A 72,089-nucleotide genomic window follows, 5' to 3' on the forward strand; every position below is an offset into this window, starting at 1 on the left:
AGCATAAAAATTAGTGGTATTTAACATATATTACCCTTTTTCTTTTATAGTTAAAGTTTCTATATTTATTTATTTTTATATCCTATTATTCGATAGAGAGAGAGAGAGAGAGGAGGAACCGTGTGGTGGCTGGTGGGGTAGAACCAAAATTACAAGAGGCTGAGAAGGTTCCTTGGATCCAAGGAACTCTTTAATAGATACATGAAAATAAAAAAATACTATCTCTTGGGAGAGTAACCTTTCTTTGAGTTCTTTCTCATGACCCTTTTTGTTTTCCCTCTATCCAAGTCTTTTTCCTTTTGTGTTTTGAGGATGAATGTTTGGTTTTAAATTTGATTTAATTGTGGGTTTTTTTTCTTTAAAATTTATTTTATATATATTTGGTTTATGTGGACTGTGGATTTTAAGTTGTTTCTCTGGTTCTTTCTGACTTAACTTCAGTTGATGAAGGTAGATAAAAAAGACTCCAGAGAATAAGAAGTTTAAAAAAGCGTAATCTAAGTCTAAAGTTACTATTTTTGGGTGAAATTTCCACAAATGGGAAGTTTGGATCCACTTGTAGTTGACCTGATGACTAACCCATTTCCCTTTCATCAACGCTTTTACTCACCAACAAGTTGCAACACCTGAACTTGCATCCCCTTTTTTGGACACCTTTTAGTTGATTAAGGCATGGGAAATGGTCTCCTAAAATCCACCATTAACAATCAATCGTTGTTCTTTATATCAGAAGAAGGTCATAGTTTCGTTGAACAATGACAGGTTGTGTGATTTTTGAATTTTGAGGGGTTGGACGGTAATTTTGTATTGCCAAGAGAGGGATTTCGACGGAGGAGATGTCTCTGACGGTCACAGAGACATTTAGATTAGGTAACTCTGTGTGTGAAAACTCCGACATCACAAACCTTAAGCTTATGGAAAATCCTGCTGGTGTTTGAATCGGTTCCGAACCAAGGGTACTAACAATTTAGAGACTGCTGAAGATGTGGATTGTAGCTGTGCTGATATGCAGATTGAAGGAAGTAGCGTAGAGGTGCCACTGACAGAAGAGGTCAAGGGAGAAAGAGATACCTCCTTGGATATTATATCTGATAGTAAAGATAATTGGATTGCTAATAATTGGATATTGTATCTGGAAGGCGATCATGTTTTCGATCTTGATAGCTCGTGTTCGCTATCGGTTGCAAGTGAGCCTAGTAGCCCTGTGGAGAGGATTTCATGGGTTTTGATGCTACTTCTGAGGTAGAACACCAAGTACTGTGGGTAATGAGAAGAGCATTTGCAGTGTAGATATAATTGCAGAAGCCACTAACTTTGTGGAGTCAAACGTTGAAACGGTGTTTGCAAGTGATCCCCTTGCTGTGGTAGTAAACCTTGAGGAAGATATTGGAGACGGGTCTGAACAGAAGCCATCTGCAGTTCTTCTTCAATTGGCTCTTGAAAAGCGACCAAGTATGTAAACTCCGGTTGGACGCAGTGTGTTTGAGGTTGAATATGTGCCTCTTTGGGGATTTACTTCTATATGCGGAAGACGACCAGAGATGGAAGACTTTGCTCATTCTTTGGGGTCTATGATGGTCATGGAGGTTCACAGGTTAGTTTGGCTTCATTTTTACCTTCATGTCTTTCCCTGGATGTAAATTTATTTCTTTGCCGTTGTCATTGTACACAGGTTGCAAAGTACTGTAGCGGGCGTCTTCATCCTGCCTTGGTCGAGGAAATAGAGTCCGTTAAGGAATGCCAGAGTAATGCAAGCATAACAGATAGTTGCCAAGAGCTGTGGAAAAAAGCATTCACAAATTGTTTTGTTAAGGTTGATGCCGAGATTGGAGGACAAGCTGATCAAGAATCTGTTGCCCCTGAAACAGTTGGTTCCACTGCTGTTGTCACCCTTATTTGTTCTTCACATATAATTGTCGCAAACTGTGGAGATTCAAGAGCTGTTCTATGTCGTGGGAAAGAGCCCATGCCTTTATCTGTGGAAAATAAAGTAAGAGACTCTAAATTGTGCTTTTATATCTAGTATTTCTTAGTGTTGAGAACTTATACCCTTTTAACTTGTATTCTCTTTATTTTTCTTAGCCAAATCGAGAAGATGAATATGAAAGGATTGAAGCAGCTGGAGGCAAGGTTATCCAGTGGACTGGTCCTAGAGTTTTTGGTGTTCTTGCAATGTCAAGGTCCATTGGTATGTTTTCGGTCATAATGAACCACTTTTTTTTCAATAGAATCGAATTCTAATGTTAACCATTTTATGTTTTTCAAACCATAATTTGGAGAGAAAAAAAGAGATAAGGGTGGAGGGACATATTTTCCTTATCTGTATACAATGATGCTTCAGAATCGGATGAATTCGTCACAGTTCTTCAAACACCAACCATCGAAATGTGTTAATGGGGTGACAGTGTAGCTGATCAAAATCTGGTACTGTATTGCTTGAACTTTTTACTCTAGTTTCTGGCATATTTCCTGTGGATTTGCCTAGTGTCAAAGTCTTCACTTATTTATGGCTGTGATGCATGCAGTATCTGTTTTTTTGTCTTATTGAACTGTGTAGAGCTTTTTCTTTTGTGTTTCTGCGCCTAAACTGCTCAAAAGGTCTATCTGTTTTGTAATAAATAAAATGTTGTCAACTTGGTTTGAAGAAATTGTAACCCCTAGGATAAGTTTGATGAATGTTAGAGCATTAGATTGTACATATCTGTGCAATTTGCTTTTCTCTTGATCAAATCTTGCATGATGAAACAATGTGTTCTGACTGATCTAGAAGTCTCATTTTGAGTATTAAACTTCTATGATATTGATAGAACAATGGTGTCATTTTTCTTCTCTAACAAGGATTTGTCCTAAGAATCATGTTGTCTTCGGATAGGATTCAAGTTATGATTAAAAAAGATTTGAGAATGACCATTCCTGTTGTTTCTTCAGGTGATCGGTATTTGAAGCCATGGATCATTCCAGATCCAGAAGTAATGTTTATTCCAAGAGTGAAAGAAGATGAATGCCTCATTTTGGCCAGTGATGGTCCATGGGATGTAATGTCAAATGAAGAAGCATGTGACCTAGCTCGCTTCAGAAAGAACGGTGTTAGACTTGCTTCAGAAAAGGGCGAGACAATCGATCTGGCCACTCAATCTGCAGCAGAATACCTATCAAACCGAGCTCTTCAAAAAGAAAGCAAGGACAATATCACAGTATTTGTGGTCGACCTGAAAGCTCAAAGGAAGTTCAAGAGTAAGACATGATGATGATCTGTCAACCGTCTTCGATCTTTAGTCTTGCTATATGACATATTTTCATATGCTTCGATATAGTTTTTCCCATTTGTTATTCAAGGGGGAGGAGGCTTTACGACAGTATCAGTCTCTCATGTACGGATGTACAATATATGGAACATGCACCATTCTAGCACCTCTCCATTGTTTTAAGAGTCTTGATGTAAACCATGTGAGGTTCTGGTTATTGTAAATCTTAGCTGTGCTGTAGGACCTAGGAGGTTATATCGATTCCAAGCAATCAACACCAGGGGAAATTGTATTCATTGAACCTCCAAGTTTAAAAAATAACTCAGGGAGGTATTTGTTTTGTATTATTTCAACCCATGGTGCTTATATAAAAGTTGGGAAATGTGGAAGATAATAGAGGTGCAGTTCATCATTTCCATTGGCTGAATCCAGTGATTGCTTGTGACTAGATGATTCTAGTTTTTGTAGCACAATAAGCCGGCCAATACATATGGTTTTAGAAGTGATCAATTTGGCCATGTAAGGTGCTTCCTTTCTCATAGTGCATGGTACATGTGGAAATATAGGTGTTAATGTTTATCTACGTTGCCTTCCTTTTGCACTTGAATGGTTTTCATTCCATTATAATCCAAATAAACACCGATTTAAATGTATTTCACCCATTTCCTCCATTATTGATTGGTATGAGTCCAGTGAAGACGAAGTTGCCCTAACAGATTTCGCTTGGAGAAGGAGCATTGAGGGCTTCATTTCTTCTTGAATAGGAAAAGTGCAACCATCCATTCTTCTCCATTATTGTATCCAAAGAGTTCTGCAACAGCTATAAAGAACGTTCGCCAATAAACAGTCCATTTCACAGCCTGATCCTTGCCATAAGTTTTCTCCATTATTGGTTTAATGGCGGCCAAGTTTTTGTCCATCCTCTTGAGCCACTCTTCACTGCAATATAAAACAGTTCTCTGAGAATGTCTAGATTGTTAACATAGAAAGAAATAGTTAAGCCTCAAAGTTCAGTATTTCTCCAGGAAAAATCAGATTTGTAATGAATTTTTGAGTTGGTATTATAAAACTACTTCTCTCACCTTGTTTGTGCATAATGTTGCCCATTCACAAGCCAATGATCGACAACAGAAACATCATCCTGCACACAAAGGATGAACGAAAGGTCTCAAATAAGCATATTCCTTTGAAAGGTTGGGCAACAGGCATCATGTCCTGTCATTTTTATTTCATACATAAGCCAAGAAGCAGTATGATATCACAACCTATGGCTGTTGAATTTCAATTTTCAGTACTCATAGCATATATGAGATTTAAAGAAGCTACAAGGTCTTGAATGCAAAATGCAGATCTTACCTGGAAATAGAGAAGCAGATTAGCAGAAGGCATTGTACCTCCTGTGAAGAAGTACCTAGTTATCCAGTCATCTTCGTTTATGTCCTACACAAAGTAGTTTGACAAGATATTGTTAGATCAGATACGATCCCTTGCATTTAAAACATATTTTTGAAAACAATATGATGTCTAATTACGCGTAAACCTATGCTAGAAATTACAAATAGTGTTTCTCAGCACAATCAGTCTATATGCATACCTCAAAGTGGTAAGCAAATGCTTTATGGCAGAAATAATGAACAAAAAGAAGACTATCCTGTTTCATCCACTTTGATATCTTCTTCAAAAGAGCCTCATAGTTCTTCATATGCTGTTAAAAGAAGACAGTATCAATTTTCAAACTATCAACATTAAACCTGTATGTAGTAGCAGTGGCTGACAACAAAATCAATGACCTCAAACATTTCAATTGAATATATCCTGTCGTATGATCCTTCCATTTCGAATGTACTTATGTCTGCAACAATGATCTCCACATTCTGTAATTCTCCATCCCTATCAAGGGTAACAAAAATCAAAGTGATTAACATGGAATATTACTTTCATTCAGCAAGTAGAGAGCATTACCGGCATTGCTCCTCTATAAAAGCTTTTTGAGTGGAGGAATTGCAAATCCCTGTAACCTTGCAATTGGGGTATTTTCGGGTAATGTAAAGAGAAAGTGAACCCCATCCACAGCCGACATCAAGAACCGTGTGACCATCTTTTAATTGGGACCTTTCACAGTAAAGTTCCAACATTGCTTCCTCGGCATCGTCCAAAGTTTTTGACCCATCAGAAAAGTAACAACAACTGCATCGTTCCATAAGGTGGGGGGGGGGGGGAACTATGTTACCCAACAAGAACAGTACCACAAATTCAAACACTTTCAATACCTGTATTTGAAGTTCTTCCCCAAAACCAATTTGAAGAAAGAGGTTGGCAACTCATAATGTTGAGTTTTAGGCTCATCTGTTTTGATAGCTATGGGCATCTCCCTTAAGGCTACAAAGCAACAACCATAATTAAGTGAAACCGAATCAAATAGAAAAAAAAAAGATGACATCTATCGAAGAATGATTACATACAATAAGCAAAGTGAAGGAGCTCAGAGAGTTGGAGTTCAGTAGAGGGTCTATAACCAGAGCGAAGACGACTAGCCAAGAGAAACCGAGTCAAGCTCCTTATAACAGCATCAGGCAACAAATTGCGCTCCAAGGAACTCAACATGAGCCGCACCGTAGCAGCATAAGGCACCTGCATTAGACTCTCCATCACCAAAGTCTTTCCTCTGCTTGATTGATCCTTCAACTTTTCTTTCTGCTGAGACTAGAACCGCTTGAAGTTTCTTACAGTAATGGTTGGTTGCTAGATATGGAAGAAAGGATAACGACAGGTGTAATAAATAGCATGGGCGTCTCATAAGTCGTGGATCATTAATCCTGGATTCCTGGTTTATAATTGTTTATATGTACCGATCTGACGGCAGACGATCCCTTTCTACGAATCATAGCATGGGGCTGGTAGCACCGTATCCTAATAATTCCTAACTCTACTGGAAAATTATCGCCTAAACTGAGTTTGGGTTCGACTTAGGTAACAGTTCATCGCTCCTTATAGGAAAGACAAACATTAAAATAATAAATATTATAAAAATATTACTTTTCACTCATATTTATAATTAATTTAATTCCAAAAGTTGTCTTAATATTTAAAAATCATCTTCGTATAATAAAAATATATACCTAATTTTCTATAAAATATAAATCATAAACTCTAGAATATAAAATTTAGATCTTAAAATATAAATATTAAATCTTAAGTGTTAAATTAAAAACAGTAAAGTTTAAATAATAAATTGTAAATACTAACTTTAAATCTAAAAAAGAAAACATAAAATTTCTTATGGTGGACATTGTGTCTGTAATTCCACAAGGAATCACGTACTGTTAGTTAATGTTTTCCCGGGCGTTAGGTTTGTGTAAATACAGCGTGATTCTGTCATAGGCAGGCTCCTTGGAATCTGAAGATGCTGCTGGTTCCATTTTAAATAGAATAGTGGAAACCCAGTTGGGGGTGTGGTGTCCAAAAACCAATAATGGCGAAGAAGTTTTGGTTCTTGATTCATTGTTTCGATTCAGTACAAAGTACAAAATCAAAATGCATTCATCTTCTCAATAGAACAAGACTTGTGACTTATATAGGTAGGAATTCAGCAATTCTAGAGTTGTCTTATTTAAGGAGGAAAGGAGCATCGAGAGGGCTTCATTTCTTCTTGAATAGGAAAAGTGCAGTCATCCATTCTTCTCCGATTATATCCAAAGAGTTCTGCAACAGCGATAAAGAAGGTTCGCCAATAAACAGTCCATTTCACAGTCTGGTCCTTGCCATATGTTGACTCCATTATTGACTTAATGGCAGTCGTGTTTTTGTCCATCCACTTCAGCCACTCATCACTGCAATATACGTAACATGGAAAGAAATAGGTAAGCCTCACAGTTCAGTGTTTCTCCAGGAAGAATCAGAAAGGTTAAAAAGTTAGTGCAGATAATATAAACTGGTACTGAATTTTTAAGTTGGTATTATAAAAGAACTGCTCTCACCTAGTTTTTGCATAATGTTTCCCATTCACAAGCCAATGATTAACAGCAGAAACATCATCCTGCATACAAAGGACGGACAAAAAGGCTCAAGCCTGTTGTTTTCTTTGATACATAAGCGCAGGAAGCAGTGTGTTATTCAGAACTCGTAGCATAAATGAGATGTAAAGAAGGTACAAGGTCTTGATTGCCAAATAGAGATCTTACCTGGAAATAAGATTATCAGAAGGCATTGTACCTCCTGTGAAGAAGTACCTAGTTATCCAGTCATCTTCACTGTTGTCCTAAATAAAATAGTTTGACAAAATAGTTTAATTAGCAGAAGGTCAGATCGGCTTAAGATTGCTTAGATTTAAATTATACTTTTGGGAAGGTTTAGTTATCATTTGGCCTCTCAATTTAGCACCTTCTTCAAAGTTTTTTTTTTTTTTTTACCAAACATAGTTTCTAAGCTTTCGGGGAACTGTTTTGGTAGTTTTGAAACGTGATTAAGTTTATTACAAGTGGCACTAAAGAATTGTGACATATGATATCACATAACGGCAATTTTTCCAATAAATCATCGGTGATCGGTATATTTATCGATCTAACACAGGTTAGATTATATTTCTCGATCTAACACCCGTAGTAATAAAGCGCGCCCCCTGAACCGCGCTATACGCTGATTTGACGTCACGTGGGTATAGCGCGCCCCCTGATCCGCGTTATACCTAGGTATCTGACACGTGGGGTATAGCGCGGTGCAAGAGACGTGCTATACCCCTAAATACCCAACCTTTCACGTCCTCATCCTCCATATAAATACCTCCATCATCAATCACTTTTATCACATCAAATTCTCTCAAATTCTCTAAATTTCTCTCAAATACTCTATCTTTTTAAGGTATATTTTATAATATTTTTACTATTATGTATTTACTTTATTTAATATTTTACTAATATAATTCTTTTGCAGATATATAATAGAAGGCGATCTACTTTGCTCGGATGGAAATCATATATCTCTACACTTTGCTGATACGGTAACATTTTAACGTTTTAATTTAATTTAAATTGTTAGTAATATTTAGTTGATTTATTTAATGCATGATTATTAGATTAAGAATTAAATATCTCGACACTTTGATGATACGGTAACATTTTAACGTTTTAATTTAATTTAAATTATTAGTAATAATTAGTTGATTTATTTAATGCATGATTATTAGATTAAGAATTAAATATCTCGACACTTTGCTGATACGGTAACATTTTAACGTTTTAATTTAATTTAAATTATTAGTAATAATTAGTTGATTTATTTAATGCATGATTATTAGAGTAAGAATTAATTTTTGTAATTATTTATTTTTTGGAGAATGACCGTGTATTATATCCTTTTATTAGGAATCTTAAGTTAGTGATACCCAGCTGTGTCTTGCCGTATTTAGTAGAGGCTGAATTCGGTTACATAGGTAGATATCAGGGTCACTGTAAGATAGAGTCAGACCTGATTTCTGCCTTAGTAGAGCGGTGGAGGCCGGAGACCCACACATTCCATCTTCCGTACGGAGAGTGCACGATCATGCTTGAGGATGTTTCTATGCACCTGGGGCTTCCGGTGGATGGAGATGTGATATCGGGGATAGTTTCCGGTTCTTGGACTATTTTGTGTCGGGATAGTCTAGGACGTGTCCCGGAAAATTTTATTGGATATAGGATACCGTTAAATTGGTTAGATGCCAATTTTTGGGAGTTGAGCGCAGACGCCTCTGAGGATGAGGTTAAGATGTATGCACGAGCATGCATACTGCAGTTGATAGGAGGGTTGCTGATGCCGGACAAATCGTGCAACCTAGTTCACTGCATGTGGTTGCGATTACTTAGCGACTTTCGTCTCGCCGGATCATTCAATTGGGGCTCGGCAGTTTTGGCTTTGCTGTATAGGGAGATGTATGGAGCCACTGGCTACAGACGTAATGCTATCGGCGGATGTCTCCTGCTGCTGCAGTCTTGGGCATGGTATCGATTGCCCTTTTTATGTCCTGTTGTGAAGAACCCATTTGTATTTCCACTACTTCTGAGGTAATTATAAAACTGATTTTGTATATTAATAATTTTATACAGCGTATAACAATTTTTTTTCCTTGAATAGGTGGTCTACTGATAGGAAAAATCATCAGGAGCTACCTGATGATTTAGAAAAAATTAGGGTGCTAATCGATCAGAAGGCTGGCACACAGGTATGAATTTTAATGTTTAAAAATCGATTTTAGATTATAGTTATATAATTAGATTATTATTTTGATAAAAATTATATATTATTTATTTTAGTTTGAATGAGTGTCATATTCTACTGATGATGTGAGGGCGGTGATCCCACCTGAGTTGAGGGGTCCATCAGATGTTTGGATGGCGATGGTCCCTCTGATCTGTTATGCGACCGTCGAGTGGCACTCCACTGATCGCGTGCTCTGGCAGTTTGGTTGTTTCAACCAATTCCGGAAGCACCTCGCAATATGGACGAGTTGCATAGCTTAGATAGACGCGGCAAGACAGATACAGATTGGCTGGTGAGGCATCATGAGTGGGTCGTGTTGTGGGAGGATCGACATCGGCACCTTCCACGTAGAGAGCCCATTTTTAATGACTTCTTGATGCATGCTGAGGATTATTATGAGTGGTTCAACAGTAACGGGAAACCGTTTCTACTTCCCGAGGATGCACGAGGGCATACCTTTCCACGACGTCGATAGAGACGTTCACCGACACAGCACCATCGTCCCCTGACTCGTGGACGGAGAGCAGGTGCTTCCGGTTCATCCTCAGCTGTACCAGCTGGACCTTCCCAGCAGCCACCGCAGCCATATATGATGTCGTAACCATATATGATGCCGTCATCGCCTTTCCATTACCAGATGTCACCGTCGCCGCCTTCACTTGGTTTTATGACCCCGCCACCGTCACAGATGACCCCTCCTGGAGGCTATTATGGGTCTATATTTGCAGAGCTGACTTGGGGTTCATATGTTGGATATTTGGCGGGTTCAACCTCATCACCCATGGCCGCAGCACAAACACATCTTGTACAGTTTTCACACTCAGCGATGTCTGGGTTTTCCTAGTTTTCGCAGGCCGGTGGGATAGTCAGTCATACACCTCCAGGGTCCTTATTCTATGGAGGTGCTTCATCATCATCAGGTCCTCATCAACCTAATGTACCTGCTCAGGACGACGACGACGATGATGATGACAGCGAGGAGTTAGAACCAATGATACGAAGAAATCCTCCTCGAGACCGACAGCCACCGCCCTGCGGAACACATTCGCGACGCAAGCATCGATAGATTTTTTTATTATATTTGTATTTACTTTATTTTGTTTAATTGTAATTTGTTATTATTTCTCATTTAATACTTACTTTATTTTGTTAAATTTGTTGGACTTTTTTTAATATATTTCAGTTAATTTTGTTTATTACCATTTAATATCAGTTATTATAATTTGGTTATCATTTACCATTTAATTCTTATTGTAAGTTTATTGTATTTAAATACCAAATTGTTATTAGTTTGATAAAATTTAATGATTGTGTTCGTTTTTTTAATCTTCATTAGCGATTATCGAATGACATTAACTTGAAGTAAATGCAAATTAAAATACAAGAATTATTATTTGATAAACAAATACATCATTTTCTCATCAATTGTTACTTGATGACAACAGAAGTGGACATGTTTTTCTAGTGTGTCCTGGGTTTCTACAATGGCCACATATTCTGTATTGTCTAGATCTTTCTCGAATATCCATATCGCAATGAATTCGCTTGGATTTTGGACGACCACGCTCCCTCAATAAACTCGGATTTGGTACAATCAGAAGTCAATCTTGAACCTTATCAGGGTCTTTGTCATTACCTATGGGGGGAAACTCAAATTCGTATACCTTAAAAACTTCAGATAGTAGGTATACGAGATCCACAAAAATGGTTATAGTCTTGATGTGTATGCGAGCAAGCTGCTATCACATGAGAGCATGGATACTTCAGAGATTGAAAAAACCCGCAGTCGCACGTTCTGTCCCTTAGATTTACTCTTAACGACACAGCTTCAATCCCTTGAAGAGGTCACGGAAACTCTGTGACATGAAACATTTCATGCCTTCTTGATAAGCTTGTTACAGACATTCCATTTGATGCAGCAATTTTTTTCTGTAGATCTGCAACTAATCTAGGGTGATAGACATGACCGCCTTGCATCCAGGTTTGAGCTTGTCCCCCGAGCTTTGCAAAAAGCTCCCCCAAACGAAAATATATAGTTTTTACCAAAGCCGCTACAGGTAAGTGACATGCACCCTTTAAGGTTGAATTGATTGCCTCAACCAAGTTGGTCGTCATGTGTCCATATCGATAGCCACCATCATATGCGTTCGTCCACATTTCTTTATCGATGAGGCTGATGTAATCGTATCCTTCCTCGTTCTTCGCCCGCAAATCTTGAAGTATTGATTCAAATGTTCGAGGAAGTAGTTTGTAACCTGATCAAAAATGTATAACTTACTAACTTGCTTTCTTTGCAAAATTAAAATGATCAAAAAATGTATAACTTACTAACTTGCTTTCACTTACCCATGCGCACAATTAATTAACGCTCATCATTCTTCTTGTACCTTCCATGATAGTTCGTAGCAATGTATCGGAGACAATACCTATGTTGGACAAAGGGTGGTTGCCACATTGGACCCAAAGACTCCATTGATGCTTTGATCCCAGCTCCGCGATCTGAAATGACACAGATTTTTTCCCTCATGATAACATGTGCACGTAAATTTCGGAGGAAAAAAGCCCAAGAATCTGTATCTTCTCCTTCGACAAGAGCAAAAGCAACTGGAAGAATGTTGCGATTGCCATCTTGGACAACTGCCAATAATAAAACTTGCTTGTATTTTCCATACAAGAAAGTCCCGTCGATCTGGACCACAGGCTTGCAGTATTTGGCAACATTAACGCATTGTGGGTAACTCCAAAAAACCCGGTAGAATTGGCATCGATCGCGAAGAACTCGATCATTATGGTATGCATAGGAGGTTTCGAAGTCCACAATTGTCCCAGGATTCAACGTCTGCACCAGCCTAAACCAACCTGGAAGTTCGTTATAAGATGCATTCTATTCGCCATGAAGTTTGAAAATGGCATTTTGTTTTGCCAACCAAGCTTTTTTATAGGAGACGGTGTACCCATACTGCGATTGTATAACTGAAATCAACACTGCAACAGCTATATGAGAGCTTGCTTTTACCATGGGCATGATGGCTTGGCATATCACTTCAGAGTCCAAGTTGGGATGATCTTGGTTGACCCCTCCAGCACAGCATGTGTGAGGACCGTTGTATACTGTTAGTTCTCATATGTTGTTTTTCCTCTTCATTTTCGATACACGAACCATCCAATTGTATCCGTTTTCGCGTCGGGCACAATAGCATACATATTTTTCGGTCGTTGATCGGTTGACTCTGGACTGAACAGAATTACAGATATTGTAATTTTTTATAGCCATCATCGCTTCTTCTTTGCTTGAAAACTCCATGCCTAAAGATAACTCACCATTATTTATTGATGAGTAATATCCATAGTCACAGAGATGAGGCATATCCGCAAATTCTGACCCGTACATTACACCATAATCAACTTCATACATGTGTGCAGGAAGATCAGTTTGTGCCACATTTCCTGGAACTTCATCATCATCGGAGTTGAATTGCGGTGATTCTGGGTGAATAATAGTCCAGTCTCAGCACCATCCTCACCAGGCTCACGAAGCGGTTCTTCTGGTGGAGATGATGGTTCCTCCATGATCTCCATATTTAGGTCGAAGAACATACTACTTGCACGCCTTCCCCTTGAACTGGAAGGCATATCGACGTTAAAATCGAAAAAGCTCGCAGTCAAATGCCTCCCCCTGGAGCTTGAAGCCATCGTGTCAAATGAAAACTGCACAGATGGTTGCGTCGATGGCATATCCATATGGTCAAAGAAATTTGCAGATGAATGACTTCCCCTTGAACTGGACGCGGTGTTGCCATACAGATTGTTTGTGGACCCACCTCGGTACATATCGTAAGGAGTTGCGGATGAATATCTCCCCATTATGGCATTAAAATCATTACACATTACTATAGTCGGGCTGTCAACTTGTTCAGCCAGCCCATAGTGTGAGCTTAAAGATTGACCCCGAACAGCACGCACTTGAACAAAATATGCATACATCTCAATAGCGGCGTCTGAATAATTACTTTGAGCTTCAACCATCATTTGAACATCATCATTGTTCGAAATTTCGAACGCTGTATAAGTTAATGGCAATAATGATGTTGGAAATCTGTACTGCAACGACGACATTCTTCTGTTACTTCCAACATGAATCTTCCTCGAAATCTTCGTTATCAGCTCCTCAAGAGTTTGTTTCTCTTGAATGATATTTTAACATGCTCATTTGATACGAAAACAACGCCGGTTTCATCTTCTCGAATTTCACTATCATAATAAACAATAGCTGAAAGTCACGCCATTCTTTGAGTTTAAAAGTGCGGCAATATTATATCTGCAAAAAAAAATAACTTAAACAAACCTGATTAAATAAATTATATATGAACGAAAATATAACACAAAAATTTTTTTACACATCAACGTAAATAATTTAAATAATATAATTTTATATTATTACCTGCACCGCAAAACTATTTCGACGTATGCTCCCGCTTTTCAATTTTACAAACATAAAAATTAATTAAAAATAATTAGTATAATATTTTTTCAAATAATGATAATAAACAATAAGTATAATTAAAAAATTTTAACAAAATTACCTTATAGCAAAAAATCGCACGAACTTCTAAATCAAATATAAGAAGATTGCCAGAATTATTACTCGTTGACGAAATTGTTGTATTAATTTATAAGAGATGAGAGATGCGAGGAGATGTGAGGAGAGATGCGAGAACCGGAGGTATTTATAAACATATAAGGCGCGATACCTGCACCGCGTTATATGTAATTATTATATAGCGCGGATCAGGGACCGTATTAAATATAATTTTGGTACAGCGTATAGCGCGGCCCCTGATCTGCACTATATCCCTACGTGGCGTATAGCGCGGAGCAGGGGGCGCGCTATACCCCACGTGTAACCCAGTCAGCATATAGCGCGGTTCAGGGAGCGCGCTTTACTGCTACAGGTGTTAGACCGGGAAATATAATATGACCGGTGTTAGATCGGTATATATACCGATCACCGTGTGATTTTTGGGAAAAATCGCCATCACAAAACATTATCCCAAAAATTATAAAATTGTTAAAAATTCACATATATATATATATAAGTTTTTTTAAATAAATATATAAAAAATGTTAAATATAGATTTCTTAAAAATATAAAATAATACAAAATATATAATATTTTAAAAAATCTAGAAATTTTAACTGTATATTTTATAAAAAAATAAAAAAAAGTAAATATCCTAAAAAAGTATAAGAAAAACATATTTCTTAAAAAACAATGAAAATTAAAAAAAAAATATATGTTCAAAGTATTGAGCTATTCATAATATATAATTACATAAACGGAAAATAGAATTAAAAAATTATAAAAAAATAGGAAAAAAATCAAATTGTAGAAAAAAACTAGATACTTTTATCTAATGAATATATATATATTGAAATTTTAAATAATATACAAATAATTTTGTAAATTTTAAATATATATATATATATATATATTTAAAAAAAACTTTAAAAATATACAGCTTTATAAAAAAAATCAATGTCATGAACGGCCAATGAACTGATTAATGTAGGTGAATTAAAAATGTAGATTTATAATTTTAATATATATTTTTTATAATAATTTTTATTTTTATATAATTTTTATTATTTTTAGATAATGATGATATCATGCTGACTTTGTGTGTGACATTATTATTTTCATGAATTGCTTAGCTCACATGTCACATATTTTAAAATTAGCTTAATTAGTTAAAATAAAGAAAAAATAATTCTTATAATTTTATATGTTTAAAGTTTGTTTAGTTAATATTTTTAAAGTTATTATCTTAAAGTTAATTTTGTCGGTCATTAAAAAGTCACTCAAATCGTAATGTGTATCGTTTATAAATTTAATAAAAAAACTTACAATTATTAATTTAAAAAAATAAAAATAAAATCTTAAAATCTTTAATCTCAAAGTTAATTATTGTCATCATTGTCATCGAATGTCACATACTTATTGTCAGACCACCACTGTCGGCTATCCCCTTGTCGTCGTCCAATCTTTTAAATTCTTAAACTTAAATCTCCAAACTTGAATCTCAGATTTTCCCTAAACTTTAAATCTATAAATTATCAATACTAAAATTTCAAAGCCTATTATAGTCGCTGACCATCGTTGCCACCATAAAATGCTCACACACCCATCACCAAACTACCACCATCGATCATTCTCCTTGTCATCATCTCAATCCCCTAAATTATTAAATCTCCATAGACTTTATATCATTAAATCCCACAAACTCAAATCTTTAATCCCAAAGTCCACTCTCGTCGAACATTCATCCACCCATCATTTGGCTTCCAGTATCAATCATTTTCCTTTTATCACTTAAATTTCCTAAATCTCTAAACTTAAGTAGAGAATTAGGATTTTAAATATTTCTATGAATATTTCATGAAAATAAAAAGAATAGATTTTTTTTATAAATTTTATCTTTTTTAAAATTAAAGAAAATTAAAAAACCAGTCCACGTGTCAAACATGAATTGATTACTGATTTCTAACCCAAAAAAATGATGAAACCTTTAAAATTTTAGGTGTTCAGATAGTGTATAGTTTAATCTTTTGAAAATAATAAGATGTCCAAACAGAAGTATAAACTTGAGAGAATATGTTAAGTTTAAAGGTCAAATCATATAATTACACCTTTTGAAAATGATATATCGATGAACTAAAAATGACATGGACAATGCATTAAATTTAAATATTAAAGCACAGCTATCAATGACAATGATGCCAATCAGTTTATATGCATACCTCAAAGTGGTGAGCAAATGCTTTATGGCAGAAATAATCAACAAAAAGAAGACTATCCTGTTTCATCCATTTCGATATCTTCTTCAGAAGATCCTCGTAGTTCTTCATATGCTGTTAAAAGAAGACACTACTGATTTTTAAACTATCAACATTGAACATATGCGACAACTGCCTGAAAACAAAAACAATCCACCTCAAACATTCCAATGGAATATATCCTATCGTATGACGCCCCCATTTCAAACGTGCTTATGTCTGCAACAATGATCTCCACATTCTGTAATTCTCCATCCCTATCAAGGGTAACAAAAATCAAAGTGATTAACATGGAGTATTACTTTCCTTTACCAAGTTGAGAGCATTACCGGCATTGCTCCTCTATAAAAGCTTTTTGTGTGCCGGAATTACAAATCCCTGTAACCTTGCAGTTGGGGTATTTTTGGGAGATGTAAAGAGAAAGTGAACCCCATCCACAGCCGATATCAAGAACCGAGTGACCATCATTTAATCGGGACCTTTCACAGTAAAGTTCCAACATTGCTTCCTCGGTGTCGTCCAAACTTGTCGACCCATCAGAAAAGTAACAACAACTGCTTCGTTCCATAAAAGGTGGAAAAAGAGAAGTATATGTCACCCCACAAGAACAGTACCACAAAATCAAACGCTTTCAACATGATGAACGTGAAAGAGAGGAAACAGAAAACCTGTATTTGAAATTCTTCCCCAAAACCAACTTGAAGAAAGAGGTTGGCAACTCGTAATGTTGAGTTTTAGGCTCATCTATTTCGAATTTCGATAGCTATGGGCATCTCCCTTAAGGCTACAAAGCAACAACCATAATTAAGTGAAACTGAATCAAATAGAAAAAGAGATAACATCTATCCAAGAACGATTACATACAATGAGAAAAGTGAAGGAGGTCAGAGAGTTGGAGTTCAGTAGAGGGTCTATAACCAGAGCCAAGACGACTAGCCAAGAGAAACCGAGTCAACCTCCTTATAACAGCATCAGGCAACAAATTGCGCTCCAAAGAACTCAACGTGAGCCGCACCGTAGCAGCATAAGGCGCCTGCATTAGACTCTCCATCAACAAACGCCTTGCTCTGCTTGATTGACCCTTCGGCTTTTCTTTCGTGCTTAAAGTTTCTTACAGTTTGGTTGATTCCTAGATATACATGAGAGTATAACAACCCAAGGTGGCTGCTTCATGCTTGACGGTACATGGTTCGATGAAAAGAATGGGCCTCAGATATGTCGTGGAGCATTTTGGTTTGTTTTTGAACCCATTCTATGGATATTTTTTTTCTCGACAATAAAGAGCTTAATTATTAGTGTCAAAAGCAATGCAAGACGTAAGCTGTCAAAATGCCACAGCCCGCAGCAATCCAAAATAAGAAAAATAAAGCATAACAATTCATACATTGGGATAAAAGGTTGTATTTATCATATTATCATTTTTTAATAAAATTTAAATTTTAAGTTGGATGAGTCAGTTTTTGGTTTTTAGGTTTATTAAATTAATTATGATTCGAGTTTAAATTTTTTTATCCCATTTCGTATTAAAATAATTATATAAATATTTTATTACATTTATATAATATTAATTAATTTTTAAAAAAATGTAAAATTTAATCTATAATATACTATAATTATAATATTAAATTAAAACTTATTTTTATTTTAATAAAAATATGTAAAAATAAAAATTATATTTAATCGAATTGAAATTATATTTTAATTTAATAATATTATATGAAACTTTAATGGATAAATCCCCATACATGGCCATCTCTAATCATACATTTCAAAAGGAACAAACGTTAAAATAGGGGCACAACTAGAAATTTATTAAAGGATCTAAAATATATTTTATGTTCTAAAAATATAAGGGTACGTTTGGTTATAAAAAAAATACATGTTATTTTCATTTTCATAGAAAATAGAAAATGTTTAAAAAAAATTAGTTGTAAAATTGGAAAATGGTTTCTAAAAATGAAAAAAAAATATAAAAATATAAAAAGATGTTTTCAGTATCTTCATTAAAATTATTTCAGAAATTCTTAACATAAGGAAACATAATATCTAGATTTTTAAGGTTCAAATTTTTATGACAATAATTTTTTTTACTTAATGGTATCTGAAACACTCAAACTTTTGTAAAAAATAATATGATCCCTAAACTTTTTTTACACTCAATATAGTCCTTAAATTGATTTTTTAAATAATTTAATTTTGCAGCATTTTTATATTTAATGTATTAAATATCTTATAATTATTTATATTTTATATTTTTAATTTAAATAAGTTTTTTATTTTTTAAAATAAATAAGTACTTAAACTTTTTTAAAAATAATTATGCATTAAACTTAGTCAAAAAAAATCAATTAAGCTCATCTACCACATCATCGTCCATCATGTATTGTCACAACAGTATCGTAAATTGTTACATCAATATTATAGATTCTCATGTAAGTTTTTGAACTATCACATAAGTGTCATAATAATCAATATTTGATTCAGTTCTTTAAAGGGTTAGATTAATTTTTTTCAGTGCAAAAAAAAACGTTCAGGGTCTACACGAATTATATTTTCCAAAAATTTGAGGGCCTCAATTACCATTAAACATATTTTTATTTTAATGATACTTTTAACGTAAAAATTAATATATGTAGACAAATATTATAAAAATGAATTTAATATGTTATAATTGAAATGTATCATTTTACATATTTTAAATTAATAATTTATCTTCATTATTCTAATTTTATTGAACTGAAATGTGTCATCTCTTATATTTTAAAATATTATAGCATCGATTGAATTCTAATTTTATTTAACAACTTTATATTAAAATATACTAATTCAATAAAATCAAGTTTCCCCTAAAATTTTCTTCAAATATATAATGAATAAATAATAAAATATAAAATTCTTACTCTAACTGGGATATAAACAAATCAATGCATAAGTTAAAATGCTTACTACGTAAGCCCTCAACTATCAGGAAAATTCTAAGTCAACGAAGCTCTTTGTTATATTTCAATTATAATATATTAAAATTAATTTTTTTATTAAAATAATTTAAAATATAAATAAAATACATTCACGTATTAATTAGTTATAATATTTATGTGTATATATAATATTATCGTATTATTCAATTATTTCATGTTGGAGTTCTTATTAGGTCACTTTCCCCTTTTTTATTGCCATTAATTATATATATTATGTCGTGATAGGTTTGTTATTTGAATAGTGTATCCCAGTGGGTGGGGCATTTGCTTTCTCTCCTTACGTCTTGGGTTCAAACCCCACCAACAGAAGTTATTGATTCAATTCATTTTCTATTCATTCAATTGGTGACATGTGGTACCATTTGATTAGATATTGAGGATTAAATTTATTGAATTAATTAAAAGTTAAGACCAAATTAATAGAATGTGTAAGTAACGAGGACTAAATGTGTAATTATACAAATTTTATTAACTGTCACATCGTCTCCTCCGTTAATATTTAACGGCAATTGGCTTGATTGACAAGATTTAAATAGTTAGGTGACCCGATTGACAAAATTAAATAATCGGTGGTTAAAGTAAAATGGGTAAATAGTTAGGTGGTCAATTGTATAATTTACCCTAAAAATAATGCTTAATAAATATTATAATTTAAGATTTTTAACTAATTTATAATTATATGTTTATTACTTTATAATTTAATGATACTCATTATTAACCGTACTCATCTACGACAAGTGTTACTAGAATTTTTCTTTTTCACAAAGCTTAATTTTCTTTATAAAACTTCTACATTTCTAATTTAACCACTAAACTGATTTATATTCCTCTCCTCTCAAATAAATAAGTCAACTGCAAAATACATCTGAGTTAATCCTATCTTTTTATATTTGGAATAAAACTGGAAGATCCCTCCAGTTGCAGTCACATCCAGAAAATTAGATAAAATTATTAATGGCTAAGTCAAATAATTAGGGGGAGAGGAGATCCTCAGTCTAATTCCACTAGCATGGTTAAAAACCCTACAAGACTACCATTAAAGGTAATAAAAACCTAACAGTAGTGAGGCAGTAATCTCGTAGCCTCCAAAATAGATAGTACAAAATCTCAGGATAAACTATCAAACGCTTTTGAAGGTTCACTTTAAGAGCACACTTACTGAAAGAGACTTTCTTGCATAATCCTTCATCAATTCCTACGCTAAAAAAGTATATTATCAACAGTGCTTCTACCCTTAACAAATGTCACATGAAATCATCCCTGAAAAAAAAAACAGATGCTTTATCCATCATGATGATTCTTGTAATGGTCTTATACGCAACTGAAAAACAAGAAATAAGTCCAAAGTCCTTCACCATACAAGGATTTTGAGATTTTGGAACAAGAACTAAAGGTGTAGCATTGAAAGAAAACAACAAGAATGAAAAAGTAAAAAAGAATCTCGTAGTAGAAATAAAATCAGTCCTAACAATAGACCAAGCCGCCTTGAAATACAAAGAAATATAACCATTAGGACACGAGGCTTTGTCATTCCCTTAACTGAAGATGACATTCTTTATTTCATCATCAAAATTCTCCTTAATTAGCGCATTGTTAGCTTCAAGAGGCAAAGCATATTGAAAAAGATCTTGTTGGAACTTTACCTTACATTAACGGATCATTCGAATCGGGTTCAAGTCGGGTCATTTCGGCTCTTGTCATTTTGGTTTGAGACGATTTGAGTCGGGTCATTTCGGGTTTAGTTTTAATTCGGATCAATGGTAAGTCGAGTCAGGTCTAAATCATATATGTTGAATTTCGAGTCGGATCATTATCGGATCGGTTGGTTTTTAGGTCGAGTCAATATCAAATCAATTGATTTCGGGTCGGGTCAATATCGGATTAAACAATTTTAGTTCAAGTCAATCTTTAGATTTTCGAGTCAATTTGTGTTGAATTAAGTATGAGTATAATCAAGTATATATAAAATTATTGATATATTCTTATAAGAACAAATATATTTTTGTTTGTCAATCTTATCATTTAGGTTCAAGTTCAACTTTCAAACATTTAATGTTTCAAATTACACTATTATTTATTGATGACAATTTGACCCAAACCCATAAAACATAATAAATTTTGTAACTTGAATTTCATATTGATCTAACTTGAAAAGTTTGTGGTGCAACCTATTTACTGAATAATTAAATTATAAATTATAAATATTATTCTCAATTAAAATTTTTAATTAGATGTTTGATGTCTAATTATAAATATAATATTTATTGATTTTTTTTAAAAATATATAATAATAATATTTGATGAATATTAAATAATTTTTAAATAATTTAAAAGTTATTGGATCAGATACAAAAATGGTCTTTTAAATGAGGAAATGTTATATTGAATCATTCAACTATTATTAAATGTGACAGACTAAAGGTTAACTAGTAGTATAATACAAAATGAGAATAAAACATGCATCATTTTACAATTTATCAAATTATTAAAAATAGATGATAATAATAATAAATTATTCATTTACTTAAACTCAATTATCGGGTTACAATCGGGTCTAAGTTCTGTTCGGATCTGATATGGATAAGGATAAACTAAATTCGGGTTGTTTTAGGTTCAGGTTTAATTTGTTTCGGGTTGATTTTGATTCGGGTTGCTTTTGATTTAGGTTGCTTTCGGTTCAACTAAAATTCGGGTTGATTTCAGTTCGATTCGAATAATAATAAATTATTCATTTTACAATTTATCAAATTATTAAAAATAGATGATAATAATAATAAATTATTCATTTACTTAGACTCAATTATCGGGTTACAATCGGGTCTAAGTTCTGTTCGGATCTGATATGGATAAGGATAAACTAAATTCGGGTTGTTTTAGGTTCAGGTTTAATTTGTTTCGGGTTGATTTTGATTCGGGTTGCTTTTGATTTAGGTTACTTTCGGTTTAACTAAAATTCGAGTTGATTTTGATTCGATTCGATTTATTTTAGGTTTCATATCAATATTTGATCATCATATTAGAGTCTATATCAAATCTTAGATCATGTTAATCAGTTCGAATCATCAGGTACGGGTCAACTTCACCAGCTCTAACCTTACATTCTTTAAAATTTGGATGACGTACCTAGAAGTCTAGTGAAAAAGTTTGTAGCCTCAAAACTCAAAAGTCATCTGCTCATAGGTAGTGAATTTTAACCCCTACTCGTTTTGTTGAAATCTAATGATATTCTTCTTCAGTTTGGCAACAACATGTCGATACACATTTTTGTCTTACTAGGATTTAAATTCCTAAAAATAGGATAAAATTTTGTTAGGATTTAAACTCCTAAAAATAGGATAGAATTTTACTAAGATTTAAATTCCTAAAGATAGGATCCACAAGCACTATAAATAGTCATTGTAACTCACCATTGTAACACACGATTTACACACAAAACATAGAGGAAAGCACGGGAAGATACAAAGGCAAAACTATTGTAAAGGATTCGAAAAAGAAATAAAAGGTAGCATTTTCTTTTTTCTTTCTTTTGCATGTGCACGTTATTTTTCTTGAGATTTGGTTCGAATAAACCAAAACGTGGGTTGCGCCGATGACCAAAATGGGTGGGGTTTCGAACCTAGATATACCCCGAGGCTTATTTTTAAAAACCGGTTTGATTTTCGGTTAAAGGAGGGGAAAAGCTTTTTAAAAATCTATATTGGTCTCTTTATTTATTATATGGATATTTTATTCATTTATTTTTATTATTTATGTTGTTATTATTATATGTATATATATATATATATATTAAATTATTTTCATTTATTTTTTTACTATATTTTATTATTATTATATATATATATTTCTTTAATATTTTACTTATAAGTCTAATATTACTATATATATATTGTAATTATCTTTGTCTAGTCGTATATATTTTTTATACTTTTAATAGTTTATTTATATACCTATTATTAAATATATATATTCTTAATTATTTTTATTTGATTATTTTTTTATTTATGTAATATATCTTATAACTTTATATATTTATATTATTTTTTATTATTTTTGTTTTTTTTATTCATTATTATTATATTATTATTTGTTTTGTAAAAAAACCTTGTGTCTTTATCATTATTATTATTAAACATTATATTATATACTACTAACCTAGAGAGCCCATTTTTTTGTCTTATTTCTTACTAAAGCCCCCCACTTTCGGTGAATTGGGAGGGTAGCTTTTCTATTTTTAAGTATTTGGTGTATATATATAGCTTATTTATTTTATTAATACTTTGATATATATATATTTATATTTTTTTCATTTTTTCAAATATTACTATATATAATTATTACTTTACTATTTTTTTTCTTATCTTACTTATTTATTTTATTTATTTTATTTTTCCATTGTATCTTATTTATTTTCTTTACCTTGTTTATTTAACACATTTCTCGATTTTTTTTAAAGGATATTTTCAAATCAATCAAGGGTAAGTAATTAGGATCGAAACTTTACCTTTTAATTTAACTTGTTATTTTTCTTAATTAAGACAACTGGAAATTACGTAGTACCGAAAGGGCGGTTCAAGGGTGCTAATCCTTCCTTGACCGTAACCGACTCCCGAGCCCGACATATTTCTGGTAAGACGCAGATCAGGTAAGAAATAGGGTATCCGATCAACCCATTTATTTTTAAATAAATGATCGGTGGCGACTCCAATCCACATTTTTCTAAGTCGAAGCCCAATTCCGGGGCCCAACTGAAAGACGATTGCGACAGCTTGGCGACTCCGCTGGGGACGGTAAGTGAGTCAGGCTAAGGTAATTTCCAATTGTCTTTTTAACGAAAAGGGTAAGTTTAAATTTTAAGGTAATATTTCGATCCTTTTTACTTACTTTTGATTATTTTCGAGTAAATAGTTGGACTAATCATTTTTTCATGATTTCAGCCTTCAAAGTTTTCTTTTTTTCATCTAAAGGCTCTATACCCGAGCTCCGAACCCGTTTTAAGTGGGGGTGAAAGCGACGCCTTCGTGTGAATTTATTCATCGTATGGGCCTAGCAAGTAACCTTCGGGATTCATATACCTTATGCCTTCGTGTGAATTTATTCTCCGTATGGGCATAAGGGAATGTGTCCTCTCAAGTTTAACTTAGTCCACACAAGCCTGTGATGGGTTTAGGACTAAGGGTCTGGTAAGCCCAAGGGGGCACCAGCAAGGAGAACTCGGGTACCTTTTTTTTAGAACCTAAACTCGGAGACTACAAGGAGTTAGGGCCCACCCCAAGACCTCATTTCAAACCCTAGGATGCCGGAATTATTTCCTGCTTTACTTTCTATTCAAAGCATGTGAACTAGAAATTTATGCGGTTAGGACTTGTTCAAAACCAACTTACGGGATAGAGATCATGTCCGGGTAGGAATAATAAGCATGAGGGGTAGATATCATGTGGGGTAGGATTTTTCATTTTTATTATTATTTTGATTTACCTCACTAACTCTTTTTGTTTTTGTTCTCTTTTATTTTGTTTTCATTACCTGCATCATTTAAAAGAGGTGTTGATCCACCAAAAATGTGTTTGTTAAACATAAATAATCTGAATTAATGGATAAAGGGGTTGTAATACAAGAGATAAAAATGCAGAGGACAGTCTACAAGGCGACTATGTGTCATATTCAATCCTGAAGGCGTGGTGCCCACAATTGAGGAATATATCACTTTGCTGCGTTATAAAGGACTCAGAATGAATCGGGTCTGCATCAAGCACAATGAAAGACTATCTTGGAAAAACTGACTGTCAGAGGTTGCAGGGGCAAGATGAAGGATACTAATCTTAGGAGTCCCTTCAGAGATAACAATTACAAAACGATAGCTGGAATTGGAGATCATTGCTGACGAATTCAAGGAACAAACTAATGACTTTACATATTTCCTATCAATCGAGGGCTCCAATAACGCATTCGTTGGGGACAGGCTCAACAAAAGATAGATGCTAGAGATGCAGTCATTCAAGACTTCTTGGGCCAGTGCAAAATGTAACTCAACATTGGCACGACCCATCTAGAGAAGCCGGAGTGGTTCGACATGTTATTCAATCAGTGACATACGAATACAGAAGACTAGTCAACATGTCAAAAGCTGTCAGAATATTTTTATCTCTTAATAGATAAAACACTTTTGTCCCCAATGAGGATTATTCATAATAACAGACACATTTTTTGGATCAATGCCTCGGATATTTCATGTATCATGCATTTAGACATATTCTGCATTTCGTTATATTCTTTGCATTCACATCAACTAACGGAAGAATGTCTCAATGAAGGAATAAATACTGGATACACCGCCTCAAGCGTTGGACACACCTCATCCGCATAACACCCGCTTGAAAAAGAAAAAAACAAATGGAGGCCAGAATGGCTCAAATCGAGGAGAACATGGCAAAATTGCATAAAGAACTTGAAGATAAGATAAACCAGATTAGTCTGAGTACTCTGAATACAATCATGAAGAACCAAGAATCTTTGGTTGATCAGATCGTTGCCAAGTTAGTTGGCCTACAACAGACCAGTGCGCTTGGGGCAGGTTCACCGGAATGGGTAACTATACCACCTACCCCACAAGGGGTTGTCTCACCTGAAATCTTACCCGGATTACAAGAGGACTCATATGATATCAAGGGGAAAGCTATATCTGGTGCAAATATACAAGCTTCCGCGACCAACACTCATCCGGAAGACTATCATGTCCCGGATTTTGACGAGGAGGATAAGAAAAAGAAGATCAAGATGTTAGAAGATCAAATGAAGATGGTCCAAGGGGACCATGATTATTATGGAGTGGATGCAATAGAGCTGAGCCTGGTTCCAGATTTGGTGCTTCCACCAAAGTTTAAAGTTCTTGAGTTTGAGAAGTTCGACGGGAACAGCTGCCCTTCAGCCCATATCACTATGTTCTGTCTGAAGATGACAGGATATGTAGGGAATGACCAACTCCTGATCCACTGCTTCCAGGAGAACATGTCCGGTTCAGCTATCCGGTGGTACAACCAGCTCAGCCGAACTCATATCAAGACATGGAAAGACTTAGCCAAGTCTTTCTTGGAACAATACAAGCATATCAACGATATGAGACCAGACCGAGTTATGCTACAAAGCCTGGAGAAAAAGCACAATGAAAGTTTCCGACAATACGCACAGCGTTGGAGGGATTTGTATGTCCAAGTTCATCCACCCTTGGATGAAAATGAAACTAAAAAGCTGTTTTTACAGACCCTGAAGGCACCTTACTTCGGGCACCTGGTGGCAATTACATCGGGAACTTTCTCAGATCTAGTTATGGCCGGTGAGATGATCGAGCTAGCTATAAAACAAGGAAAAATTGAGGGAGATATCAACAATGTCAGTACCTATAACGCCAACAAAGGTGTTACGGTCTCAAAACTGTTGCAGTTGTACCGTCTAGTACTTCTAAACAAACTCAGAGAGGACCAAGGAAAGAAAAGATTTGCGTCAGTCCAATCCCAATGACATATAAGGAGTTACTCCCAACGCTAGTTGAGAAAAATCTTGTGACTCTAGTTCAATCCAAACCTAGAGAGGCCCCATATCCTGAAGGTCATGATATTAACGCCGTATGCAGCTATCATATTGGGAGCTCAGGACACACCACTGAGAATTGTGGGGCATTGAAACGTAAGGTCCAAGATCTGATCGATTCAGGGGCATTCACTTTCAATATGTAATGGGCCATTCTGATCGAGAGTCATATTGGGCATCCATTAGGAATTTTGTTGCATTATCAAGTATATCATCTTGTTTGAACTTGTTTTTCTTTCGTACTTCTTATGCGTGAATATTTTTAAGTCACTTGACGTTTAAACATTTTAAATAAAATGCTTCATTCTTAGGAGATGAGCAAATTTTAATCTTGAATTCCTTGAATATCACCTCAATTAAAAACTGTTTAATAATTGAGGTTGTAAATCTTTGACAAATGACAAGATTGAACCCTGCAAAACAAAGACCCATTGGTCCTAATTTAAAAGATACATCAGACTACATATTTTTCTCTTACCGAGCTAAGTTTTCTCTTCTCATGAAGAGTCCATCCAAGGTTTGGTATTCAGACACGTATTAAGAGCGAACAGAATAGGGCAACTAGCACATGAGATTGCAAAACTAATTGGTTTATACCCTTGTTTATGATGTTCAGGGATGATAATGATCTTCACAGATGGAATAGTCGAGTAAGCAAATCTAGTTTAGGTCAGTTGTTTGGAAATTGAACTCTAAATATGAGATCCCTTGACTTTCAAAAACACCTAGACTATAACAGGTTCTTCTTGACAATCTTAAGAAATTAAATCCGTAAAGCTGAGCTATTCCACTAAGGCAATTGGTTATAGAGGAAACTCGAAAACCCTGGCTTTATGAATAGATTATGTTCAAACTATGACACTGCTCGGACACTTGGCAATTCGGTGTTTGCTCCACTGCTTTTGTCAGGCCAAAAACTTTGTGATGAGATGAACCCTTCAGTGATTTGTCCCTCTAAAGCTGAGCTATTCCACTAAGGCAATTGGTTATAGAGGAAACTCGAAAGCCCTGGCTTTATGAATAGATTATGTTCAAACTATGACACTGCTCGGACACTTGGCAATTCGGTGTTTGCTCCACTGCTTTTGTCAGGCCAAAGACTTTGTGATGAGACGAACCCTTCAGTGATTTGTCCCTCTAAAGCTGAGCTATTCCACTAAGGCAATTGGTTATAGAGGAAACTCGAAAGCCCTGGCTTTATGAATAGATTACATTCAAATCATGACATTGCTCGGACACTTGGCAATTCGGTGTTTGCTCCACTGCTTTTGTCAGGTCAAAGACTTTGTGATGAGATGAACCCTTCAGTTAAACCTGATAAAAGTGATTATAAGTTGTCCCTCTAAAGCAATTGGTTGAACGTCCCGACTTTATGGATTCGGCTAGCCAGACAATGGCAAAATAAATCAAATTCATCTAAAAAGAAATTTTCGGTAATAATAGACTAAGGGAGTTGAGAAACACCTGTTATAGTCAAATTCACACGAGCACTCAAGAATTTAATTTTTTAGACCGATATTTCTGCACTACCTTTGTTAGAAGAGCTTACGAAACTTGAACAAATGAAAGGTTTCAGAGAACTGAAACAGAAGTGTTCTGAAAGGTCTAGTCATTGATTATGCTAGTTGTGTCATTTTGTTCGCCTCTGATCAAAATACCAAATCAAGAAAGAGGGGCATGCCATGATCTTCACGATAACCAAATCGATGAAACAAACCCACCTCTAGACCAACTTTTCGATCTTGATATTTGTTAAAGATTTGCAGCTATCAAAGATTAAAAGAGTGTTTGATTCTTTTGATATCCAATGAACTCATGTTTTATGATTTGCTTCAATTATGAAACCTAGAAAGAGGTAACTTTTTCAAAAGTTTTTTTTGATATTTTTCAAAATTTTGAAAATTCGAAAGAAGAAAAGCATTTTCAAACAAGATAAGTTCTCTGGAAGCATATCTTGGAATTCAACAAATATCGCTCCGAAGCTCAAGATCGAAACAGAGGCAAAGGAAACCATCTTTGGGGCAAAATTTGATAAGGGAAGGAAAAATTGTCTTGAGGTCTGCAAGAGTACACCCTGGTGGAAATGAAGACAAATTAAGTCATAATGAAGACTGTACACACAACCATTCTCCTCACATCTCAACATATACATCAACACGTACATACATGACGCATGAAATTTGCATCTTTGAATTCATCATCATGAGAAATAAAAACCTTGATTTTTCCTCCCTTGAGGGCAAATTCAACAGCAAATAAATTTCATTTAGGCATACATCAAGCATACATCATCAGGATAGTTACATCCATATACATTTTACAGATCTTTCAGGAGAAGATGAGATTAAAAGCCAACTCGACAGATTGAAAGATCGACATTCATCTCCAGATTCAACATTTTCAATATAAACTTTATCTCACTTAAGACAGTCTCATTTAATGCAGATGATTATCTCACTCAAATTTATTTTTCTTAAAACATACTTTGTCTCACTTGAGACTGTTTTTCTCGAAAGAAGATTTATTTCACTCAAGATTGTTTTTCTTAAAACAAGATTCGTCTCGCTTGAGACCGTTTTCACTCGAAAGAAGGCATTTCATTTCACTCAAGGCTGTTTTTTAAGAAGATTTTATCTTGCTTGAGATAATTTCCCTCGAAACAGAAAATTTTGTCTCCCTTGAGACAGTTTTTCTTGAAAACATTTCCCTTGAAATTAATTTTTTTCTCTCCTGAGATAGTTTCCCTCGAAACAGAAAATTTTGTCTCCCTTGAGACAGTTTCTCTTGAAACATAAACATTGAAAACATTTCCCTTGAAATGATTTTTTTTCTCTCTTGAGATAGTTTCCCTCGAAACAGAAAATTTTGTCTCCCTTGAGACAGTTTCTCTTGAAACATAAACATTGAAAACATTTCCCTTGAAATGAATTTTATCTCGCTTGAGATAGTTTCCCTTGAAACGAATTTTATCTCCCTTGAGACAGTTTCTCTCCAAACATAAACTTTGAAAACAATTTAACGAAATCTTTGAATATGTTTTCCTTCAAACAAATTTTGTCTCCCATGAGACAGTTTCTCTTGAAACGACACAATTTGCTCGAGAATAGATTTCAACTTCACGACGAAGGATGTCTAGCTCAAAGCCAAACATCCGCGATTTCAACTCCACGATGGAGGATATCGTGACACTCGAGACAACGCAAGTTCAACTTCACGACGAAGGGACCGCTGCTTGTCAACAACAAGTTCTCAATTTCAGAGCCAATTTCAACTTCACAACGAAGGATATTGGACTTCAGACAACGCAAGTTCAACTTCACGACGAAGGGACCGCTGCTTGTCAACAACAACTTCCCAATCTCAGAGCCAATTTCAACTTCACAACGAAGGATATTGGACTCCAGACAACGCAAGTTCAACTTCACGACGAAGGGACCACTGCTTGTCAACAACAACTTCCCAATCTCAGAGCCAATTTCAACTTCACAACGAAGGATATTGGACTCCAGACAACGCAAGTTCAACTCCACGACGAAGGGACCGCTGCTTGTCAACAAAATTTCATTCAGAGTCAATTTCAACTTCACAGCGAAGGATATTGGACTCGAGACAACACAAGTTTAACTTCACAACGAAGGGACGGCTGGTTGTCAACAAACAATTTCCCGGTTCCAGAGCCAATTTCAACTTCACGACGGAGGATATTGGACTCGGAACAATGCTACTTACTTGGATTTCAACTTCACGACGAAGGATATCCAACTCAAAGAAGGATTATCTACCATCAAAATTGTCGAGTTCGACTCCATTCAGCTCGATGACACATCAATCGCACTACTTTCCGGTTGCAGTCGAGGTTTTCAAGTCGAGAAGATAACCTGGGTTAGCCGTGCCTTAGTGACAAGCAACCATTTTCAAACAACATAGCTTAAGTTAAGAAAAAGCTATCTGTCAATGAAGATTTCTGAGTTCGATTCCGATCCAAGGTCTTTAAACCGAGAAGAAGACCGAATGGTAACGGGAAGCCACGTGCTGATTCAAATTCCGAACTACGGCTTCAATTTCATATCATTTCAAGATGAACTCGACTTTACGATGGAGGAGTCATCCGTAACTCAATTCGACAGGGAGTTATTGAAACATCAGAGTTAATTTTCAACTCCACTGAACGAAAAGTGTGTCTTTTAATCTTTGCCCTATCCCCGTTACACGACTATGGGCAAAGAGGGACAGTTGTCAATACTCATTTTTGTCCTACTAGGATTCAAACTCCTAAAAATAGGATAAAATTTTACTATGATTCAAACTCCTAAAAATAGGATAGAGTTCTACTAAGATTTAAATTCCTAAAGATAGGATCCACAAGCACTATAAATAGCCATTGTAACTCACCATTGTAACACACGATTTACACACAAAACATAGAGGAAAGCACGGGAAGATACAAAGGCAAAACTATTATAAAGGATTCGAAAAGGAAATAAAAGGTAGTATTTTCTTTTTTCTTTCTTTTGCATGTGCACATTATTTTTCTTGAGATTTGGTTCGAATAACCCAAAACGTGGGTTGCGCCGATGACCAAAATGGGTGGGGTTTCGAAGTTTCGAACCTAGATCTACCCCGATGCTTATTTTTAAAAACCGGTTTGATTTTTGGTTAAAGGAGTGAAAGAGCTTTTTAAAAATCTATATTAGTCCCTTTATTTATTATATGTATATTTTATTCATTTATTTTTATTATTTATGTTGTTATTATTATATGTATATATATATATATATATTTCTTTAATATTTTACTTATAAGTCTAATATTATTTTATATATATTGTAACTATCTTTGTCTAGTCGTATATATTTTTTATACTTTTAATCATTTATTTATATACCTATTATTAAATATATATATTCTTAATTATTTTTATTTGATTATTTCTTTATTTATGTAATATATCTTATAACTTTATATATTTATATTATTTTTTATTATTTTTGTTTTTTATTCATTATTATTATATTATTATTTTTTTTAAAAAAAACCTTGTGTCTTTATCATTATTATTATTAAACATTATATTATATACTACTAACTTAGAGGGCCCATTTTTTTGTCTTATTTCTTACTAAAGCCCCTCACTTTCGGTGAATTGGGAGGGTAGCTTTTCTATTTTTAAGTATTTGGTGTTTATATATAGCTTATTTATTTTATTAATACTTTGATATATATATATATATGTATATTTATATTTTTTCCTTTTTTCAAATATTACTATATATAATTATTACTTTACTATTTTTTTCTTATCTTACTTATTTATTTTATTTTTCCCTTGTATCTTATTTATTTTCTTTATCTTGTTTATCTAACACATTTCTCGATTTTTTTAAAAGGATATTTTTAAATCAATCAAGGGTAAGTAATTAGGATCGAAACTTTACCTTTTAATTTAACTTGTTATTTTTCTTAATTAAGACAACTGGAAATTACGTAGTACCGAAAGGGCGGTTCAAGGGTGCTAATCCTTCCTTGACCGTAATCGACTCCCGAGCCCGACATATTTATTGTAAGACGCAGATCATGTAAGAAATAGGGTATCCGATCAACCCATTTATTTTTAAATAAATGATCGGTGACGACTTCAATTCACATTTTTTTAAGTCGAAGCCCAATTCCGGGACCCAACTGAAAGACTGTTGCGACACAACATAATGAAAGAACTTAATACTTTGGTCCCCCACGTAACCATTGATCTTTAGCTTTCTGTTTATAGAACAGAGACTCAACCTTCTCCAGCTCCATTAGGTCACTTTTTAATGAATTTTCAATACCCAAATTCTATCAGATGATAGATTTGACAATTGTTGCTTCTCTAATTGATCTCTCTTAAGCCTAACCCTGATAGAAATATCAACATATGTTGTTAGTTCATTGACTTATAATTTTCTGTTATAAATTTAATTAAAACAAAAATTTTACGAGTATAATTTGACATTATATGTGAAGTCACTGTCGTACTAATAGAATACTAAAATGAAATTTATTTGATATTGAGTGGTAACACAGGCAATATGGGTCTCGGACAGCACTTTTATTATTATATAATAGTCACTATTTCGATAATGGACCATTCTCTAAATTCATGCTCTAAGGTAAGTATGCTCCAGTAAGATTATAAAATCAGGTAATCGTTCAGGTTTCTGTCGGATCTTGTTAACTTAGGTCAAATCGAAAATAAGTTGAGTCAGATCAATTTAATGGTTCGACTCGGATCAGGTCAAATCTAAATCAAATCAATTCAGGTAATTTTAAGTTGATTTGACATCAGATTCAGTTTGAGTTAATTTCAGTATGAATTTATGTCAGTTCATGTCTGAAACATTTAAATACCAAGTTAATTCAGATTCAGATGAATTTTAATCGGATATCGTTCAAATCAGGTCACATCATTAACAGACAAAATTCAAGTCAGATCTTACCGGATACGAATTGACTATATGTGTGTTGGGGGGGGGGAGGGGCAAGGAATAATAGTAATTGGACCAAACTTTATCAATGATCTAAATTGATTTAATTTTATTCATCAAGATTGATGACATGACACCTAAAAATATGGAACCATTTAATATTTTTTAAGTCATAAGTCAAAAGAAAAAAACTTCCCCAATTACCAAGAAAAAAAATCTAGGTTTAATTTTTTGACTTTTGTATCATGTTGGACTTGTAATTTGGACTAAATGTTTTTTTAATGAATTTCATTTATTGGGTCTTAATATATGTAAATGGACTTGTATGTAATATTAATAGGTTTTTATTATTTTTGGACTTGGATAAAAATATGCTATATTTATTTATAACATGGATGCATATGGATATGAAATATGAAAATGGTATATGATATATACTAATATATAGTTTATATTAATGCCATCACCCGAATAAAATGGGTGATGATAAGAGCATAAATTTTAATATAAATTTGTTTAGTTGATTTTATTGTAATGTTAGTGTATTAAAGTGTAATAAATTTTATTTATTCATTTATAAATTATTAGTTTTTGTATTTATTATGTTATTCAAATTTTCAATCTCAAATAAATTCATCTTATATATTTTAAAATTTTAAGTTAAATTATATTTATATTATCAATCAATTTTTACATAAAAAGTAAGACTTATAAATATCTTAATTAATTTTATATAATCTAATAAAATCATGTTCAATAACTAAATTACATAATAAAATTAATTTAATGATTATAATTAAAATTTATAATATAAGGATTATAATTAATATAAAAAGTAAATTTATTAATTTAGTTATAACAAGTTAATTGTAAATTTAAAATCTCATAATTGCAATGGTAACTTATTACTTATAAGTCAGATAAATATCAAGTCAGATAAGTATCATATTGATTCAATAACAACTCAAATCATTTACAGATTGAGTTAATTATAGGTCAGACAATACTAGTCATTTATCAAGTTAACCTCAGGTTTGGGTTCATATCGATCGGATGCAAGTCAGGTTCAGTTATCGTATTATCGGTTCAATTCGGGTTTATATCATTCTCAGATCGAGTGCAAGTCAGGTTCATATCTACAATTTCCATATCCAATTCGGGTTCAGATTAACACCAATTCAAACTCGAATCGGTTTCGAATTATCTCCGCTTGGATCACAAACAATTAGTTTTACATACGAAGTTAGCTTTTTACAACCCTATGCTACAGCTTGTGCCCCGAGTCGATATAAGTCGGACATGCCTTCTTTTTATTTTTTTATTTTTTTTTACATTAGTTTGGACTGGCTTAAGTCAAGTACAATAGCAATTAGTCGTATATGTGCTTTCAATTAAAGCCCACGCAGCCCACCCCATAGTGTGTACATTTCTGTTCCCTAGTTTTCAACATCAATCTATCTTTTTCCTGTAGACTTCTTGTCTTCTTAATTATTTGAGTTCTCAAGCAAATGTAGATTGCAGGTCCGTGCTATTCTTTTGGATCCTCCTGATAGAGAATGACAACGGAATTATGAACGTTATTCGTCGTTAAAGAATTAAACTTAAAAAAAATCTATATTCAATTAAAGAATGAAGGAGAAAGAGATGGAGAGACAATGACAATTAAAGTTTTTAGAGTTTACTGGAAATTGAATAAGAAGAATAAGATTTAAAACAATAAAGATAAAGTAAATATAAAAAATAATAAAACAATGGGCTCTCGGATAAGATTAAAACAATCTAGATAAGGTTGTATAATTTCCCCCCACTAGAGAACGATAGAACCTCTCCGGGCGCACGTTAACAGGGCTGATGGGCTCTCGGATGTACTTCTCGTTTGCTAATTTATGCTTCCTGTTTGCTAATTTTGAGTGTTTTCGTCTCAACTTAGTTTCATTTTTGATGGAATCGCTAGCTTCTGCTCTTGATTGGAGGAAACTTTTCAATGGAACGAAGGAGCATGCCCTAGATTTCTTTCCGCCTGAAGTTTCGGAGGGAACTGCTACTGTCAAGCCTCCGTCTGTTGTTTTTGAGGAGGGATCGCTGAATGGAGTTATGATGTAGTAGGTCAATTTATTGGATCTCCCCCTAATTTTGGATCCATACAGAGGATTGCTGAGATTCTCTGAGGGTCGGTCAAGGTGAGCTTAACTGGACATAACCTCTATGTTTTTACATTTTCGAATGCTGAAATGAGGGACTGGGTTTTGGAGAATGGCTCTTGGAACATTCAAAATAAACCCCTAGTATTAAGGAAATGGGAGCCGAGCTTAAAGAAACTAGACTTTGATTTTAAGCATATACCAGTGTGGATCCAGCTTTATGATGTTCCTCTTGAGCTCTTTTCTAGGGGAGGCCTTAGCTATATAACTAGTGCTGTTGGGATCCCTTTATATATGGATTATGTTACTGCTTCGAATGAGATATTGGAATTTTCCAAGGTATGTGTGGAGGTTGAGGCTGGGACATTGTTACCTGATGTAATCAATGTAGTATTGCATGATGGCTCTGTAGTGATGATTTGTGTCTATGCTCCTTGGTTCCATAAGTTTTGTACTCAGTGTAAAATCTTTGGGAATCAGACCCATTCATGTGTTGAGATTACTAAAGCTAAGGGGAAAACTAAAGATAATTTGATTTGGAGGCGAAAGGATAATTCTAACCCTGGTTTTCTTGAGAAGTCAGACAAAATTGTCAATGTAGTAGCTAATTCTGTTGCACAGTGTGGAGAGGTGCCTAAGCTTTTATCTTCTGAGCTGAAGGTTGGTGATGTTGAGGAGCTGTCAGTTCATGCTCTACAAGAACGTACAGGATACGGTACAAGTGATTGTTGAAGATAATATTGGCTTCTCTCAAGAACCTGTTAAGGTTATTTCTGATGTAACTGATAAGAATTTACAACATTCCGTTGACCAGGTTGGTGAGGGCCTGCCAGGGGTTGCGGCTGATAGGTCTTTGCCTTCAGTGGATCAAGAGAACACTAGATGTGGTAAGTTTCCTTCCCTGCAAGACTCTTTAATTCAGAAATAGAAGACACATGGGAAGAAGATGGTTAATACAAGCTCATGTAGTAAGATGGACTTGCTTATATAAGGTGGTGCTGTTAATGGAAATAAGATGGCTAAGGTAGCTTCCTTGGGGGTTGCATTGCTCCTGAATGAGATTAAATCTAAAAATAAGGAACATATAGTGAAGGCTAAATAAATTGTTGCTAGTGTTGGTGTTCCTCATATTACTATTAATAGATGATCATAAGCTTCTGAAATGTTAGGGGGATCAATAATGGGCTCAAGAAAGGGAAAGTCTTTAGAAGATTGGAGAATTTAGGAGTTGATGTTTTATGTTTCATGGAAACTAGAGTTAGGAGAGCTAATTTTCCTAGTTTTGTTGATGCACTGGCTGTTGATTTGAATTTAGCAGATAATTATGGGTTCTCTGATGGAGGTAGACTTTGGTTACTTTAGAAAAAGAGACTACCTTTATCTGTTCTTAAGATATGTGATCAGGCTATCTCAATTGTTGGTGATGTGGTTGGTCATAAGATGGTTATTACTGATGTATATGGCAGTAACAACAGTCTGGTCAGGAGAGGCTTATGGGCTCATCTTAAGAGCTTGGAATTTGATGTCGGTTCCTTTTCTTGGGTGGTTGGGGGAGATTTTGATGCTCAAGAGAATTCTGACATGGATGATTTTAAGGAGTGTTTGGTGGACTTAGAGCTTCAAGATCATCCTTACATTGGTCCTCTTTTTACTTGGTCAAACAAGCAAGAAAATTCCTTCTTAGCTCGCAAGCTAGATAGAATTTTAATAAACCCTCAATGGTTATTTGAGTTTCCAGACTCTGCTGTGGAATTTAAAGCCCAGGGTGTTTCAGATCATTATCCTGGTGTTATTTGGACTCAGAAAAGGGCTCAGGTTCATAAGCCAAAGCCGTTCAAGTTTTTTAATTGTTGGACTGCTAATGAAAATTTCTTGAGGGTTGTTAAAGACTCTTGGCTAGAGCAATGTGGGGGCAATACTATGCAGTTACTTTTTAATAAGTTGAAGAGACTTAATCCATTATTAAAGGAATTAAACAGAAGCCATTTTTCAGATATTTCTAGCAGAGTAGTTGTTAAAAGGGCTGAGCTTGAATCAATTTAACTTTTAAATCTTGTTAATGTGGATCAAATGAGGCTGGAGGAGGAGAGTAAACTTAGAGATGATCTAGTAGCTCTTGAAGATGTTGAATCTGAATTTTATAAACAAAGAGCTAAGGTCCACTGGTTGCAATAAGGTGATTTGAATACTAGGTTTTTTCATCAGAGAGTAGAAGTAAACAAGAAGATGAACACTATTAAGGCTATTAAAGATGATGGTGGGATTTATCATGAATCTTTTGAGAATATGGCAGTTGTTCTTCAGAATTTTTTCAAGGATCTTATTGGAACTGTTGACTCTAGTGTGAAGGGTTGTTCTGTTGAGTGGCTTAAATATGTCCTGACTTATTCCCTTCCTACTGGTGCTACTGATGTTCTTACTGCTGAGATAACTAATGCTGAGATAAAAGATGCATTGTTCAGACAAGGAAACAATAAAAGTCATGGACCTGATGGCTACACTTCTTGGTTCTTCAAGGTTGCATAGGAGATTGTAGGTAATGATTTCTTAAATGCTGTAAGGTACTTTTTTCAAACCTCAACCCTCTTACCTTCCTTTAATGCCACTGTCTTAGTCTTAGCCCCTAAATCCTTAAATGCTTGCATGGCTAAGGATTTTAGGCCTATCTCTTGCTGCTCAGTGATTTACAAGACAATCACTAGAATTTTAGCTACTAGATTAGTTTTGTTCTTCTCTGACATGATATCCCCTAACCAGTCAGCATTTGTTAATGGTGGAAACATAGTTGATAACACTTTGCTTGCCCAAGAAATTATAAGGGGATACTCTAGGAAGAATCTCTCTCCTAGATGCACTATTAAGATAGATTTGCAAAATGCCTTGGATTCAATTGGTTGGGATTTTTTTATGACTGTTTTGGAAGCTATGGGTTTGCCTGAGGTTTTTTTGGATGGATAAAATCTTGTATTACTACCCCTAGTTATTCAATATCTCTGAATGAAAGCTTGGGGAGATTTTTTTAAGGGTGCAAGGGGGTGAAACAAGGGGATCCTCTATCCCCTATCTCTTTATTATTGTTATGAATGTATTATCTGCCCTGTTGGATGTTGCAGCAATGAATGGTGTTTTCAGATTTCATCCTAAGTGCAAAAGAATTCCCCTCACTTACTTATGTTTTGCTGATGACTTGCTTTTGTTCTGCCGTGGGTCTTTGGATGCTATGTTGGGAGTAGTTAGTACTCTTGAAAAGTTCTATGAACTCTCAGGTCTTAAGTTGAATGCTTTGAAGACTGAGTTGTTTGCTTGTGGAGTGGCTAGGGATAAGCTGGAAATGATCCAAATTGCTATTGGTTTTAGGATAGGCTTGCTTCCTGTTAGGTACCTTAGGGTGCCCTTGGTTACATGTAAGCTCACAAGTAAGGACTGCTCGGCTTTACTTGTGAAAATCAAAGGTAGGATTGACAAATGGTCTAGCAGGAAACTCAATTTTGGGGGTAGATTACAGCTTGTGAAGTCTTTTATTTTCAGTATTTTTGGTTACTGGTGCAGGCCGATCATATTACCTAAGGGGGTTATGAGGGATATTGAGAAGATTTGCTTGAGGTTTTTCTGGAAGGACAGTGATACTTCAGCAAGAGGGACTAAAGTTAGCTGGAATCAGGTTTGCACCCTTAAATATGAGGGTGGTCTAGGCCTTAGGAAGCTGGCTGATTGGAGCAAGGCTTGTTGTTTCATGCTAATTAAAAACATTCTTGCGGGGGAGGGGTCCTTATGGATTGCTTGGGTGAAAACTTACTGTTTTAAATCAGTACACTATTGGGAGGTTGATAGCAAAACTCACTTCAGTTGGATTATTTGCAAGCTGATCAAGATGAGGGAGGAGGCTAGAAGATTTTTCAGTCCTATGGTTAATTTGTCACAGATTAATGGCAGATGGATTTGGGACAATATCAGAGAAATGAGAGAAAATGTGGACTGACATCGGCTGATTTGGTTCCCAGCTCATGTTCCCAAGTTCTCTGTGGTATCTTAGATGGTGCTGTTGGATAGACTGCCAACAAAGGACAGACTTGGGCGTTTTGGTATTGTGACTGACAATTTATGTGGACTGTGTGGGGCTAGTCAGGAAACTCGTAACTATTTATTCCTGGAATGCTCCTTTGCGTGCGATGTTTGGCGTGCAATTATGCACTCTTGTGGTCTGCATCACCAAATGTCGAGATGTTGGGATGATGCTATACGCTGGATGATTCTGAACTTTAAAGGTAAGTCCCTCTTGATTCATATTCTTAAGTTAGCTTGGACCAGTTTTGTCTACTTTATTTGGGATGAGCGAAATCACAGATGTTTTAGAGGAGTGACTCGCTCGACCGATTCAATTGTAAATAGAATTAGTGAGGCTGTTAGAATTAAGCTTAATAGATGTCATATGAATAGGACTGATGTTGTAATTAGATAATTGTGCCTTAATTGGGGGTTGATATAGTGTTTGTATTGTTCTTTGTAACAGTTTTGCTGCTTTCTTTTGGATGAATAAAAATTTTACTTATCCCAAAAAATAATAATAAAAATATGATAAGAATAACTTAACCAAGTTAGGGTTTTATTGGTGATAGGCTAGAATGGTGATTCGATGATGATTGATAGATAGTTGTCCTACGAACCCTCCTAGCTACAATTGACTAAGTAAACACGATAATCAGCTCTAATCAGTCCTCCTAATCGCAATGAGAAGGTAAACCGGAGTATGAAGATCTCTTGCAAAGAACATTAAAAAACTTAATGAAAAGAATGCTTCAAAGGCACAAGGCAATCAACACTTGTAAAAATGAATTCTTATTATATTTTAATCAAAGAAATCTAATTTTTCAAAGTTGAAAGAAACTTCCTTTATATAGGTGAGAAGTCCTTGTAACATTACTAATGAATTTTTCAAAGTTGAAAGAAACTTCCTTTATATAGGTGAGAAGTCCTTGTAACATTACTAATGAATAAAGATAATGTTTCGATTATATCCTAATTTCTAATAAAATAATAATAAACTAAAAATAATGTTTTTAATTCAATCTTAATTCCTAATAAAATAATAAATCTAATCTTTAAAGATAATACATCATCCTATATTAAATTATATTACAAATAATCAATAAAAATTTAAAATATTTATGAAATCCCGTATAAGAATTTCTGCATATGTTGTCTTCAAAAAAATGAACGTATCTTTAATTTCTTATATCGGATTGATGCGATTCAAAAATGTTAGAAAGCTAAAAGACAATCATTTATATCTCTAAAATAAATGTTGACTAAATAAGATTAAGATCTCATTCGAAAAGTAGTCGCAAGTCTGATGTTCTGTTATTGTTCTTTTCCAAGGCTTGTTAGTATAGATCAATTGAAAAGGTTAGTCTATCTTCCTTTAATGTGAAATTTGTGATGCATATCACTTCCTGCATTGGATCTGATACAGTCGCTGAGAGATTGGACCATTTGCTTCCATCTTCTGCCGCATGTACCTGTATGCATAATTGGTGCAGGTTAATGTCTTTGTTTCTTGAAAGCCTTTTAATGATTATAGTAATCGCCGCTCATTTTGGTTTTGAATCTGTTAAACAAGGTGAGCTATGTGCTGCTCATAGTTTTTAGTTCTCTCCAGATTGTTTCATGTTTTTTATTATTTTCATATCAAATTATGCAGATCATGCTGCAAATATAGATGAATCAGAGAGACTTAACAAGCTGACCTCCTTTCAAAAGAAAGCACTAGAGCATGCGCTGAGCAGTCAAGTACTACTTTTTTGCCCCCTTTTGTTGAGGTCGTGGAAATATTTGGAGAGCATTATTGAATGATTATGTTTCATATTTTCTGCTACAGTCCCACAACTTGAGAGAATAGTTTACAGCACTTGTTCCATCCACCAAATTGAAAACGAAGAAGCTGTCAAGTCTGTTTTACCACTCGCCATATAGCATGGCTTCCGACTAGCAACTACTTTTCCCCAGTGGCACCGTCGTGGGCCTCGTGGCCTTCCGGTTCTAGAAGGCTGTAAGTTGATGATTTCTTCGCACAATTCCTGTAGGCCATTGGTATCCCGAGTGTATTAATGAGGGAAGATAGATCCATTAACCACCACCCGTCGTTGAAACCTGATAGAGACACCCCTGCTTCATCTCATCCTTTAAATCCTACTAAAAGGACAAATCTGAGCAAGGAAATGTCGACAAGTATAAAGCCAATTTTAGTTGGCGGGATGTTCAAAATGTTGTACTCTAAACAGTGTAATAAAGGCTTTAATTTGAACAACTATAGCTTCAATTGGTAACAAAGAAATGACTTTTTATTAATTTCACATGTTCACAGAACTTGAGCACTCACACAATCTGCAGAAAGTAAAACACAGAGGCGTTTCTTTAAACATTTGTCTGAAATGAAACAACCAACATTTTTATGCAACTTTGACCTCAATGGTCTTGGGCTTTTTAGGCTCAGGTTGAGGTAGTTTCTCCACAGTGACTCTCAGAACCCCATCTTGACAGCAGATATCTTATTTGTATTCGCATTCTCAGGCAACTGGAACTTCCTCATGAACTTGCCCACCCTCCTTTCCATCCTCACATACTTCACCCCTTCTTTCTCATCTTTGTCTTTCTCACGCTTTCGCTCCCCGCTCACGACCAGAACGTTGTCGTTTTCAACCTGGACCTTGATCTCGCTGTGGCTTATCCCAGGCATGTCGACGATGAATACGTAAGACGTCGGATACTCCATCACGTCAGCTGGAGTGGCAGCCATGGCCTTCGCATCTTGAACATAGGCTCGAGACGGGTTGTTTCGGCTCTTTTCCTGCTCCTCGGGGATGTCAAGCATGTCTTCCAGGATTGTAAAGAGTGGAGAATCGAAGCCGAAGTTCCTCAAATCCATCAACCAAAGCTTTAAAAATAAATTTGTGAATACGCTTTGATACGTGGTGTAGTAACAACTTTAAGCTGAATTCAGACTGATTTGGAAGGTGAATAAATGATCCATAGATATATAGGAGATAAGTAAGAGAGACGAGAGTTCTAGAGATTTATGGGTGAAGATGCAAAAGTTGGTAACGGGGTCTGTCTAGAATTCTGAGGAAGGTAGGCAAAACTTCTGTAAATTTCTCTCCATAAGGCCATAAAGAAAACAATACTTTGGGCTTCTGGGTTCAATTCAATCTATAATTAACAATTCCACGGCCCGTTTTGCTAAGCAAGATATTCCGGCCAAGCCGTTGGAGGAATCTCATCCATTTTCAAAGAGTTTAATATATATACTTTTTTATGTTAAATTTAATTAGAGATTGTCAATGAACCAATTAAGTAATATTAAGGATTCAATTAGTATAATTGAAAACATAATTAATTCATATATAATATATTTGTTAAATTATTATTTTTTTGGATAATTCATCAATTTTATTACCCAAAGAAGCATAAAATGCTACAAAAAATACCGATCTCAACACCTAATGTACAAACTACATACAAAAAACATCAGATCGGTTCTAATATAAACCCCATGAAGTACAAGGGTTAGAGTTAACTCTATCAGTCCTATTAATGTTTTTCCCCCTAAGCTTGATTCCTACAAATTCTTTGATGCAAATCAGGAGATCATCATTGGCTCGGTGGTATCCTCTAAATATTCGTCTGTTCACAAAAGGTATAAAGAAGCACACCATGCAAGCTTAAGGATTGTAGATAAGAGAGACTTTCCTTTCCAAGATCTAGAAGCCCAAACTAGCAATTCCTCCCATGTTGAGCATTGTTTATTGATGCTGCTGAGAAGTATAATATTTTTCCATAAGAATGAAGCAGTATCGCAATCAAAGAACAGGTGGTTTCTAGATTCCATTTTATCATTGCACAGTACGCAATTTCCTTCGGTGATAATTCCCATTCGCATCAGTCGGTCTCGAGTTGACAGTCTGTAGAGGATTGCCATCCATGCAATGAGACTGTGCTTAGGAATATGTTGTGGGAACCAAATCAGTGAATGCCAGGGAACTTTGATTTCCTTCACCCTAATCTCTTGCCAAATGTCTTTAATAGAGGATGCACCATTCGAAATAGGTGTGGTTGCTGCACTGCGTAATTTGAGGATACGATTGAAACTCCAGCTGAAACTGGCTCTGTTTTCCATTTGCCACAGATTTCTACCCTTTATTACATAAGCATGGATCCAAGCAATCCATAATGAACCCTCTCCAGCCAGTAGATTCTTTAAGAGTTTGATCAAACAAGCTTTATTCCAATCTTTTAGGTTTTTCAGCCCAAGACCACCCTCAGATTTTAATTGAAAGATTTTAGTCCAGCTGACTCTTGCACCCGTAGCAGATTTATCAGAGCCTTTCCAGAAGAACCTAGAGCAAAGTTGTTCAATTTTGCTTATTATGGCTTGAGGAAGGAGAAGCTTATAAACATGATAGCTATATATATGTTTCAAAAAAAGTTATAGGAAAAAAAGGTCATGGGCATGTAGGTGAATATATTTAGGGATTTAACTATGTTCAAATGGTATTTTTAAAAGTCGTCCCCACAGTTGAAATTGATTTTGACAAAATAATTATAGTAATTGATGATTTTATATTTTACCCAATTATTCCATTATTATCTCTAGATTTTTAGTTATTTTTCTCCCAACATCCCTTTTTTTTCTTAATTTTGCCTAATTAAGAGGAACATCTACTTTTTTTATCACTTTCAAGATTTTACAGCGAGATAAATTTCCTAACATCCTGTTTATGAACTGTTTTCTAGGTAAGCTTTGTGTTCATTTGTCCAATTAAACGGCAAAGGTGCTGCGACAACAGACTAGCAGGAAGTGTACAAAATCAATAACCTGTTCATGAAATTTTAGCCGTATAACATGTTAACTGAGACAGTTTAGAGATAGAAATGATGAAAAGATGGAGATACGAAGCAGGTTTTAGTTAGAAATCAGAGGATAGCTAATGGGGATTTGACATAACTGACACAAATTTTTTTTAATATTCTCTTTCTGACACCGTTTGACCAATATTTCTTGAAGTAGCACCCTTTCAGCTGAGTTGGCAAAGGCGCGTCCCCGGGGACGCGCTTTACCCGTGTTTTCGCTGAGTTGGATGCCACGTGTGGAAGGCGCATCCCCGGGGACGCGACTTTCGCCAGCTCGACTGCCACGTATTTTGTTTAATAAATATTTTATTTTTATTATTATTATAAATTAATAATATATTATGTAAATGTTTCGATTATAATGTAAGAATTATCAAATGTATTTTGTTAATGTGTGTTAAGGTGGAGTGAATTATCTACATTAATATGATATAACAATGTATGAAACCAGTTTTGACTTTATTGTAGTTATAGGAAAAATGTATGAAATTATAATATTACACATATGGTTATATTATTATTTTTGATTTTGATTATCGATCTATTAATTTTATCAGTTAATTATTTAAATGTTATCAATCTAGTCATCTCATATCATATTTAACGAAAATATTGATGCATAAGTTAATAAATTAGTATAATTACATATTTAATCTTCAAGACTTACATATTTTATAAAATTAGTCTTATTGAAAATTTAATTTAATAAATTTAATCCTCCAATCAGAACATGAAATGTGTCATCGTATACATAAATTTTTTAATAACTTTTAATTTGTTTAATTTAATATTTTTCTCTACTTAGAAGGTGGAATTATTATTATTTTTAAAAAAAATTATAACTAATAATATTAATTATTATATTAAATAAATATATTAAATATATTTATGTATTTAAAAGTTAAAAAAAATTATTTAGGTGTATACATTGACAAATTATATAAATGCAATAACATTAAATTATTAGAAACAAAAACATTCATTTAAATAAAATATTAATTACATAAGAGTTAACGGTTATATGATGATAACAGAGCTGGACATTTTTTCTATTGTGCCCGATGTTTCTACAATGCCCACATCGTTTTTGTTCTGTTGACTTCTCCCGAATATCCATATCACAATGTATTCTAGTATATTTTGGACGACCTGAGTCCCTCAATAGCAATAGATCTGGTACAATTGTAAGCCAAGTTTGAATCTCATTTGGGTCTCTTTCGTTTCCTATGGGCGGAAACTCAAATTCATATACCTTGAATACTTGTGAAAGTTGGTATACGGGATCAACATAATTTTTGTAGTCCAAATGCGAATGTGAGCAAGCAGCAATGACATGAGAGCATGAATATTTGAGTGCTTGAAAGAAACCACAATCGCATCACCTCTCTTGCAGATTAACTCTGAAAGAGTTAGCTTCAATCCCTTGCAGCGGACGTGGCATTTCGGTTACACGAAACAATTCACGGGTGCGAGAAAAATTTGTAACTAACATCCCATTTGATGCAGCCACTTTTTTCTGTAAATCAACTACTAGTCTTGGGTGGTAAATATGTCTGTTTTGCATCCAAGTAAGAGCTTGTCCACCGAGCTTTGCAAAGAGTTGACCCAAACGAAAATAAGTCGTTTTAACCAACGCCGTGACTGGTAAATGACGCGCCCCCTTTAAGGTTGAATTTATTGCTTCAGCCAAGTTTGTTGTCATATGACCATAGCGATACCCCCCGTCATATGCATTTGTCCACATTTCTTTGCTGATGTTCATAATGTACTCGCACCCCTTCTTATTTTTTTCCAAACAGCTCTTGTAGCATCGACTCAAACCTTTGAGGTAAGAGTTCGTAACCTAAGCCATTAGGAATATATAATAGTTAATATGAAGTATAAATAAGTAATAAGAAATTGATAGAAAAATTGGGAAAAAGTAACATACCCATCCGCACGACTAACTGACGTTCATCGTTCTTCTTGTATTTTCCGTAATAGTTTGCAGCAATATGACGGATACAATAACGATGTTGAACATGTGGAGGTCTATACATTGTACCCAAAGAGTCCATTGCTGCTTTTATCCCGGCTCCTCGGTCTGAAATAATGCATACTCGTTCCCTGGTGACAACATGTAAACGTAAATTTTTAAGGAAAAAAGCCCAAGACTCAGTGTCTTCTCCTTGAACGAGGGCAAACGCAACAGGAAGAATATTGCAGTTTTCATCTTGGACCACAGCCAATAATAAAACTTGCTTGTATTTCCCATACAAGAAAGTACCATCAATTTGGACAACTGGTTTACAGTACTTGACTGCATTAATACACTGAGGGTAAGTCCAAAAGACACGGTAAAATTGGCAGCAATCGCGAACCATTCGATCATTCACGTAATGATGTTGAGTTTTGAACTCAACAATTGTCCCGGGATTAAGTCTTTGCACAACATGAAACCAACTGGGCAGCTCGTTGTAAGAGGAATCCCATTCGCCATGAAGTTTGCAAATGGCATTCTGTTTTGCCAACCACGTTTTTTTATATGAGACAGTGTACCCATATTGTGACTGTATAGCAGAAATCAACATTGCAACAGCTATATGAGAGCTTTGCTTCACAATTGGCATGATTGCTTGACAAATAATGTTGGAGTCCAAGTTGGGATGATCCTGGTTTATACCTGTTGCACAACATGTGTGAGGATCGTTGTATATGGTTAGTTTCCATAAGTTGTTCTTCCTCTTCCTCTTTGATACACGGACCATCCATTGACATCCGTTGTCACGTTGGACGCAGTAGCAGACATATTTCTCCGTGTTAGATCGATCAACTCGGGACTGAACTGAGTTACGAATATTGTAACTCTTTATTGCCATCATTGCTTCCTCCTTCGATGCGAACTCCGTTCCAATATGTAAATTATCGTCATTGACTGATGATTGAAGTCCATAATTGCTAACATCAGGAAGATCTGGAAATTCAGGCTCATACATTGTATCATAATCAGCCTCATACATATGTGTAGGAAGTTCGGCTGGTGTTGTATTTATCGGAACGTCATCCTCGTATCATCAGAATGTACGTGTGGTGAGTCAGGTTCAACGAATAATCCCGTTTCAGCACCATCTGCACCTGGCTCCCGAAGAGGTTCTTCTGGTAGAGATGAGGGTTCCTCCGATAATCCAATGTTGAGGTCAAATAAGTTCCCGCTTGCGTGTCCTCCCCTTTAACTTGAGGCCATTGTATCACGTGGGATGTGAATAGACTGTCGTCTCGTTGGCATTTCCATATGTAAGTCGAAAACATTGGCAGATGAATGTCTGCCCCTTGAAGTAGAAGAGATGTTGCCATATGGATTATTGGTGAAGCCACGTGGGTTGAGATCATAAGCAATTGCAGATGAATGCCTTCCTATTGAACTTGATTGCATGGTATTTGGCGTTGGATCCTCCATTAATGATGTGAAATCATTACAGATCAGTTGTGTCGGGCTATCAACTTGATCAGTTTGATATGCAATGCCAAAGTGAGAGGAATATGAGAGACCACGAGTTGCACGAACCTCAATAAAAGTGGCATATATTTCAATAAGAGATTGTGAACTCCCCATATGAGCATCAACCATCATAGAAACATCATCATCGTTTGAAAGCTGAAATGATGTATACGTGAGCGGAAAAAGTTCAGTAGGAAATCTGTACTGAAGTGAAGATAGTCTTCTCTGGCCTGCTACACGAATCTTTAACGAAATTTTTGTGATTAACTCCTCAATTGTGATGTTTCTCTTCAAGGTTAAGGGGATATAATGATCTGACTCAAAAATAACCCCCTCTTCAGCTTCCTTAATTAGTCCATCATACAAAACAACAGCAGAAAGACGACTCATTTTTAGAGAATTTGAGAATTTAGAGTTTGGGAATTTGAGAATTTGAAAGTTTGTGAACTGAAGTTTGTTTTGAAAGTTTATAATATGTTGCATATAATAGTGTCTATAATCAGAGTACTATTCACATGAAGGCGCGCCTTCCATTATTTCAGAGAATATGTTATCATTGCCCTATTATGTCACTCATGTCCCTCGGGGACACTAGATATATCAGTACCTATTATTTCACTATTCACATGAAGGCGCGTTCCCGGGGGCGCGCCTTCCATTATTTTGTCAGAGAATATGTTATCATTGCCCTATTATGTCACTCATGTCCCTCGGGGACACTAGATATATCAGTACCTATTATTTCACTATTCACATGAAGGCGCGTTCCCGGGGGCGCGCCTTCCATTATTTTGTCAGAGAATATGTTATCATTGCCCTATTATGTCACTCATGTCCCTCGGGGACACTAGATATATCAGTACCTATTATTTCACTATTCACATGAAGGCGCATTCCCGGGGGCGCGCCTTCCATTATTTTGTCATAGAATATGTTATCATTGCCCTATTATGTCACTCATGTCCCTCGAGGACATTATTCATATCAGTACCTATTATTTCTCAGGGGACTTGAAGGCGCGTTCCCGGGGGCGCGCCTTCCATTATTTTGTCATAGAATATGTTATCATTACCCTATCTCGGGGACACTAGATATATCAGTAAATCAGGTAAATTATAACCAAAATTTAACTTCTTTTGAAAGTTCAGCAAGTTAAGAATAACTTAAATTAAAACGTTATGTAAAGTTTGAATAAATTAGATAAAATGTTATAGATAAATCGAATAAATGTGAAGTGATAAGTTGATTGTGACATTGAAATTGTATGGAATGAGCATTGAAATGTGACATTGAATAAATTGCCAATTCACCCCCCTCTTGGCCGATTCCGTCGATCGATTAACTCAACATAAGTTGATTTTAATGTATACGTTTTAATATATATGTTAATGATAAAATCATATGTATGGATAAATTTAATTTCAATTTAAGTATTGTGAACTATAATTGGAATATAACTTTTAATTTCGAATACAATTGGAATATTAAGTTGAAATTTAATGTTAAATTTCGAATACTATAATTTATATTTTAAATTTAAATTTCGAATAATATTATTTTTATTTTTATTTTAAATTTTGAATAATATAATTTGTATTTTAAAAACATTTATCAAACATTTAATGTTAAATGTGAATAAAAAATAACATTAAAAAATATGTATGTAACAACCATGAAACATTTAAATAACATAACCAAATTACATAAAATTCTGAAATATAATTATTTAAATAACATTAAATACAATTGGATCATCGATGTCGTCTTCTCGAATAAGTTCCACATGGCGGTGGTTGTCTATTTCGTGGAGGATTTCTTCGGGGAACTTGTTCTTCAGTCTCCTCATCTTCACTATCATCATCAGCAGCATTTTCTTCATTTGGTGTAAATGACGCTGAAGGGGATGAAGGGCCTGTATAAAATAACGACCCTGGATGAGTGCTAGTAACAATCCCACCGCTCCCCGGGAACTGTGAAAACTGTGGAAACATTGGCATCGATGTCTGTGATCCATATGGAGATTGAGGTGTCTGCTGAGAAGCACCACCAGCCAAATTAGATGCATATGAACCATATGCTGGATCATTAAACATAGACGTATATGCACCTCCATATGGTATAAAACCCTGCGGGCTATGCATGTAACCTGGCGGGCTAGGATGTAACCCTGCGGGCTCGGAATGTAACCCTGCGGAGATGGCATATAAACTGGTGGGCTTGGCATATGAAGTGGAGGGCTGGGCATGTACCCCTGCGGCATCGACGAATAAGGATATTGTGGTGGGACTTATGCAGAACCGGTAGCGCCTTTTCTCCGTCCACGCGTCGGGGGACGATGATATTGAGACGGTTGACGTCTTTCTCGGCGCCTAGGAATGTTAACCCCTCGTGCTTCCGCCGAAAGTAGAAACGGCTTCCCATTTTCATTAAACCAGTCCATATAGTTATCCGTAACCATATGACCAGTTTCAGCGTAATATTTTCGAGGGGCCAACATTGTATATCGGTTCTCCCAAAGCGCAATCCAATCTCTGTGTCTCACCACCCAGTTAACATCTTTCTTCCTCGTCTATCTATGTTGTGCACGTCATCTAAATTCCTAGGAGCTCCAGGAATATTGCGTACATCCATACTGACGGAGCACGCGATCAACTGGATGCCACTCAATAATAGCATAACATAAAGGTATAACCGATATCCATACCTTTAATGACCCACTAAGGTGGGGTGAGATGCAAGCTTTCACTTCATCGCTCGCATAAGGTATCCACTGAAACTGAAATATAAATATACAATTCAAATAATAAATATTCTAATTATATCTAACATTTTAATTAAAATATTAATAATTAAACAAATTTAAAAACATACCTCAGACCCAGCTTTCGTATCAATAAGTAAACGAATTTCCTCTAACCCAGTAGGTATACTTTTATAGTCCTTTCTTTTCATCGACCACCTATGAAATATAATATAAACTAAATATCACCATATTTAATTGAAAATATTTAAATCAAATTTAGTTCGAAAATTACCTCAACAATAAGGGGAATACGTATGGTTCATTCACGATCGGGCATAAGAAAGGCATGTGGAACCACGCCCATGATTGTAGAAGCAGAAGACATCCACCGATAGCAGTTTTCTTATAATTCGTCGCCCGACACATTTCTCTAAAGAGAAATGCCAAAACTGCAGCGCCCCAACTATATCTTCCAGCTTCATCAAAATCGATCAGATGCCGCAACCACATACAATGCACCTGGTTGCGAGATTTTTCGGGCATCAATATTCCTCCAATTATTCGTAGAATATATGCCCGAGCACATGCCTTTGCTTGATCCTCTGAAGCATTTTCATTTAAAACCTCAAAATTAGCTTTCAACCAAGATAAAGCTATTCTACCTCCATTAAACTCTGGCGGAGCAGCTCCAAGATAATCAATGCACATTGATTGCCAATCACCATCCGCCATACCACACATCATATTTCCGTCGACGGGAAGCCCCAGATGCATAGAGACATCCTCCAATGTAATTGTCGCCTCTCCACATGGAAGGTGAAAAGTGTGTCTCGGGCCTCCACCTCTCATCAGTGCAGAAATTAGGACAGGTTCGAGTTTGCAACCGCCTATAATTGTTGCAATATACCCAACCCGGCAAAAGCCAAATATGGCAAATACGTTCCGGTGTCGGTATACGTGGATTTTTAATAAAAGTCTCTAAAATACGATCAGTATCCTAAATAATATACATTATAAAAAATAAAATTAATATAAATTCATAATAACTTTAAAATAAAAATAAATTTAAATACATTAATTATTAAAAATATTACCATATCGCTAAAATGTCTGGAGATATGATCAATATCCAATCGCAACAGCATTTCGTTTTCCATTATAACTGTAGACAAAACAATATAATTAGCAAAAAAATTAATAATTCTAAATAAATAATATATAAATATTATTTTAATAAAAAATAATATTTACATAAATATTAATATAAAAAATAATAACTATTTAAAAAAATACTAACATAAAATAAATTTCTTACCACTAATAATAATTTAAAACTCAAATAGTTGGAGAATTTGAGTTATATAAGAGAGGAGAATATGATTTTGGTGTGAAGAATGAGGGAGGGTTGAGGGGGTTTATATAGGGGAGGAGGAGGAGTAGTTAGAAAAAACAGATGAGGGTATTTATGACATTTAATGGAAGGCGCGTCTTCGGAGATGCGCTTTCCACACGTAGCAGTCGAGTCAGTGAAGGCGCGTCCCCGAAGATACGCCTACCACACGTGACATCAAAGCGAAAACACGGCCACCAGTAACAATCAAGTTGCTTAAACTGAGTGAACCTTAAAATCAGCCTACAAAACTAATACCTATCAGAGTAGATTGCCGACACGTGTCTATTTCCTCGATCCGCAAAACAAAGTGCTAAAATCCATGACCATGTCCTTCTCTCTCTAGTCTCTACCGTTAAAGCTCTCTTTTTCTCATTTACGGCTTTCATATTCCCCAAACCCACTTTTTGCCCCCTTCTTTCATATTCTTTGCGATCGAGATCTGTGCTTTTTCTCTCTTTTTGTGATTTCCCAGTTGCCTACTGACAAAAAGATGAAGCCTTGAAGATGTTGCATATGTATGGTGAGTAAATGTTCGATTTATTTCTGCTGATCCACGTTCACTCTCGGATTTGGCTTCGCAAAAGGAAGAAGAGAAAACCAACAGAAACCTTTCTTATTCTGGTCTTTTGCCTTCATTTTCCCTTTCCTTTCCGCCTGTAATTCCTAACTTTGTACAGTCCAAAATCCAAATACTAAAAAAATTAAAACCCTTTTTTTTAGCCTCTTTGATCTCTTCTTCTTTTTCTTTTGTTCAAACCTTTTTGATTTTTTTCTTCACTCTCATACTAATTTTTAGCTTTAATTTTATAGAAAACCCAAATAGCTGGAGTTTTATTTTACTTGAGCTCGGTTGGTTTACAACTTTACATCGAATTTTGGATTGGATTTTGATTAATTTTGGTGGAAGGATAACAAAAAAAAAAGGAGATTTGAGTTGTTTGCACTGAACAGTTTACAAAGTGGCGAAAATGAGTTTAAGTGCGGCCGAGGATGATTCGGGGTCAGATATTCATTTACCGGCAGATATAGATTGGCATATGCTTGATAAATCCAAGTTCTTTTTCCTTGGTGCCGGTTTATTTTCTGGTGTATCATTTGCTCTTTACCCTGTAGTAGTTTTGAAAACTAGGCAACAAGTGTCATCCACACAAATTTCTTGCTCCAAGATGTCTCTTTCCATCATGAGATATGAAGGATTGAGGGGATTCTACAGGGGTTTTGGCACCTCCTTGATGGGGACAATCCCAGCTCGAGCACTTTACATGGGAGCCCTTGAGGTTACCAAGAGCAGTGTTGGCACTGCAACTGTTCGTTTAGGATTCTCAGATACTACAGCCACTGCTATAGCTAGTGCTGCTGCCGGGTTAAATTCAGCTATGGCTGCACAACTTGTTTGGACCCCAATCGATGTTGTGAGCCAAAGACTTATGATTCAAGGTAGCAACAGTTGCAAAAATCCAATTTCAACTTGTAGATATAAGAATGGTTTTGATGCGTTTAGGAAGATTCTGTATGCAGATGGCCCTAGAGGGTTGTATAGGGGATTTGGGATCTCGATACTGACATACGGACCGTCAAATGCGGTTTGGTGGACATCGTACTCTGTTGCTCACAAGCTCATTTGGGGTGGTCTTGGTTGCTCTATTGGTAAAAAAGATGAGAATGGTTTGATTGGAGGACCTGGTTTCAAGCCTGATTCCAAGGCCTTGATAGCTGTCCAAGGTTTAAGTGCAGCCATGGCTAGTGGTGTTTCAGCTCTAATCACCATGCCACTCGACACGATCAAAACCAGATTACAGGTTCTAGACGGAGAAGAGAATGGCATAAGACGACCAATGACGGTTTTGCAGACTGTAAAGAACTTGGTTAAAGAAGGCGGATTAGCAGCCTGTTATAGGGGACTGGGACCAAGGTGGGCGTCAATGTCCATGTCCGCAACAACCATGATCACTACCTATGAGTTCTTGAAACGGTTATCAACTAAGAGCCAAGAGAGCTTGACATCATATAAGGCGGGCTGAAGGGGAAAGAAAAAACATACAGATTTTCTCACACTTGAGATGCTTCAAGCTTGTGAAACCTTGATTCCCTGTTGGTCTACCAAGTGTAAATTTTTTTTTCTTTATCTTATTTTGGCTTTGTAGGATCACTATCAATGTAAAATTTACATCTATATGAAATTTCTTTCTTTTTCAACAGGGTCGCTCTAAATTCATGTTGTCAATCTATTATAATTCTAACCTTTTTGTACCCCCCAAAAAGTTAATGTTGTCAATCTTTTCATTGTAGGTCAAATGATGATTGAAAAAGAAATAAATTTGAGATCATGATGTCTATTTCTTGCTTCAGCTTACTTCAATTCCAATATAAGACCATAAAGTTGCTTTTACTTACCAGATATGATATGACCTTGGTTTGGCTGTGCCCTTCAAAAACTTGAAAAGTCACAGACAATTTGGATGCAAAAGGGTAATACTCAAAGCCACTTTGGGTCATATAACACATTGATCTTCTCAAATCTCAACCCCAACTTTACTCCTTTCTTAAAACAACACTTAAGACGACAGAAGTAAATCATCGAAAGATTGAGGCAGTCCATCTGCTTTATTATATAAAACAATAAATAATGTCTCACTCGTTTAAAATATATAGGTCACCTGCATGGTGCACTAAGATAACATGCACCCTTCCTCAGTTACACTGGCACAGATCTGAAAATTTTTTCTAGGCCATGTTTCACTGTATCTCGTTTATCTGAACCTTCTTTCCAGTATATTTTTCATTGAGCTGAATGTATCCTATTCCATTGGCCAGTTAGTAGGAAAATGCATTAGTCAACTATCAATCTACCATGTCTAAATGGTAATGGAACTGTCAAGACTTCATATTCAGTGTGCTGACATTTTGTTTTTGTTTAATTTTCTCCTTTTAGCAACAGTAAGTTAATGTTGATATGGGTGCTAGGTGATGGGTTTCGTTCATTGCATGTATACTTGATGTTTCACCCAAAAATAGAAGATAAAATATTAACTGGGTAAGGGGGATTAGATATGGTGGACCATTGCAAAAAGTTGAATTCTCAGGTACAGCATTTAATAGAAGTGCTAGATTAGTGTTCACTTTCATCTTAAATGCGGGAAGTAAATTTGCAGCTTAATCCAGAAACTGCCATTAGCATCGGTAAATTCAAAGAACTAAAGAAGCTTTGGTTGGCGGCAGCCGGCAGGCAACAGAGAGAGATGATAAATGATAGGGGCAGTTTCGTTTTCCTTTTTTAAATATGGGAGTCAGAGTCGCACACAATCACATGGGATTCAAAAACCAGGAGCCGATTGGAAAATCCATGTGCCTGTTGGATCATATCCAACACCAACCAGAAAACTACGGGCAGGGATGAAGTTCCATTCTCATCCGGTGTTTCCTCTTACTTTTAACCACAACAGCCATACATACACCATTCTTATCTGTCTCATAGACCAATTTGAACAACTGAGATTGAAACAAATTTGATGACTTCTTTAAAAACAAAGCATGATCTCATACAAAACGCTACAGAAATCGATAAGTCTTAAGTGTTTTTTTGGGCTACATGTTTCAGAAAACTTGGTGATAACTCTGCTCCATCTGCTCTGCTCTACTTTTTCATTTTTATTTGAATATTATAAAATAACGTATTTTATAATTTTATTCCTTAACAAAATTTTTAATATATTATAATATAGCCTATTACTGTATCTTTGGTTTTAGAATATATACTGAAACGGTACATAAAATACTATAAAGAAGTAAAATAATACTTCTAAAAATTGAGTGGGACAAAGCCGAACTGTCTCCCTCCGTACAGAGATTAACATTTTCAAGATTAAAAAAAACCTTCATCCCTGAACCAATTGGAGGTTTAGTGTCTGAAATGAACCCTACTTACAGCCGTGAAAACATCCTCAGAAAAATGAAAAGGTCACCGTTGGAATCACTTTTCATGCTTATTTCACTTGGCAGTTGCAGTTACAATTTACACTATCAACAGACACATGACATGATGCAAATCATGTGCCTTTCATGGTGGATAAGGCGTCTCAATCGAGGACAAGTATTATAGGAATCACTATCTATCTATTTATCTATCTATCTATTTATCTATCTATCTATCTATCATGTATATACTTTGATTTCAAGTGTTATTCAAATATGGATCGGGTTAAACACCACTTGGCCCAAGAGCCATCATCAAGCAGGCCATGCCATTGTGCTGGACTGAACCGTGTCTTATACTGCTGTTACTGCCCCCAAATAAGGAAAATAGATAAATAATAGATAAAAAAAAGGAAATGAAGCCGCATGCATATAAACACAAGAAGAATCAATTAAGTCCAGTCTCCCTTCCAATGTCTAAGAAAAATGATTCTCGAACTTATTAATATCCTATTTTATAATCAACTTAAACAGAGCATTGCGACCTACACAGAAAGTCTATGAAAGATTTGCCAAGACAAAGGAACATAATCGACTAAGAGCATACTTAAGAGGATGAGCTTCTAGACAATTAGTGAACTCCACAATGATAGAATTCACACACGAACAGCCACTGGCTGTCATCAAGGTCGTGCTCTCTTGTTGTTGCACGATGGGCATTTGTACTGCATAATGTACTCTGCCTTAGCTGGCGTAATCTTGACACACTTTCCGTGGAACCATTTCTCACATATGTCACAGCAAATCCAGAATTCATCAGCTCCATTATTTTCTCCACAAGCCCCACATAATGCATCTCCATGCTCCTCATCTTCCTCGTCATCATCATCCTCTTCCTTTGGTGGCACTGTCTTTGAATATTTGGGTTGAGCTTCAGAACCTTGCTGCAATTTGTCAAACACAAAGGGACAAGAAAAATCTAATTTATAAGGTCTCCTTGAAAATTTGAAGTTATTTCCCTCTTTTGGGTCAGCCATCACCACGAGTAGAATGAAGTTTGCATAAATATTGATGTAACAAACAACAATGGCAACAGTTCCGAAGAACTAGACTTTCACTGCTAGAGCTTTTGCAATGTCAGAAGCCATTATCAAATAGTGAGAATAATGTAATATTATGTTTTAGTTTCAACACCAACCCACCACAACCCTTAAAATAACACTTATTAATCGTTTGATGAAACAGGAAAGAAAAAGGTTAATACTACCTTAGAGTTTGACTTAGATTTGTTGTTGCTATGATTTGAAACTGAAGATTTCTCCTTCGTCTGTTTCTTAGCCGTTCCTGTCACAACTTCAAATATTGTTGGAAGATCATTTATCATATTAAAAAGGCGTTTCCTGCATCACATCAACAAGCATGGAGTAAAAATTGTAGCGCAAAATATGGCAAACTTGTTATAGGCACATGCAAATCTAGTACACAGCATCCCAATTTAATCATGCTCACTCTGCTATGCCTTGTTTATAATGTATACGCATAATCTGTAAGCGGTTCATGTTAAGGTAAATTCAAGGATCAAAGCTATCGTACTTCAGAATTAGGTTAACACCTAGAGCCGTTTTGCAAATAAATTAAACTAGTCAATGCAATATATATATATATATGAATACCTTATAAATATTAATAAAATCAAAACGTTGAAACTACAAGAGAAACGAATCAACTGTTTTAGTAAACTAGGCTAGAAGTGTGTGCATGCTACTAACCAAATAAATTAACTTATTTACACCTAGAATGTGATGTAAAAAATACCTATCAGCTTTATCAAATCCAAACCTAGCACCAAAATAGGAAGCCACAGAGAGTAACCACGCGTCACTGTGTACAGCAACCAAAGACAACCAGTCCTTTTCTTGCATGCCATCTCTTGCAAAGTTAATACCCAGTGCGGGTTCTGGAAGCTCCGGAGGCACCTCTTCTGCAGGTAAATTCACCTCCCACTGCTCACTAGGAAATCCATAAAGGCAAAGATTCCCCTTTTCTGCAATCAAATTTTTAACATTTGAATTATCTCATTCTATTTTGTGCATCTACAACTTCACAAGGTAGAACGAATAAAAGACGAGGTAACCACACTGAGTTTATTGCATTTGCATTCATCCATTTGCATCCAACTTCAGATGCACATATTTTTTCATCCAACTTCAGATGCACATATTTTTTTCATCCAAATCAAAGCCATCAAAAAGAGCTAATAAGAATCAAACAGGGACAACAATCTTAAACTTGTTGGCCGACAAAACAATACAAAGAATTTTTCATGCAAACTTTTAAAAATGTATAGAATGGCAATAAGACCAGCGCTGTTGTATGGATCAGAATGTTGGGCAACCAAGAAGGATCACGTAAGGAGGATTGAGGCCGCAGAAATGAGAATGCTTCGATGGACATGTGGTAGGACTCTGAGGGATGACGGTGGTTTGGGCATGTCTTAGGCGACTACCGTCGGATGCGGTAAGGAGGGTAGAGTCGATTACAGTCGACGGTGCCAGAAGGAAAGGACGACCAAGGCGAAAGTGGGAAGACTGCTTGAGATTGATTTGAGGGATTTAGCCCTTACCGAAGACATGACCTCTGATAGGAAAATATGGAGGCTAAAGAGGGTAGTCGAGTAGTGTGGGTCACATCTATAGGGTGTATCATTTCTGTCTTCTTTTAATGTCTTTGTAGTATTTTCCATGATTATCTTTTATACGTTTCTGTTATTGGTATTTATGAAGGATTAGAACTGGGCTTGCTAACGTTGACTTCTGTGTATCATTCTCTTCATGTTTCCTCTTTTAAATTTAGCCGGATCTTATGTTTCTGTCTATATGCAGAGATTCTTTCGCAGGGATATTTATGCAGGGATTAATTTCCCGTTACAGACGCACATATGATTTTAATGACTGCATATGAATACTGTTTTAGCTATGTATTTATGTATTATTATACATGCATTGCATTTATCTAAATTTTTAATTTTCTGACTGCCGGAGGTCTTCCACGGAAGCTACTCTCAACCTGGCGTTGGGGGTAGCCTACTACCCTACCTCCCCCTTACCCCATACATATGGGAATTGGGTTTTGTTGTTGTTGTTGTTGTTGTTGTAGTTGTTTAAAGAAAGAAAAAGAACCTACATTTCGAACACAATAAGGAACAACAAAAGTAATGTTGAAATGATTAAATTCACAACACCTAAACATACAATTATCATACTTACTCGGCTCAAACTATTCATTTTTATTTTCAAAGGGAAAATGCAATTTAAGGAAAAATAAATAAATGGTACCAACATAATTGAAGTGTTTCTTCAGGCCATAAGTTCAAACATCAATAAAGCTACAATCTTAAATATCATGGGGTACACTAGTAACTTCATTTATAAATGAAAACTTCAATCACCGGACTTGAATTTTCTGTTTCGTTTATGAATGAAAAGAAAACGACTAGTAAAATAAACCCGTGACTTCGTTTTCAAGATATATCATTTCATCAACCAAACAAAACAGAGCCCAGAAACTAATTCTCTATAAAAACTAAAACCCAGTACCTGGATCACACTGCTGGTAAAACTCCTCCACATCTGAAACGACAAAGGATAACCCAAAAAAACAAAAGATAGTTAAGAAAATGGCAGTCAAGTAAGAGAAGGAGAGCAGTAAATTTACAAGGAGAGTTGCGAAGTATCACCAGTAGTAAGGGCTTTAATCATGCCAGCTCTACGACCCCTTGAAATCCCGGAAGACTTCTTCAACAGAACGTGGGTTGTACGGAACACCGCCGTCCATAGTCCGGACTGATTGTTTTCACTTCTCTTTCAAAGATAAAAAAGGAGGGAAAAGAAAGATTTGCAAAAGAAGAAATTGTTTTAGTTTTAAAGAGTAATTAACTGAACCCCCCCTCTCTCTCTCGGACTATGGAGGGAGAAAGAAGGAAAGGCGGAAATATGTAAGCCAATTCGTTAAAAAAGGAATAATAATTAGAAATAGAAAGAAAAAAAATATTTAGGGTGCGTTTGGTTCACGGAATGTAAGATTATCAATTGGAATAAAAGATTATGAGGGAATAGGATTATTGGGAATGTTGTATTTTGTGTTTGGTTGGTTTAGCAAGAATGTAAGATTACCGTGTTTGGTTAAAGGAATAAAAGATTATTGAAATGTATATTTAACCAAATTATCCTTATTATATATTTATTTTTTTAACAAGTTAAAAAATATTTATATATTTTCTTTAAAAAAATTAAATTCATAAAATTTATATAATTTTTTTTACAAAATTAAAAATATAAAAAAGTTTAATAAAAGGGTAAAATTTTATTTTAACCCTTGAACTTCATATAAAATTTTAATTATAGATTTTTTTTTGTAAATCTAAAATAGTTTAAGGATAAATTTTTAATTTAAACTTCGTAGAATTTTTATTATTTAATGACAGATTAAGAATATTTTTGAAAGAAAAAAAATTAAAGGTATTTTAGTCCAAAAACGCCGGTAATCCAACAATACTTAAGGAAAGAGAGGTAATGACATTCCTGGTAATATACCCCCAAAAATCCACTATTAGTAATTTAAGATTACTAGGAATGACATTCTCGGCCAACCAAACGGTGGAATTTAGATTTCAATCTCATGGGAATCACACATTCCTCCAACCAAACACACCCTTAAAGAGAAGGCCATTTCACGAAAATAAATATTTTTTCACTTAATTTTTTATATATCATTAAATAATTATTTGATAGGAAACAAGATAAATAAGATGTGAGAATTTTTAAATTAAATTTACTACTTACACTGCCCGTTTCAATTAAATTGAATTGACGAAAAGCTCCTTGTACGAACAAAAAACAAATGACCCAGAAGAGAGAAACGTAACAACTAACAAGTCCCATAAACAAAAGTATAATATGTACCAAAAAAAAAAACAAAAGTATAATAAAAGGAAGAGAAAATAATTTCGGTGCCTAAAAATGTTTTATAATATACGATTTTAACTAATTTTTTTTGGATTTGCCAAAATTACCAACTAAATTGCAATGTGATCGATAATTCGCAATGCGATCTCCGGTATCGCAAATCAGTTTCCAGATTCGCAACGCGATTCTGATTATCGTATTGCGATTTTCCTAATTCGCAATGCGGTCGCAATGCGAATACGTAAATCGCAACGCGAATTTAGAAAATCGCAACGCGAATTTAGAAAATCGCAATGCGATTACGTAAATCGCAATGCGAATACGTAAATCGCAATGCGAATACGTAAATCGCAACGCGAATCTGATTATCGCAATGCGATTTACATAGCGTCATTCGTATCCAACACGTATTTTTTTTTCAAATTCTAAACACGAATATATTAATATATCAGAACACTGAACCGTCTACTGTATATCCCGTAATCGCAACTCATAACCTAAAACCCTAAATCACAACTCAGTCTCATATCCATCTCTCACTCTCTAAGGCAACATTCGTCCCCATCTCCAACGAAATCAGTCCCCATCTCCGACGATATCAGTCTCCATCTCCGGCGAAATCTATCACGGTCAGAAATGGAAAATCAACCAAATCAACCACCGATGGTTAGTTTTTTTAATTATTTTTATTTTGAAATTTTTGCATTATTATTAGGTTTTTCATTTTAAAATTGATGATAAGTTTACTGGTGTTTTCAATAATAGATTAACAATTTCACTTAGATTGCTTATTATATTCATTCGATTGCTGCCAATACTGCTAAACTGTTTAGTCTTTAACCATGTGAAGTTAGTATTTGTCTTTGTTTTGTCTTTTGGTTGAAGTAATGCAATCCATTCAAGTTTCTTTCAATTTTAGTATTTGAAACCGAGAATGACTATCGCAATGCGATTCTGTCGTTGCGATTTTCATTTCGCGTTGCGATAGTCATTTTCGTGTTGCGATTTTCATTTTCGTGTTGCGATTTTAAGTTTCAGAAACTATTCTTCTTCTGCAAATTGAAACTTGAATGAATTGCATTACTTCAACCAAAAAACAAAGACAAATACTAAATTCACAGTGTTGCAAATTTAAGTTTGAAGAATAAACTACTACTCTTTATGTTTATTGTTCTTGTTATATCTTCACAGTGTAGTTTTTGGTATATCTAACTTGGTATGTTTATTGTTTTTGCAAAACTTTTATTCGGCTCAATTGACCTTAAGAAATAAAGTAAGCCTGGCCAAAACAATTGCGTTGAAGCTTTCACCTGCACAAAGAAAAATATTTGAGGATACTTGCTTCGGGCCATGGCTGAAAGTACAACATCCGGGTCGAGATGCTATGTTGACCCATCTGTTTCTTCAAACCATGACTAGCGATCTACCAGAGACTATACAACGTCGTGATGAAGAGATATGGTTTGATTTTCCACCGGCGTATACGTGTTTTGGGCGGGAGGAGTTTTGCTTAATCACCGGTCTACGCTTCGGACACGATGATGTAGATCGGTACACTAGACATATTACCCACCTATCATGGTTTTCCCGGGTTTTTCCTAAGCTGTCGAATTTACACGTGGAAGACTTGACGAGATTATTGAATAAGAAAAATGATCTAATTAAATTGGTAGAGGATCTAAATGCATGAAACCTTTTTCCATGGGTTCGTATCTATGGAGAGCTACATGGAATAAGTTGTCGTCTGCCTTTGATGATCGGAAAATTTTGCGTGGCGATGGTTCCAAATACACTTTGCCAGGCTTTATTTGGGCCTTTAAGGTAATAATTTTTATATAATGTTTCCAAAATTATAATTAATTCTTTAACAATTACTAATGTTTGTTATTATATTGTTTGTAGATTTGGATATTTGAGGCCTTTCCCGCCATGCAGACATATGCATTAAAAACTTCTAATGATATTCCTAGGGCTATTTCTTGGAAGAGGAAACGGTTCTTGCAGCAATGGGAAGATTTACTACCGTATACTAAAATAAATAATGTAAGTTACCACAAATACTACCATATGTTTATAAACAAGTTATTATTAGTACACGTTTAACTTTGTTTGAGCTTTTATATTGTTAGGAGGACAACACACCATTACAGAGGCTGACACCCACGGAAGCTGAGCTTGCCACTGATTGGTGGCAAGCTAGTAAGCTTTTTTTTATGGCACGGATGATGAGCAGCCACCACTTCGAGAGCCATCACATCACCCAGAGCCATCACCTGATCGACCCGAATATACACCTCCACAACGAGAGTCATTACCTATTCTGTCACATCATCGAGCCTCTTCTCCACCATCACCTCATGATAGGTGACCGGCAAAGATGCCACGACGTTTATCTCCATGTTCTCCACCTCAACGGGATGAGTTAGGGGAGTTACGTAATGAGTTCAATGCCTTGCGTGAGGAGGTCGGTACTTTACGCGATGAAAATGGTGCATGGCGTGTTGAGGTGTCTACTTTACGTGGTGAGGTAGCAGCTCTACGTGAGACTGTAGCATCGTTGCAGAACAAGGTTCATACTCTACGCAACGAGATAAGTTTAATATTTTTCATATTTAACTTGATGATAAATTTACTCATAATTTCACTTAGATTGCTTAGTAAATTCATTCGGTTGGTGCCAATACTGTTTAACTGTTTATTCTTTAACCTTGTGAAGTTAGTATTTGTTTTTGGTTGTCTTTTGGTTGAAGTAATCAATCCATTCAAGTTTCAATTTGCATAAGAAGAATAGTTTACTATCGCAATGCGAAACTGACTATCGCAACGAGAGAATCGCAATGCGAAATGAAAATCGCAACAACAAAATCGCAACGCGAAAATGACTATCGCAATGCGAAAATGACATCGCAATGCGAAAATGACTATCACAATGCGAATTTGACTATCGCAACGAAAGAATTGCAATACAAAATGAAAATCGCATTGCGATTCTCTCGTTGCGATAGTCAAATTCGCATTGCGATAGTCAAATTCGCATTGCGATAGTCATTTTCGCATTGCGATAGTCATTTTCACGTTGCGATTTTAAGTTTCAGATTCTATTCTTCTTCTGCAAATTGAAACTTGAATGAATTGCATTACTTCAACCAAAAGACAAATACTAACTTCACAGTGTTGAAAATTTAAGTTTCAAGAATAAACTACTACTCTTTATGTTGTCATTGAACCTGCACTAAACCTATATGTTGTCCTTTTAAATGTTTATATAAGTGCTTACTTCTGGAATGTTATCTGATACATTTTGTGAATAATGATATAATAATGACTTGGGTGAATACCGTGCAAGTTTGAAATATATTTGTCTTTGTTTTCACTGTTTAATATCATGTCTGTTTATTTACTGATTTATGTATTAATTTATTTTTAGCGGCCCGCTAAGGTGGATGCTCTACGTCGGGTTTTTCTTGCAAGACGGAGTTCACGCATCAGACGGCGTGCATGTGCCATTACGTCTCCATTCACCCCAATAGTGCGAAGAATCCGTAAGAAAAAGCCCGACTCACCTGTCATCGTTCAAGAGGCCACCCCTATCATTCAAGAGGCCCCTATCATCCCTCAAGAGTCCCCTCCCACCGTTCAAGAGGCCACTGTCATCGTTGAAGAGGTCCCTCCCAACATTCTAGAGCCCGATTCACACGGCGTAATATATCGAATTATTGAGAAGCCCCCTCACGTGCCGGACATGATGGATGAATGTTGGCTTTCGTATAAGTTACCGGCCAGTACCATTCCGGCAGATGAAGTGGAGAGGAAACAACTACCGGAAACTATTCTGGATAATACCCTTTGGGCTAAGACCGTAGTTGATTTTTATCTACATAAGCGGAGCCAAGGGTGTTATGCTGACATATACAAACTCAACGATGATATGCATTTGTTGATTGAACGGTCTTGGTGGGGTGTATTATTAGGGGTTGAAGACAACGGCTATTTCGATGGGGGGGGGGTAAGTCTTATATTTTTTCTTATATTTCAGTTTGATTAATTTTTTAAAAAAATTTATGTAATTCACTAATATATGTCTTTTTTTGTAAAACGGCATATTGATGCATGGGTGAAACGTCTTCTAATTGTAAGGAAATTGAAGAAAAATAAAAAAAATGCGATATACAATTATGCCGACGTCCTTTCACGTAGTTCACTTGAAGAATCAACGACAGGAATCATATGTGTTGGCTAATGGACAAGCTAAACTTTATCCTGCATGGTGGGAGGTCGATAAAGTTAGTATATTTGTTTAAATATTTTAAAGGTGTTCATAAATAAGTGCACAATTTGAATTATTACATTTCGATGCAGGTGTTTATCCCTGTTTTGGAACGTACTCATTGGTTTCTCGTTGAGCTTCAGCTCCCATCCCTAAAGATAATAGTATATGACAGCATGATAAATTACATATCATTGTCTGATTTGAGAGATATTATTAAGGGATGGATCTCTCATTTGGATAAATTCTTGGATGCAATTAATTATTGGACTAATTCTGGAAACAATAAGCCAAAGAAGTTCAATGTTACAGTTATCAGAGACGAGACCGCGCCACAACAAACGAAGGAAGCCAGAGGGGATTGTGGTCCTCTCGTATGCATGTGCTTGGAGCGTTTGACGACAGGAAGTACACAGTTTCTACCTCCCACCGATAGAGATAGATGTGCAGTAGGCTTGTGGTTTCGGTATTTTATGGCTAGAGCGATATATGCGAGACGCTGCCTACCTGCATCCGCGTTGTGAAAGTATCCATAAACAATTTGTAAGTCAAATGCAAGTGTTGTTAAACATATATACTCTTTTTGGTTTGAAAAATGTTTGGTTAAGTAGCTAGAATTCAATAATTTGCTGTTTGTAGGTTTTAGATGTGTTGAAAGTGTTGTTGATTCAATGTTTGGTTTCTGCAGGTTAATCCTGAAGTGAGCTGCGTGGAATGGATATATGGGTGAAAAAGTTGATTCAATAATTGATGAGGAAATAATTCTTATTATTATTTTTTGATTGTTTAATTGATTTGTAAAAGATGATTTGTAAATGTTGATTTGTTTAATTTATGTGTACATAATTATTATTTGTGCTTGTTTAATTGATTGAAATGTAATAGTTGATTTGTTGGTTTCAATCTGCATTATGTTGAATGCAAAACAGACTATCGCAACGCGGAAATGACTATCGCAACGAGAGAATCGCAATGCGAAATGAAAATCGCAACGAGAGAATGGCAATGCAAAAATGAAAATCGTAACGCGAAACTAAATTCGCGTTACGATTTTCATTTTCGCATTGCGATTCACTCGTTGCGATTTTCATTTCGCATTGCGATTCTCTCGTTGCGATAGTCAATTCCGCGTTGCGATAGTCATTTCAGTGTTGCGATAGTCATATTCGCGTTGCGATTTCAGCGTTGCGATAGTCAAATGAATGTCTAATAAGTGATAACAACTGAACATATCATAGCAATGTTCAAACTCAAGTTACTAATACATGTCTAACTGAAAATGTTAAAAGTTCACACATAATATACACATAATACAACGTTTGCATTTAAAAATCACCTAAGTTAACAGTCTCAAAAGGTGAAGCCGGTTGTGATTGGGATTTTGTTGAGGATTCATATTTTGGTAGAGGAAAAGATGATTGTGATGGCACTGGTGATCCACATGTCAACCTTGTATGAACACTTTCCTTGCACCGACTATATGTCGATCTCTTCTTCTCTTCACCCTTAGACGGTATACGATCATGACTTTTTGGTCGGCCAGGTAGCATTCTGTCCATGGCTGGTGGCAAAACTGTTTGTAAGTCATCTGGTATGTCTCACTCAGAAGGATGTGGAATAGGGTAGACAATCTCGACATAAGTCTGTCGATATACTTCTATAGTGAAGCAATTCATAGCGTATGCGCTTGAATCATCTTGGTTTAGATGAAGAGCAACTTTTATAACATGGCCACACGGATAACCAGATGTTTGCCATTTCATACAACTACACGTCTTTACATTTAGATCGACAAGCCCATTTAAGTTATTATCCAGTACTTCAAACAAAGTGTTTGAACATGGTTCAACTCTCCATGACGTTGACTTCACAACACATTTCGTTATCTTTTTTTTAGTCCATGGTGTAACACGATGTTCCAATGTTCCTGTAAATTTAAATAAATAATACTTAGTAAAATATATGATAAGTTACGAATTTAAAGAAATAATACATGCATGGTTTCTCTTCTTGTAGTACCACTGTTGAATAGAGGCTCGAAAAACTCTATTAACATAGTAAAGGGTAATTTTCGGGAATGACGACTTAGAGCGTTGGTTGATTCTGCACTATTAGACGTCATGAAACCATATCTTGCTCCAAGTTGATGTACTCTTGACCATCTTTCAAACCCGACATCTTCTAGTGTTTGAGCACACTGAGGCAAAACACGTGTAACACCCCAACCCATACCCGACCCGGATACAAGTCCGAGGTGTCACATTGACTTTTCAAAACATGTACTTGTATAAAATAGTGAGTAATTTAAAACTTTTATAACCTTAAAACTTATTCAAAACGTTTACAAAACTATGCAGAGCTTATACAATATATATATTATTTTGATTACATGCCAACTAGAACTTTATTTATTAAAATACGTATTATTCACCTCTTTTCTGATCTGACACTTGGTAAGGAGAACTGACCTGACTTGCTTCACATTGCTCGTTACTCTTCTCGAAACCTACATGTGAAACAATCACACGCTAAGTCGTTGACTTAGTGAGGCATATAAACATGTAATACAACTATAATTCATATCAAATACATGAGCAATTAGTATTACAATCATATCATATAAAAGCACATATATATAATTTCTGCAACATGTACACACATGCACATATATCATTATCAACACGTTTAACATTTCTCATTCACTATCATTAATCTTTATAATTTAACACTCTTATATAAACATTTGTCTTTACCATATCATGCATTAACCAAGCAATACACCCTTATGTAAATCATGTAATCTATTCCATATAACAAGTCACATATGCATATCACATTTAGTATACTTGTTTACTCTCTTTATTAACCCATGTACACTATTGAGAACTTAAGGTATGTGAGTACATTGAGGTTGTGCACACATATGCTGTCACCACAGCTCAATCAATGTCCCGCAGGACCTATCCAGAGGTCATAAAGATCCTCGGTAACTATCCAGAGGTCATAAAGATCCTCGGTAACTATCCAGAGGTCATAAAGATCCTCGGCAACTGTCAATAGGTTCCGAATAACCTAGGTGAACTGTCCATATATTCCTTAGAACATAGGTATACTGTCCATATGTCTCGAAAGACATAGGTAATTCTGTCCATATGTTCCGTAGAACATAGGTACCCTCGACTCTTGGCATGCCAACTATACCCCTAGCTCTCATGACACATAACATGGGTATTATCTTTTATATCCTTTTTCATATTCATGTAACCATATCATATATTCATATAAGCTCATGGTTTCCTTTACATATACATGTAATCAAGTAGTTCTTATCCATTCTCATATGAGTTCATATCCATATAAACATAGGATTCACTTTCACATATCCCATATACTTTCTCTTTCATATAACTCATGTCTTGTGATCATGTAAACACGTATCACATAAAATAACATGTCAAACATATCACACGACTGATATAATATTCTCATATATTCATGTAGTTCAGTATCACATATCATATGAATCATATAAATCATGTCACCTATACTCATGCATACATAAAATTCACAAATCAAATAACATTTTAAGAGTTACTTATTACCATAGTAACTCCGTCACTGGCTCATTACAAGCCAATGCTTATTCGATAACATAAGTACAATGAAATTGCACTCACCTGGCCTCACTAGTCCATTCCAATCTCTTATCTTCCCTTTTTATCGATATTACTTGTCAATGATTCCGGAACTCGTTTAGGCTCTGAATCTACATAATTATACATTTTTAAGACAATTATTAGATACCTACACCTTGTAATTTGATACTAGCAACTTAAACGAACTTATTAAACCAATATTTACAATTTTCCTTTAGGGGGAATCGGTTCCCTCCTGTGGGGGTATCGGTTCCCCCATGACATTCTGGAAATTTTATTCGCTTGAAGGGGTATCGGTTCCCCTTGAATGGGTACCGATTCCCCTAGCCCAGAATTACATTTTCAGCACGAAAATACTTCATTTCAACTTAAACACTTCCTATTTCAACCTCTTTTTCATTCTTAACTCTAGTACACATACTTAAACCAATCTATATTCATTTAATTCATCTTAAACCTCAAAATCCTATATTCCATATTTAATTCAATAATTACATCAATTTTGCAATATGTTTCAAATCCAATTCTATTACTCCAAATCTCTTAATTTAAATATTGACAAGTCAAATTCAACTTAAAATTCAACTTATCAACTTTATTTCAAGATTTCATTCAAAAACTCAAAATCTTTAATCTCTCCTAATTCCACCATCCTTTGTTTTTAAGATGATTTAAGCTTTCCTTAAGCTTAGTTATCATCTAATAATCAAAACCCAACCTTAAAATCAACAATTCATTTATAAACAAAGAAACTTACCTTTGGCTCTTGGATTCCACGTGAAGAAGAAGAAGAAAGGAGAAGAGAACTCTGGAGAATTCTATCCCTTTCCACGTATATAATTCCATTTTTTTTAATTCCTTAAATGATCAAATGACCATTTTACCCTTTATTTCCTTTAATAATTACTAAATAACCTTCATCATATATATCCAATAATCATTGAACTATTTCATTCTTCTACTTTAGTCATCAAATTCTGAAACTTTACAAATTGGTCACTAACCCATAATTTGGGATGTTACAAATCTCCCCTCCTTTTAAAAAAAATTCGTCCTCGAATTTTCACTGCACATCCTGAGAAGGACATATCTTCTAACGTTCTCATACTGCTTTCTGAACTTAATCTTTTGTATCATCTTTAATAACTTGGTTCTTATCTTTCCAATTATTCGACTACCTTTTTACTTTATATCTCCTATCATGTCACTTATCAGATAGACGATAACATTAATTCTTATTACTCAAACTCATAATTCAATCAAATTCCTTGTAAATCTTCAATTGTCTTTCAAGAATCACCAAACTTTTATTTCGTCCTTACTTGACTGACTCCAAAACTTCCTTTAATACATATAAATCTTTATTCATTTCTCTGACTACATTCACTTGACCAAGAAACATAACCTTAAATCTTCATCATAACTGATTAAACATACACTTTGCATAACTAAACAATTTCTCATATTACCTGACATACCTTTCTTACTTCTGGTTAAACTTATAACCTATATCTCAACATAATCTTTATCACGTCTAATTCTTTAAACTTCATCCTTTTATTTCCTTCATAACTCAAAATCTTCTTATACACCAATCATATCTTTCTTTCATGTTCACATACTCTTTTCCTATCACTTAAACTCATCTCTGATTACCAATCTTTATTATATCTTTATAACTTTACTAATCACTTCACTTATACAGAACCTCATTCTTATCGTATCTTGCTTGTATTTTCTTCCATCAAAATTTTCTTTAAAACACATAAATATTTATCTCCTTGCCTATATCATATCTATATGATCAAAATACACAACCACATCCAGATTCGTATCTCATTTGATCAACTTAATTTATGTTTCCTTCAAATCTGATAATTCTAACATCCATGCCACTATAGCTAATTAATAACAACTTTTTAATCTAGGGCGTAAGCCCTGATCAAATTAATCATACACATCATTTCAGTTAAAATCAACCCAGTGTAATTTACTTATTGAACCCATACTCTCATTCATATACAGTATTATGCATTGTCTCCTTTATTACCTTTCATTTCAATGATTAAAATACATAACCATATCTCAATCCACACCATACATAATTAGCTTACCCTGAAATCATCTTCAAATCCTTTAACTTTAATACACTACTATCTTATAACTCTGTTAGTCAACATCGATTCTTCCAATCTAAAACATAAACCTTCATCGAACCATTCATATACATTCTTTGCAGTCAGAATTATTTCAACAATAGTTTACTCAACTAATCAAATAAACATTCAATCTCATACACCATGTCACTTTCATTATTCAAGCTTAACATTCTAACTTCCTTTATTTATAAACTGATCATTGATGTACCCAGACTTAAACTCTTCTTATCAATCCTTAGTTTTACTCAACCATTCGAATCCTCACTTCCTTCACTCTATCACTTTACTATAATCACAGTATACAACTGTATCCAAATTCACTTCATATTTGGTTATCATAACCTACCATATCTTGAAATCTTGTAATTTCAATACATTCCATCCCATAATCTTGTTAGCCCACGCTAACTCTTTCCATCTTAAATACAAAAACAGTATCTACCTCACTTGATACATTTAAAATACTTCTTATCCTTCACATTCTTTAATTTCTAGCAAAACACTTAATCCATTTAAAATACTTTTTCTGCTTCGATTTGCATAACTTCTAAAAGAGCTTTTAACCCAATTCACAAGGGTTGTCTTTAACCCTGACTTATCCTTAATTAACTCTTTGTTTAATCTTTCAAGATCAAACCTACGGTTGGAGTATGTCGAACTCTCATTTGATTTGATTCTCTGACGGAGAATACAACTAATTCATGTCTGGTTTAAAGTTGAACCAGAATCTCTACCTTTCTTTGATGGCGCTAAAATTCTATGAAGCACTAATTCTCTTAATCATCTGAGATTTTATTTCTCCAAACTTTTCGTTCTGAGCTTTTTCTCTTTAAAGCTTTAACACAATTAACCATTTCTTGAAACAATAACAAATTCAAAACCAATAACACTCTTTTAATTTAAGGCGCAAGTCCTAACAACAAATCACATGTATCATTTTCAGTAGGAATTAACTCAGCAGCAATTCTGCTTAGCTTAATAAACTTATAATCATACTTATACAAGGTGTAATTCCCTTGTTTCAAGCTCATGTATTCCAGTTTCATCTGTCTTATAAACTGGTCATCAATGCACTTATTTTTGAACTCTTATACAATTCTAATCACATCATTTAATCTTTTAACGTTCTTATGGTG

The 72,089-nt window shown here is 35.0% G+C and overlaps 4 protein-coding genes, 1 long non-coding RNA gene and 3 pseudogenes across 5 annotated transcripts; 4 read left to right on the forward strand and 4 right to left on the reverse strand.

Annotated features, from left to right (window-relative positions):
- Positions 1-800: 800 nt before the first annotated feature.
- On the forward strand, positions 801-3,641 carry LOC120218676 (annotated as a pseudogene).
- Positions 3,642-3,905: 264 nt separating this feature from the next.
- On the reverse strand, positions 3,906-6,012 carry LOC120218733 ((S)-coclaurine N-methyltransferase-like). The gene is made up of 8 exons (XM_039215634.1): positions 5,708-6,012; positions 5,516-5,624; positions 5,208-5,432; positions 5,036-5,135; positions 4,840-4,950; positions 4,602-4,685; positions 4,328-4,386; positions 3,906-4,184 (listed from the first exon to the last, which is right to left on the reverse strand). Exons 1-8 carry the CDS (start codon positions 5,892-5,894, stop codon positions 3,992-3,994), a joined length of 1,068 nt encoding a protein of 355 aa, XP_039071565.1. The 5' UTR covers positions 5,895-6,012; the 3' UTR covers positions 3,906-3,991.
- A 1,425-nt stretch (positions 6,013-7,437) lies between these two features.
- LOC120218693 lies at positions 7,438-16,721 on the reverse strand. The gene is made up of 4 exons (XR_005525262.1): positions 16,643-16,721; positions 16,471-16,570; positions 16,278-16,388; positions 7,438-7,503 (listed from the first exon to the last, which is right to left on the reverse strand). It is a non-coding gene; the product is annotated as an uncharacterized LOC120218693 (long non-coding RNA).
- An 18,846-nt stretch (positions 16,722-35,567) lies between these two features.
- LOC120218899 lies at positions 35,568-37,520 on the forward strand. The gene is made up of 4 exons (XM_039215789.1): positions 35,568-36,137; positions 36,187-36,364; positions 36,470-36,501; positions 36,840-37,520. The coding sequence occupies exons 1-4, from the start codon at positions 35,568-35,570 to the stop codon at positions 37,518-37,520; spliced, it is 1,461 nt and encodes a 486-aa protein (XP_039071720.1).
- A 600-nt stretch (positions 37,521-38,120) lies between these two features.
- On the forward strand, positions 38,121-39,456 carry LOC120218900. The gene is made up of 2 exons (XM_039215790.1): positions 38,121-38,406; positions 38,591-39,456. The coding sequence occupies exons 1-2, from the start codon at positions 38,121-38,123 to the stop codon at positions 39,454-39,456; spliced, it is 1,152 nt and encodes a 383-aa protein (XP_039071721.1).
- Positions 39,457-41,860: 2,404 nt separating this feature from the next.
- On the reverse strand, positions 41,861-42,615 carry LOC120218737 (annotated as a pseudogene).
- A 9,744-nt stretch (positions 42,616-52,359) lies between these two features.
- On the forward strand, positions 52,360-54,019 carry LOC120218735 (solute carrier family 25 member 44-like). The gene has a single exon (XM_039215636.1). It carries the CDS (start codon positions 52,964-52,966, stop codon positions 54,014-54,016), a length of 1,053 nt encoding a protein of 350 aa, XP_039071567.1. The 5' UTR covers positions 52,360-52,963; the 3' UTR covers positions 54,017-54,019.
- A 2,547-nt stretch (positions 54,020-56,566) lies between these two features.
- LOC120218736 lies at positions 56,567-59,780 on the reverse strand (annotated as a pseudogene).
- Between the last annotated feature and the right edge of the window lie 12,309 nt (positions 59,781-72,089).

The sequence above is a fragment of the Hibiscus syriacus genome, unplaced genomic scaffold (assembly GCF_006381635.1).
Source record: "Hibiscus syriacus cultivar Baekdansim isolate YM2019G1 unplaced genomic scaffold, ASM638163v2 tig00110201_pilon, whole genome shotgun sequence".
Lineage (NCBI taxonomy): Eukaryota > Viridiplantae > Streptophyta > Magnoliopsida > Malvales > Malvaceae > Hibiscus > Hibiscus syriacus.

Bases quoted from the DNA above. Each gene is read 5' to 3' on its own strand.
- LOC120218735 (XM_039215636.1), top strand. From the start codon at position 52,964: ATGAGTTTAAGTGCGGCCGAGGATGATTCGGGGTCAGATATTCATTTA.
- LOC120218733 (XM_039215634.1), bottom strand. From the start codon at position 5,894: ATGGAGAGTCTAATGCAGGTGCCTTATGCTGCTACGGTGCGGCTCATG. The intron at 5,625-5,707 runs GTATGTAATCAT...GTTGCTTTGTAG, and splicing joins GCTCCTTCACTTTGCTTATT to CCTTAAGGGAGATGCCCATA. The intron at 4,387-4,601 runs GTAAGATCTGCA...CTTTGTGTGCAG, and splicing joins ATCTGCTTCTCTATTTCCAG to GATGATGTTTCTGTTGTCGA.
- LOC120218899 (XM_039215789.1), top strand. From the start codon at position 35,568: ATGAGGGACTGGGTTTTGGAGAATGGCTCTTGGAACATTCAAAATAAA. The intron at 36,138-36,186 runs GTTGGTGATGTT...AAGAACGTACAG, and splicing joins TTTTATCTTCTGAGCTGAAG to GATACGGTACAAGTGATTGT. The intron at 36,502-36,839 runs GTAGCTTCCTTG...TGGTTACTTTAG, and splicing joins ATGGAAATAAGATGGCTAAG to AAAAAGAGACTACCTTTATC.
- LOC120218900 (XM_039215790.1), top strand. From the start codon at position 38,121: ATGGCTAAGGATTTTAGGCCTATCTCTTGCTGCTCAGTGATTTACAAG. The intron at 38,407-38,590 runs GTTTGCCTGAGG...TGGATGTTGCAG, and splicing joins GACTGTTTTGGAAGCTATGG to CAATGAATGGTGTTTTCAGA.